The following is a 72089-nucleotide window of genomic DNA, read 5'->3' on the forward strand; positions in this document are numbered from 1 at the left end:
TATATATATATATATATATATATATATATATATATATATGTAATGCTCTAAGCTTTTTAACTCGTAAAATACATGAAAATTAAAACCTTTTTGTTTTATTGAAATAATCATCAGCAAAAACCTTTTTAAACTTGAGTTTAAAACCTCAGATGAGTTACATTCCATACAATAACAATAAAAATGAATTTAATATATCCAAATCCATGATCCCAAGAATAAAATGACCGGTTCTCAACATCGCTATAGCATCCTGCATCCACTCTGCAGCTATACATCATACTTCACTGAAAAACTCATAAAAAGGGTCAAACTCGTGAAAGCCTAATAGATCTACACTAGAATACATGGTAATTATACAAAGCCAATACATATATCACATATCTATGATACAAATCAATCAGATGAATATAATGCATTCATTTGCAAAATGATTAAGTAGGCGTGATGTGTCATTTATTTTATATTTCACTCATAATTTCATGTTACGATAATGTCATGATTTCAAGTTTAGCATGTAATTATTCTGCATCAAAATATGCAAAGCCAAATCCATACTTTTCTATAATGGCCATCTATACAAGCTCATAGGATCATCATAATCCATCATAACCATTATATTTAACATATTCATCCTCACAGAGATTTTTTGTATCTTGAAAATATGTTCCCCATCGGATTACCTGGTTTTGGACATGCATATCCTCTTAGAGATTTTACCACCCTAACCGGATTACCTAGTCTCGAACATGTTCGTCCTCACAGATATTTACCATACTAGTCGGATGACCTATTCTTAAAGATGTACATCCTCACAGAGAATGTTCTCTGAGGAATAATTTCTCAACATGTTACCTATTCTTAAAACTTTATCAAGTGCATTATATCATCATACATGCATAAATATAGTTAACCACTCACAGAGTCAATGATCACCAATTCAAACATATGCAAATATAAATTTAATTATCTAAATACAAGATTATCGACCACCACTTTGGAGTACCAATACATATCAATTTAGATAACCATACACAAGGTTAGGAGCTACTTGTCAAGGCTCGATCAATCAATTGATCTCATGTCAAAAGTAAATGTTACATATTTCATTTTTATCGCGATGTAATTCAATCATTTCATACATTCCTCACATTAGAACATCAAAGTATGTGTATTTAAATTCTATAGTTTTATACATGCGTATTTCATAATATGAAACATCTAAACCTCAAGCATATGTATTTCCTATGTATGTCATTCAAGTCACGTGGATAAATACTTTCTTCATTTGTTATTTTGTATATACATGTTCATAAGATGTTTGTTATCATTGTCAATTTCATATTTAATCATTAATTAAAATATGCTTCAAACACACACACACACACACACACACTCACACACACACACACACACACATGTGTGTGTGTGTGTGTGTGTTTGAAGCATGTTTTTAAGATAACTAATTTAAATATATATTAATTAAATTGTCATATATGTGTGCTTGTATGAAACATGTTTTTTGGATAACTAGTTTGATTGTTGCAGTTCAATATTCAAAATGCTGTATATATGTGTCTCTCAAGCATGTTCATAAGATAACTATATTGAGTCTTACAATTCATTGATTAAATTATCATATATATATGTTTTAAGTATATTTTTGGGATAACTAGTTTAAATATATGCATTCATTAAATTATTATATATATATATATATATATATATATATATATATATATATATATATATATATATGTGTGTGTGTGTGTGTGTGTGTGTGTGTGTGTGTGTGTGTGTGTGTGTGTGTGTGTGTGAATCATGTTTTTAGGACAACTAGTTTGATTGTTGTAGTTCAATATTTAAAATGCTACATATATGTATGTTTGAAGCATGTTTATAAGATAACTATGTTGAATATTGCAATTCATTGTTTAAATTATCATATATATATATATTTAAAATATGTCATTAAGACAACTAATTTGAATATATACATTCATTAAATTATCATATATATACATGTATGCAAAGCATATTTTTAGGATAACCAGTTTGATTTTTATAATTTAATATTTAAAATGCTACATATGTGCATGTCTAAATCATATTTGTAAGATAATTATGTTGAGAATTGTAATTCATTAATTAAATTGTCTCTCTCTCTATCTATCTATATAAAAAACATGTTTTGAAGATAATTAGTTTATTTTTTTTTAAGATTATATATTTATTAATTGTTATTACAGGATCTGCGCCCAAAAGATTATGAAGATGTAGCATCCCGCATGTACTAGTTCTATTGGTTCAAGCGCACGAGAAAGTGAAAGACTGGCTGGATCAAATGCATTTTTGAAAATTCTCGAAGGTCACACCATGGAATATCAGTTACACTCTTATAATCTATTGTGCAGTTATAGAATCTGACAACCAACACATTCTAATTCAGAGATATTGAGATGACCATCACATTGAAAGACACAACATGAATCACCGAATTAAAGTACCAAGGGGAGCTAGTGAGTGCACATTGATGAGGAGATTTCAAGCACAAGTGTGATGTTTATTTGGAAGCAAAGATGATGCGTTTAAAGGTGAAAGCGTGAAGTTATCATGGCTAAAAAAATACTACGACCCCAACAAAGCAAGAAGAATAAAGTGAAAGCTATCATGTATTGGAGGGAAGGGCGATGCTATGGTGGACATGGATGTAAAAACATTCTTGCTCTACTTCTTTAGTAGATATGTATTCATCGATACTGGTAGAAAGTGGATCCATGGATCGCACATGTAATTGTTGCTAGACCTGGATCATGTTGATGAATACACATGGGGAGTAGTACTACTTGCACACCTATATGCAAGTTTGTGTAATGTGAGGTGTGAAATAAAAATATATCATCAACATGTTGTGGTGTTGGAAGTATTTATCCGTTCATTGTACTTTAACTTTTAATTTATATTAAAAAATATTTTAACATTATTAATGCATATTGTGTATTAATCTGTATTAATCCTTGCAGGATTGGATATGAGAACACATATCCATTGAAAGTTTTCTAAGACGTGATTGTGTCTCAGAATTTTTATATATTGCAGTGTGAAGTCAGTTATATAACAAAAATGAAAAAAATGATCGAAGAGGGTTAAGTCCTCATATGGGAAGAGCGCTTTGCACTGCAAAGTTGTGTAGACTGACCAAGGAACATATAAGTATGCACGGGAAACAATTTCTTAAGTTGTTATCAATTATGCAATATAAGACAAACCATAAATAAAATTTCATTTTGTAGGTAACGACGTGCCCACTCTGCAAAAAAATATAACTTGCAACCCAATATTAGACCTACTTAGCTGCATGAGAAAAATAAAAATATTATTAAATAAGTAATGATATTGTACTAGATGTTTGATGTTCTTCTTTGTATGAGTAGTGAAGCCAATAGAGTTGTACAACCTGAACTTTCTCGCATTCATATCCATTTTTTAGTGTTGGTTGCTCCAGTTTGGAAGAATTAAGATGCGCAACATACATGATTTATATATGACACAAAATCATATGACCATAGCATATGATCCTTATCTATATGCCAAAAAAAAGGATTGTTGTCTTTCATGTAGGGGTGTCAATAGGTTGGGTTTGACCTGGACCTGACTCGTACCAAACCCTATAAGGTTAGGGTTTGATGATAAAATAAGAAGGTCTGATTAGAATTTGGGTCTCATAATTTTTATGTATTGCAGTCTGAAGTCAGTTATACAACAAAAATGAGAAAAATGATCGAAGAGGGTTAAGTCCTCATATGGGAAGAGCGCTTTGCACTGCAAAGTTGTGTAGACTGACCAAGGAACATATAAGTATGCATGGGAAACAATTTCTTAAGTTGTTATCAATTATGCAATATAATACAAACTATAAATAAAATTTCATTTTGTAGGTAACGACGTGCCCACTCTGCAAAAAAATATAACTTGCAACCCAATATTAGACCTACTTAGCTGCATGAGAAAAATAAAAATATTATTAAATAAGTAATGATATTATACTAGATGTTTGATGTTCTTCTTTGTATGAGTAGTGAAGCCAATAGAGTTGTACAACCTGAACTTTCTCGCATTCATATCATTTTTCAGTGTTGGTTGCCCCAGTTTGGAAGAATTAAGATGCGCAACATACATGATTTATATATGACACAAAATCATATGACCATAGCATATGATCCTTTTCTATATGCCAAAAAAAAAGGATTGTTGTCTTTCATGTAGGGGTGTCAATAGGCTGGGTTTGACCTGAACCTGACTCGTACCAAACCCTATAAGGTTAGGGTTTGATGATAAAATAAGAAGGTCTAATTAGAATTTGGGTCAAACCCAAAGTGTTCGATTAATATATTGAGTTGGGTATGGTTTGTGAAATTTTATACCAAACTCATGCTTGACACGAGTTCTGACTAAAATTAGTACTTTTTTAATGTAAAAAAAGATAAAAAAATATTATTTTATCAGGTATGGTCTAGATATGGTACATCTTTATGATTTTTTCCCCTTTGCTCTCCCTTCTCCCCTTGCTCCCTAATTCTCCTCTCTTCCTCCCCTTCTCCCATACAAAAATCCTAGTGCATCCTTCCTTGGCCGAACAATGAGTACACTTACGTATGTGTGAGGAGCAAAAGGAGATTGTTGGTGTGGTTGTTGCACGTGTTGGACGGTTGGTTCGTACTTGAAGTTCACTTTTGCAAACGTAGACACGATTTTCACCAAAGAGTTAGGGGATTCTATGTTCTACACATAAATCAGAATTTGTAGGCACAAATTCCTCTAAATTTTTGTAAGGACATACCCTAAACCATGCCTCCCACACGTGAGTTTGGCTTATGGCTGCTGAAATATAAGATAAAAAAGGGTTGTTTGAAAGAAAACTCCTCTAAAAAACCAATTTCTCAAAAATCAGGTATGAGGACTTGATCTAAATTTTTAATAAAAAGAATAAAAAAATAAATATAAAAAGCTATATTGGACTTGAGAATAGGGATTGATTTCAATTTCTTCTAGAAGAAATTGATTCATCACAGAGGTAGCTAAATTTTAAATTTTAAATTTTAAAAAAAAGAATAACATATATGCATGCTATCGATTTTGTTAGAAATAAAATTTGTAAATTTTATTAAATACATGTATTAATTTATTATATTTTTACAAATTTTAGTTAGAAGGAGTAGGTAACGTTCACATGAATGTACTGTAGAGATCAACATGATTTTTCTTATTTTTGTCTCAGAAAAATTATGTGCCTTATGTGAACAATTTTCTTAGAAATAAATTCTGTAATTTTTGAAAAAAAACCATGTAATATCTAATCGTTTTCATGTAAATTTTAGTTAGAGATTGTATTGAATGCTTATATGAATACTCTATGATTATAGCATGATTTTTTTATTATTTTATGGCATGAAAAAATTATATATTTTATAGGCTTTATTATAAAATTTATCAAGATTATTTCTGAGGAAATAAGCTTCAGGGAGACGAGTCTGTTTTTGGCCTAACAGCTGCGAAAACTAGACTTGTCCATGCTAGATTAGTTAAAAATAATGTAGATATGATTTTATGACTTTTTAAGATATTTTCATGTAAAAAATTTTTAGAAGTATGAATTCGGGTGGCCTGTTTTGGCCCACTCGAATGCATATTTCTCAGAACTACATATTTCTGGACTGACACCCGACCGATAAATTGCAATTCTCGTTTGAAAGATTTTTTATGAGCGATTTATTGCATTGAAAAGCTAACAAAATTTCACAGCTTCTGTAAAAGTTTAAGCTCTGTTCACAAATTGAATACTATTATGTGAAAGTCAAAACAAAAAATATATGTTTGCACAAAAACATTCGTAACTCTCTCATCCAGATGATTTTTTATGAATGGTTTATAGCATCAAAAAGTTGACAAAATTCTCTACAATATGTGAAAACTCAACTCTGATTGATAAATGTAAAATTTTTTGTAGGCTCTATAATTGTTAGACATAGTTAAGTTTATGCAAGTTTGGAATCGGTTAGGACCTGATTATCGAAATAATTATGAATTCTATGCATATGAAAGCATGCCTTTACGAATGAATGTTAGACTATTATGGACTGCTAAAACTATATGTTTACTACAGAGAATTTTAGTATCCACTTGTGAGTCACGATCTGATCAATGTGCTAAGGCACAAGCATGCCCTTGTGGCCTCTATCAAATAGATGGATCAAAGTGTCCATTGTGCGAATTGATGTGAATGTTAAGCGATATTGCATGTTGTATTTTTTTGATATGATATTGACATTTACATGTTAAATTAGTGTTGTTTGGATGCATTTAGCTGTAAAAAAAATCTCACTGTTTCCTTAGTGCATGTGAACTTCAATTTTGAGATGAGTTAAGCCTATGCAACATCATTGAGCCCAATGCTAAATGCGAAATTTTAATGAATTGAACATGCTGCAATTTTTTGCATATGACTGCATGTATATGATAATGATGATGTGAATCAATGGATGCATCAATTGTTTAAGAAAATTCATTGCCTTGTTTATGCATTCATGCATAATTTCGAAAGGAATGAAACATATGCAATGATATCGAACTAAAGGTTTCAAAAGGGCATTCATAGGCTTTGAAATGACCAAATTATTTGAATAAGATTGTTATATGAATATTGCATGTAAAACAAGTAATTAAAAGTTAAATATATAACATTAAATAATTGATACTTACTAAGAGAAGGTAAGTGGTATTAGTCTAACTTCGTGGGTATCAAATTGAGCACAGAAGGTTGCTTCTCCCCAACCACGAAGATAGTGAAACCCTCCATATTAGACTATAACATGGAGGTATAAAATCTCATGAGTAAAGTTTGATGCATCAGGATGGTAGTGTGAGAACTTCTCTCGCTTTTGGTGTCCCTCACTCAGTGTGAATGATGTTCGATCAGGTTAAAGCCACCCTTTGATTGAAAATACCGTCTGCAATGTGGCCTTGACTCAGGACTTCTGTCTGTATTTGTACCCACAGGGTTCTGAAACTGTAATTTAAATGACTGTGCATTAGATAAGAATGGCATGCATCATATGAAAAAGAAAATTTAATTAAAGACAACAATTGGTTCACGCATAGAAATCGTCATCTGCAATGGTAAGTGCATGCATTTTTAATTGTTCATGCATTTTAAATTATTCATGTTTAAGTGGATGTTTGATTGAATATACTTTCGTAGATGTATGCTTGAATGAGTTATTAAAAATTCATGTTTGTTTTGTATTGTAATTAATCTTGTTGCATGTATGAAAAATTAAAGTAATTCATGCTTATCTGTTCTAATTTATGTATTATGTATAGTTCTACCCTACTGAGACAATTTTGTCTGACCTTATGGATTTTAATATTTTTAGGTAGCGAGTGATCTCATTTGTGATGGCAGGAGGTTGCGACGGGGATCGAGCTAAGCCTTTCCCAACTTTTGAGTGTTTTGGACTACGAACAATTTTAATTGCTTAAGACTTTGATATTTGATTCAATTTGTTAAATGAACTTTTGTTATTAATTTGAACATGTATGAATATTTAATTTTTGAATTAAATGTACTTATGGATATGAATATAAACGGGAAGTAGCATGCCAAGTTTTGTCCTGTTTAATTTTTTCACTGTAATTTCATAAAAGTATTTTAAAGTCATTTAAAAAAAAATTAACAAATTTTGGGATACAAAATTTACAGTGATACACTATGAGTACCGTGCATGCAAAAAACATGTTGGTCAAGGGTCTTTAGGAAAGAGATGATCAAGTCAAGGGTCCCTTTGATGCCGTCCATTCTTGTGATTAGCAAAATTCCAAAACAACCATTTACTTTTATTTTCAAGTGTCTATTCTTCATGCACTAGATGTCATCCATTTAGAGCATCAACAATGCTTAAAAAAAGTTGTGACCCATCTAGGAGGTAACCCTCCATTGCCATTTATTATTGCCATGGGTACCCTACCTTAAACCATTTTTGGTTTAGTAGGACACCTAGCAAGAAAGAAAATCTCTTTTTATTAATAAGCAAGCTAGGGTTAGGCAGACCCCCACCAGTTATACAACCATACCATTAAGATTTGAGCTTAGGGATGGCAGCGGACTGGAGAAAAATGGAGCCCCTCCCCACCTCACCTCGTTTGGATTGGAGATGGAGGACATGAAATGGGGATGGAGGTCAGGATGAAGGTTAAAATCAAAGCCCGTGCGAGGTTGGAGGTTGGGATGGACTTACACTTTTTCTCACCCCACCCCGCTCCGCGCCCAATCCCCGTTAGTAAAATAGCTAAAATACCTTTAAGGATGGCAGTGGATCGGAGAGAACTGATGTCCTGCCCTGCATCACCCCATTTGGATCGGGGATGGAGAACATGAAATAGAGATAGAGGTTAAAATCAAAACCCATGCGAGGATGAAGGCGGGAATGAAGGGTAGAATTTTGAGATGGAGCTGGGGTGGAGACCTTGTTCTCCGCTCTGGTCCACTACCATCCCTATTTGAGCTTGCAACATCCCAACACAAGGTGACATGCACTCACTGCTCCTACCAGACCACGGGAGCCCACAAAACCCACGAAATAAAATCTTGGTCAAATAAATTCTGCTTCTCTTGATCTCAAAACCAATGTTGTCAGTATCGGCTCTGAATTGTTTAGCCACCGATTTAGCTGTATCGGCCGATACCAATACTCAACTGTATCGGCCCAAAAATAATAAAAAATTATTATGTGTCAGTCATAACATGACACATGCTAAAACTATTAAAATAATATTAAAGTATTCTTTTATAATTAACTTTTAGTATTTTTTACATTTATTAAAAAATAGCCTGTGATGCATATCTAATTTCTGTCGACACAATGCGTGTAAGCCGATAGAGGTTGATATAGACGGATACTGATAACATTGCTCAAGACTTTCCTTGCCCATTTTATAGGGAGGCAGGATCAGGTCAGAGGCACCTTTGGCCTAGGAGGTGCTTTGGATGTCATGAACGACAACTCAAACACAATAATTGGATGGTTTACCTTTCAGATGGGTCTCACAATTTTTTTTTAGAGCCGTTCATATTCTAGATGAGCATTCAAAGCACAAAAAATGAATGAGTGAAAAAAAGGAAAAATAATGGTGGTGATTAAATCGTTGTTCATCTCATGCCTGAACTGCATCCAAGGCACCTCTTGTTAGGTGTAAGAAGGGAGGGGAGAGAGAATTCAAAAGAAGAAACGTGGGCTGTTTTAGAGAAAGTTTGGTTTTGATGACATGGAATAGTCCCATATTGATGGTGTTTGAGTTTGTTGTGGGCTTTATAACCCACATGTAAACTCTTACACTTGTTCCTAAGAACAAGGGGTTGGGATGACTACCACACCCGCCCGTCTTGTCATGCCGTGTCGAGCTGGGCCGGGCTCGGGTTCAGGTTCGGGTAATTGGCCCTTTAGGTCCATATCCAATCAAGACCAAAGTATCTTTTTGCTCAAAGTTTTTGTGAATATTTGGATTCTTTAACGGTTTATGAGAAATGATAACGGGTCACGACTCATCGTAGTCCCCGTTATGGCTCTTCGGATTCCGTTAACGGATCTTGACTCTTTGATTTCCGTTTACGGGTCACGTCTCCTCGGATTCCGTAACGGGTTTCTTTCACGCTTTATAACAGTTCGTGGGTTATAAAAGCATGGTTAGGGCTGAGGTTACGCAGATCCTAAACACACTAATTTCTGAAGAAGAGCTTTGCGGTTTTATCTTTCTCTGTTGCTCTCTCTCTCCCAAGTTATCCCGAAAGGGGTTTGTCTGCAACATCGGTTCGTAGAAGTTGTTTTCGAAGGACGATCCGTCGGAGTGCATCGATTCTGATCGTCGAGGCTATTGTATCCTGAGGGAAGGACGCCGGACCCTGTTTGCATTGTATGTGGGGGCGAATCTTTTCTAAAGAGAGTACTTTCGTACGCCTTAGCCTTTTACACAGTATTAACATGATTTTCTTGTTTTTATTGTGTTCTGTGCATCAGTTTGTGCATATGTTGTTGTCTGGATTTTGGTTTTATGTGGAAACTGTCATGTTTGCTCCCTGTTCTTGTTTCGATCGACTGTCAATCATGATTTCAATACTGTTCTGTTTCCTACTTTATTTCATGACATTGATTGTGAAACTGCTTGATCCAAAAAGCGATCCAACAGTCTTAGAGAAGATTCTAAGCATGTTGACCTCTTTTGCTTTTGTACCAAAAGTGGACATGTCCGGTATGCAGGAAAAATTTGCCGATCAGAATTTCAAGCGTTGGCAGCAACGCATGAAAATCTGGTTCACTACGATAGGGTTGTTGTCTGTTTTGTAACTCAACTGCCCTTCAATCTCTGATACTGAACCTGACCCTGCTGCAGTCATTGCGGCTGTAGAGTGGAAAGAAAAGGACAGTATATGTCATGGTTGCATATTGTTGGCTCTATCCAACACGTTGTTCGATATATACTGTTCCTCAGCTACCACTGCTAAGGGCCTATGAGATCAACTTGACAAAAAGCACAATACCGAAGACTAAGGCCTTGAAAAGTACTCGGTTGCCAAGTTTTTGAAGTATAAGATGGTTGAGGGCAAGTCGGTCACTGAGCAGGCACACAAGTTTTTGCTATTGCTCCATAGTTTGGCTGAGGCTGAAATGAAACTTCCTAAGAAGTTTCAAGTTATGACCATCGTGGAGAAATTTCCTATGTCTTGGGTAGACTTTGGTATGTCTCTCAAGTACCGTAGAGGGAAGATCTCCTTGGATGATCTTATGGTAGCCATTGCCATTGAAGAAGAGCATAGGAGCCAGAAACATGTCGTGATGCCAACTGAACAGCCTAAAGTGAACATGATGACCAAATCTTTTAAGGGCAAGGGACAAAAACTAAAATCTGCAATGAAAAACCAATTTAAACCTAAGGTCAAAATCCAAAAAAATGCAAAGAACAAACTGTGCTGGAACTGTAGGCAGGTTGGGCACTGGGCTAATTAATGTCCTTCCAAGAAAGTCAAAGCTCATGGGACCACAGATAGAACGCCTCAAGTCAACATGGTGACTGAGGTCATTGGGATCAGTACTAGGTATGTTTCTGTTAACCCGCAAATCTATCACGTTTATGAGCCAACTGAGTGACTGGTTGACACTGGGGCTAATGTGCACGTTTGTGCTGATAAGTCTGTCTTTGTCTCATACCAGGCTGCTGCAGGTAGATCCGTGACTATGAGCAATTCAATGGCTGCAAAGGTGTTAGGGATTGGACGCGTGAATCTGAAGTTTCCTTCAGAACGAGTTCTGTCTTTACACAGAGTGCACCATGTGCCTGTAGTTAGAAGGAATATTCGAAGTGGTTCATGTCTTGTTAGAGAGGGTTATGAATTCAACTTTAAGTGTAATAAAATTGTTTTTTTATATTCTGGAACCTTTATTGGCAAGAAATATTTAGATGATGGTTTGTTTAAACTTCATGTTGAACATGTTTGCAGTGATAAATTAGAAAATGATGTTTCTTTTGATTCATTGTCTAATGTTGCATATAACATAGAATCATCTGATTTGTGGCATAGTAGATTAGGTCATGTGAATTTTAATTCTGTGAAACACATGATGAACTTGAAAATGATTCTTGAGCATTTCATTGACAAAACTAAAAAATGTGAAATTTATGTGCAAGCAAAACAATGTAGGAAACCATTCCATACGATTGTTAGAGATTTTGAAATATTAGATCTGGTGCACACAGATATCTGTGAGTTTAATGGAGTGTTAACCAGAAATCATAAAAAGTATTTTATCACTTTTATAGATAATGACACTAAATACTGTTATGTGTATCTGCTAAAATCAAAAGATGAAGCTTTTGATAAGTTTCTTATTTTTAAGAATGAAGCAGAAACACAAACTTATAGAAAACTAAAAAGACTGAGGTCTGATAAAGGGGGAGAATATATCTCTAATAAACTCGATAAATATTACAAATCTGTTGGCATAGTTCATGAGTTTACTGCTCCATATTCTCCTCAATCTAATGGGATTGCAGAAAGAAAGAATAGAACCCTAACTGACATGATTAATGCTCTACTTCAGAGTTCTGGATTACCTACCTATATGTGAGGGGATGCTCTGAATACGGTTTGCCATATTCTGAATAGAGTTCCTCAGAAGCTTAAGGACAATAGCCCTTTTGAACTCTAGAGAAATAGGAAATCGAGCTTGAAATACCTTAAAGTATGAGGGTGCTTGCAAAGGTATTTGTCCTAGAGCACAATAGGAAGAAGTTGAGTCCTAAAATAGTAGATGCTGTATTTTTGGGTTATGTAGAGAACATCTATGCCTATAAGTTCCTAGTAATTAAGTCTGAGATATTTGGCATAGATATAAACTTTATAGTTGAGCTTCGAGAAGCTACATTCTTTGAGGATGTATTTCCCATGAAAGTTGGTGTACCTCAGGATCTTTCTTCTTTAGATATACCTTCAACTTTTGGTTCTATTCTCGAACATGTGGAAAGGATGACAAATGTGGGGGTAGAACCATCTTGTTCTCATCCTAGACCCATTGAGTCTGAGGAAGTGCTTGAACCTAGAAGGAGTAAGAGACCACAGATTACCAAGGATTTGAGAAGCGATTTTATTACTTACCCTATCGAGGATGATCCTCCCACTTTTCAAGTTGCAATGACTTCACCTGAAGCAAGGCATTGGAAAGACGCCATAAAGAGTGAAATGAACTCCATTGTCTCTAATGACACTTGGGAATTGGTTGACCTCCCTCGTGGTAGTTCCACAATTGGGTGCAAATGAATCTTTAAGAAGAAGTTGAAACGAGATGGATCTATTAACAAGTACAAGGCAAGACTGGTTGCTAAGGGGTTCAAACAAAAGGAGGGAATAGATTACTTTGACACATATTCTTTGGTTACTCGAATGACCACAATAAGGGTGTTTATTGCACTGACTTCCATTTATGATCTCTTGGTTCATCAAATGGACGTGAAGACCGCTTTTTTGCATGGTGATCTTGAAGAAGAGATTTATATGGATCAACCTGTGGGTTATGTGGCTCCTGGTAATGAAAATAAAGTTTGTAGACTTGTTAAGTCATTATATGGACTAAAACAAGCCTCTAAATAATGGCATGTGAAGTTTGATAATGTTATTTTATCATTTGGCTTTGTTGTCAATGAATCTGATAAGTGTGTTTATTGTAAAGTTAAAAGTGAAGGTTGTATTATTTTATGACTGTATGTAGATGATATTCTATTGTTTGGTTTCAATATAAGAATTTTGAATGAGTCAAAGTCGTTTCTTAGTAGTAAGTTTGATATGAGGGATATGGGTGTTGCAAATGTGTTCTTAGGCTTAAAGCTAACTCGTTCAACTGAAGAAATAACCATTTTTCAATCTCACTTTGTTGAGAAAGTACTTGAGAAATTTGGCTATAACCAAAGGAGATCTCTAGCAACTCCATATGACCCTTCTATTCCTCTTCATAAAAATACGACTGGTGTTCCTGTGTTTCAGTTGAGGTATTCCCAGATTATTGGAAGTTTGATGTATCTTGCAAATTGCATGAGACCGGATATTTTGTTCTCCGTGACAAAATTAAGTAGATACACAAGTTGTCCAAATCACACTCATTGGAAGGCATTGAACAAAGTACTTAGGTACTTGAAAGGAACAATTTCCTTGAGTTTGCATTACAAGAGATTCCCTGCAATTCTTGAGGGATATAGTGATGCGAGCTGGATAGCCATGAACTCTGAGAGTTATGGCCTGACATGATATGTATTTACCTTGGGTGGCGGCGCAGTCGCCTGGAGATCAGTAAAGCAGACCATCTTGTCTCAATCTACTTTTGAGGCTGAACTCTGTGCTTTAGATATCACAGGATTGAAAGTTGAATGGTTAAAAGGACTTCTTGAGGAACTTCCTTTAATAAGCAAACAAATTCTTGCATTATCTGTGCATTGTGACAATATGACCACTATTGTAATGATTAAAAGCACAAAATATAACAAAAAACAGAGAAGACACATCCAAGTCAGAATAAAATCTTCAAGGGAATTGGTGTCTCAGTTAGTGATTGTTGTAGACTATGTTGGATCCAAAGAGAACACAACTGATCCATTAACGAAAGGACTAGATAAGTCATTAGTTCTGAAATCCAGAGAGGGGATGAGACTGAAACCCATCAGTAGTTCATCTACAGTAGCAACCCAACCTATCTGAGTGGAGATCCCACAAAGTAGGTTCAATGTGGTAATAACAAGTTGTATGGTGAACTGGATAACACCTTATTTATGTGATACTATGTATCTGTGTCTGTTCCTCAGACTACTCTAGAAAGGTGTTGTTGTAAGACCTACGATTTTTTCTGAAGAATTCACTGTTTACATAGAGTTGAAGTGTATACTTTCGTATGTTATGATTGTAGCACGTAATTAGCTATAATTTGACTATGCTTTGTATTTCAGCTCATTATGCGCGAGACCCGAAATCACATAAGTACAGTATATGAGTAAGAAGAACCCAAATCTGGACAAATTAACTTCTGAAAGTTTAAGGGTAAGTTCATAATATATGTATTTAGTTTGTTCCCGAATTTGGGACCTATACGACAAAAAACCCCCGTCAGTGCATGTGAATTACGAGAATTGCTTAACGATAGTACACGAGTCATAACGTGTGTATTTCTCGCAAACAAAGGGAAATTTCTCAAAGAAGCTTAGAGTATTTCATGTCAATCAAGAATTTGAAAATGAGTATATGATTTATTGAAGTCAAATTTTATTCTAAAAGCATTAAATGAGCAATTATTTTTAAACATTACATTATCATTTTTTTGGATCTAGAGATGATCCAGACCCATGGGACGACCCAAACCCATTGGGCGACCTCCCATGTAGACGTCTGTGGCCATGAGGACCAGCTGGTCCATGGTTGACCAGCTGGGCGGTGACAGGGGTGTAAAAACTCCAAGCTGGGTTTGAATCCCAGCCATGGGTTGGCTAAGTGGGCGGCAACCCATGGCAATTTTAAAAAGATTTTGGTGCAGCCAAAAGGCTGCACATGCACTGGTTGTAGGGGGCGGCAACCCTAGGACATTCATTGTAAATTTCAAAGGTCTTAATGGCATTTTAAAAACTTTAAGGAATGACATTTTTGAAAGAACTTTCAAAGATTTCAAAAAAAGGAATTCGTATAGAGGAGTGGGGCGGCTATGGGGGGGCGTGGAGCACCCCAACCCTCCACCTTCCCTCAATTAATCTTAGCCACCCATTTGTTTTAACCTAGATATTTAAACCTTTGAAGAAGAGAGAGAAATCCCAAAAAGGGGCGATTTTCCCTCTCTCCTCTCTTGCTCTTCTCTCTCTCCTTCACTCCCTCTCCTCTCACCCTCCCAAAAACCGTGGGTGTGTGAGTGTGGGTGTCAAGCACTATTCATGTAGAAGCTCCCCAACCTCTCAACCGGAGCTTCCTCTCCATCATTTTGAAAGCCTCGGATGTGAGATTTCAACCATTTTCCATTTCACATGTCTTCTTGTTTTCGTTAAAAAAAAATGAATATGTTGTTCTTTCCTTCGTAATGGCATGAAACCGACTTTTCTATTATGCATTATACGATATGCATAGAGATTTTCGGTGGATTAGGTTTTGCATGTTTGTCATTTTGATTCGAAAATGCTTTCTTATGCCTAGTCGAGCTTTGAATGGGTTTTGATGCATGAATTTTCTTCTTTTTCTCAAATGATGCGTTTAGGGGCTACTTGTGCTTCTTTTTCCCGTTTCGAGAGGGTGGCGTGGGTGTGGCCTGCTCGGTTGCAGCCACCACTCACGGTGGAGGAGGTAGCAGCAACGCTGCCATCTTTTGTTGTGTTGTTCGGGTGGTGGTTCGGGCTTGCACCCAACCGAACCTGCCATCTCTCTTTCTCTTTCAGTCTGTCTCAGTCTGAACCAAGTTGGTTCAGACTGTACCTTTGGCACCTCAGGTCTAAGCATGGGCTCAGACCAGCTGGGGTGGCCTTTGGTGTGCCCAAGTCCTGCCGAGTGTTGGGAGAGCACTCGAGTGGTCAGGTGGCGCTGGCGCCCATGCGCCATGCGCTAGCGCCCTTGTGGCGCTGGTTCTCTTGTGGCAGGCGCAGGCTGCAGCGCCCTTCATCTTCTGGTATTGGTGCGACCCGTACCCCTGCTGGTCTGGACCCTTCTGTCCAGACCAGTGCACAGGACCCCCGCATTGGACCCAAGCCTATAGCAGGCCCGAGTCAAACGATTGCAACACTTGAACCGAATTCAGTTCAGGTGGTGCACTTAGGTGTTGCATGCAGGCAAGTCTGGACTGTCGGCTTTCTGGTGACCATCTGGTCCATTGGCGCAGGTCTAGGTCTGTACCAGACCTGTACCCAACCTTGTAGCACCTGAACCGAGCCCGGTTCAGGTAGTGCATCGCGGACGCGGACTTGGGCAAGTCTGGACCGAATGTCCAGACTTGCTGCCAAGTGTTTCGGGACCCCATGGTCCAGCTGCATGGGTCTGGACCTTTGTCCAGACCAGTGGGCCACTAGGATGTTGCGTGTCTGCAACTCTTTTGCGGAGTTTTGGGAGGCCTCGCTCCCAAGTTGCGCCTAGAGGTGCGGCTGCGGCCCCGTGTCTGCAAATTGGGATGGTGTGTGTTGCGATTTTGGGGCCAAAGTGTGGCCTTAGTGCAACCAGTATATGACGTTGTTGCAACAGTTTGGGGCAGCAAGCGGTCGGGCCCCACCCTTGTTGTTTCGCGGTTCTTTGCTTAGTATGGTCGTTTGGTTTAGTTGCACATCTCAAAAAGAAATACCACAAGTTTTGCCATATCATCACTTAGCAAATGTTTTCCCTTGACGTCGTGGTAACGTATATATATATATATATATATATATATATATATATATATACACACGCGCAACACAGTCGGCAATTATGTGGTTGGCGAGGTACATGAAGCAAATTAAAGATCATATGCATTGTTACGAATCAAAGAAAAGCAAGAAATTCACGTGTTTAGTGTTTTTGCACTTAATTGGGTTTAATTAGAATCATGGGATTGATAAACCAGACATTATGTTTCCCAATAAGTGTTCATACTACTCGTCACTTGCACATTTCTCGACACACATTGATTTTGGTTGCACATTTTAACTCTCGATTGCAAATCACATGGGATAATGACATGTAGCATGATGGTTGATTACGTGTTAGATATGCCGACATTTTTTTTTTTTAGTACGCATGTCATAAGGACTCGTGGTTGGTAGAACTCCTTGGAGTGTTATTTTGGGCTATAGACCCACCTCTTGAGACGAGCTCATTAATGATAACAACGTAATGTTATTCACACTTTTCTTGCTAAAGTGCACCTCGTGCGATGCATGTTCTAGAGAGACCTTGCCTTAGTTAAATCAGTTGACGAAGTTTTTCTTATTGCAATTACGCTTGGCTCCTCTCTTTAAATAAACAAAATTGTATCACTGCAATGCACATACACGTATGCATACACTGTTTGAGTTATTTCACCATGGCTAAATGTTTCTAACTGTCTCATCTAATGCACATTTCTTTGGAATGTTACATTGTTTGTTTTCGTACTTGTCACCGAATGCACATACACACACCTATGCTTTACTTGCATAATTCGTGTAATTGCAATGAATTATAAAGCATGCTATCACTCGATTGTCATCAAATATTGTTTCGTACGCAATCCTTACTGCCTCATACTTGCTTATAGTTATGCCTGTTCAGTTATTGCAAATGTATAATAATGCAATGAATTGTGCAAATGGATTGTCGTGGTTGTTTTCTCACTAGCTCGCAAGAGTACTGACCCCGTTTCATGGGGATACAGGTGTTTGCTTCTAGGCGTGTGATGGAGCTCGATGTGCGGCGGAGGACATGAACCCACACTTCTAGAACGTCAAGGATTCTGGCAGAGTTTTTGTAAAGGGAATTGTTGTACTATTTGTAAAATGTGATTAATAAAAGATGTTTCATATCCTTGTTGTTTCACCCTGTGACCCGCCCAGAGTTTTCCACTTGTTTCCCCATTTCTGGTTTTTTCGTTTTGCGCAATGTTTTCAAAAAAAAAAGTTTAGCCAAAAATCTAAAGGATTTTCAAAGTCTATAATTCTGGGGCATCACAACTATAGTTGCTAGTTAAAAAAGAGTTAAAACTCTGAATGAGTTCAAAGCCTTTTAGGCGAGATGTTAACAATGCATCTCTGGAGAAGCCCACCTATGTGAGTGTGACTGTGTGGCCGTAATTTAAGGAATTGGGTTATTCCTGAAGTCACCCATGAAACGAGATTCAGGCACATGGCCTTTAACACGTTGTCCCTAAAGATTACAACCAGAACCTTTATCGTGTTTTTGTTAATGGACACTCTTACACCAAAGGTTCAAGTTCAAGACTTCAGTTCACTTCGTTCCTGTGGAGGTAAAGTTAGTCAACTAAGGTAGTGGTTTAAACCGGAAGGTACCATTGCTGAAAGCATGATATGTCTTGTTGCAGATTGTCTTATCTTGCATCTTGGTTTCCTCCCATTTCATTCTTTGAATTTGTGGGGGAATGTTAGGTGTAAGAAGGGAGGGGAGAGAGAATTCAATAGAAGAAACATGGGCTGTTTTAGAGAAAGTTTGGTTTTGATGACGTGGAATAGTCCCATATTGACGGTGTTTGAGTTTGTTGTGGGCTTTATAACTCACATGTAAACTCTTACACTTGTTCCTAAGAACAAAGGGTTGGGATGACTACCACACGCGCGCGCGCATGTGCCCGCCTGCCGTGCCATGCCGTGTCGAGCCGGGTCGGGCCAAGCTCGGGTTCGAGTAATTGGCCCTTTAGGGCCATATCCAATCAAGACCAAAGTATCTTTTTGCTCAAAGTTTCTATGGATATTTGGATTCTTTAACGGGTTATGAGAAATGATAATGGGTCACAACTCTTCGTAGTCCGTGCCCGTTATGGCTCTTCGGATTCCGTTAACGGATCTCGACTCTTTGATTTTCGTTAACGGGTCACGTCTCCTCGGATTTCGTAACGGGTTCCTTCCACACTTTGTAACAGTTCATGGGTTATAAAAGTGTGGTTAGGGCTGGGGTTACGCAGATCCTAGATGCATTGATTTCTGAAGAAAAGCTCTGCGGTTTTCTCTTTCTCTGTTGCTCTCTCTCTCTCTCTCCTGAGTTATCCCGAAAGGGGTTTGTCTGCAACATCGGTTCATAAAGGTTGTTTTCGAAGGATGATTCGTCAGAGTGCACCGGTTCTGATCGTCGAGGCTATTGTATCCTGGGGGAAAGACGCCGAACCCTGTTTGCACTGTATGTGGGGGCAAATCTTCTCTAAGGGGAGTACTTTCGTACGCCTTAGCCTTTTACACAGTATTAACATGATTTTCTTGTTTTTATTGTGTTCTGTGCATCTGTTTGTGCATATGTTGTTGTCTGGATTTTGGTTTATGCGGAAACCGTCATGTTTGCTCCCCGTTCTTGTTTCGATCGACTGTCAATCATGATTTCAATACGGTTGTATTTCCTGCTTTATTTCATGATATTGATTGTGAAATTGCGTGATCCGAAAAACGATCCAACACCTCTGACATGATAGGGTCTTGGCACTTGTTCTTTATTACCTTGCTGCTTAGGGTAGGCACATAGATTTCTTAGGGCATATCCGGATTCACCACCTGACTCACAAAAGTAGTATAAGTGGGGAAGTTACATGAATAGAGGTCAATGCAAGCCAACTTATCTTGCTTTTTATTACTCTGGATAAGAGTATTTGCTTTCAAAACAACCCCTGCTAAAGCCAATATGATAGTCACAAATATCGGCAATATTATAAAAATATTGCCAGCTTATTGCGATATTTTTAGTAACTGAAAAAAATCTAATAAAATCATGATATTCAGCATTTGTAATTTTAAGAATATCATGATATTATCATGTTATCTAGTTTTAAAATTTTAGAAAGAACATGCATTTTTATGAATTTTCTTAACTTTTTAAACAAAAAAAAATATCATAAGGTTTTCACCTACCGATAGAGATAATTAATCCAATAACAAGGTCTGGCTAAGATTTTTCCACCGTTGGTAGAGTGGTTCGAATCTAAAAACTAAGACATCATTGTTTTGCTGCCATGAGTATTGCATGTGGCAGCAGAAGCAAAGATTCACTTTTTTTTTTTTACGTTGAATGGTTGGTTTGGGAATCACTTACCTAACCTAAAAAGTTAGGTAAACTGCGTGACAAATATTGGAGATATTTTAAAAATATTCTGATTTTATCACATATTATTTTAAAAATATTCAAGTAATATTCTGATTTTATCACATAAAAAAAACACGATATTTTTTAAATCAAGTTGGGCTTTAATTGAACTTAATAACATTTGGGATAAGGTCCAAATGAGATAATTGGTCAAATTGTCATAACCAAGTGGTCTGGTGTTCAAATTCCATGGAATTATTTCTCAACTAGTCAGTATTTTTATGCTTATATTTGAAATTCCAATTCAGGTCAGGTTAGATATCTGATAGTTTGACACAGATCCGGCTCATTGATGAAATAAGATGGGTTTTTAACTTTTAAATGTGCATTTGATTCTCAAATTCCTCGAGGCATTAAATGTGTAATGGTGTATGAATGAGGCCTATCAATTGGGGTCCAATGAAATAGCTGTTTTCTTGCTAGCTAAGTCTCTGTTTGGAGACTGGTAATTGGGATGAAAGTTAATGCAATTGGTAGAAACTTGGTCAAACTATCTTAATAGTGTGTTTGAAAGCTAGTTGGGACTTGGGAGTTTATGCATTTTTTAGATGGAAAGTGAGGTCCTTTTCCCTTTCTACTTGAACAAATGAATGGATTTGGTAGCTACCACCTTTTCAAATGTATAAACTGCCTCACACTACCAGTTTTCAAATGAAGCCTAAATTACCACAAAGGCGGTTCCATAAATTGGGATTAATAGTTAATTTGCAGGTTTGCTTAATAACTTGGGCTTGGACAACCCAGACTGGTGTGGACAAAGTCGGCTTTTTAGTTCTGCTGCATAATTTCTGTTCAGTTGGTTCACATGAAAATTTCAATGAAAAACGTTTTAGAATCTCATCATATCCAAGTGACAGCTCTTGCACAATGGAAGTTGGAGAGTTTATTAATTTGGCTTGGATGCTTCAGCTATCATCTCTTAGATGAACGGCTTCTAACCATCATAGGTAGATAGCTTATGTACTATATGGGTTCCACAAAAAATTTTCAGAACCATCCAACCTCTGGATGAATGGCAACTAGAGACCTACAAATCAACAGCTGTGAGCAAAGCAGTCTAACCATGGCTGTTGAAAGCCATTCATCTCTTAGATGTGGTTGAAAGCCATTTTACATATATAGCGAGAGAGTAATGTGCACCTTCTGCCCACCATATTTTCTCTGAAAAATCATATTTTTTGGCATTTTTTCTCACATCTAACACCATAGATGTGATCTATAGGTTTTGTTTATTGGGGACCGGCTTTTAGATCATTGGAATCTAACATGTAGTTTTTCTGGTGATCCAAAATCAATAGCTATAAAAGTACCAGTTTTTTTTTTGCTCATAAAAACATGTTTTTTCATTGAAAAACATGATTCAAGAGTCGATTCCCACTAAATCTAGTATAATAAACATATCTTACGGTTTAAATCTATCATAAAACCCTTAAAACATATGGGGGTAGAACATGACAGAACAAGAAATGGGGCTTAATATATTCAGTCATATATATATATATATATTGGATCATATTTTTTTTTACCAAAAAACATATTCAGGCAATCCAAAAGCGGGTTCCCACTAAACAAAACCTATAGATCACATCTAGGGTGTTAGATGTGAAAAAAATTACTTAAAACTACTAATTTTGAAGAAGGCTAACGAGACCTAACGAAAAAGGGGCACAATATACATATCCGAACCTCCATCCCTGCATGAGGATGCATTTTAACCTCTACCCCCGCCTGTATCCCCATTTCATGAACTCCATCCTTGGTCGAAATGGTGGCAAGGCTCCGTTTTCCCTCGATCTATTATCATCCCTTAGAAGGATTGGGGATTGGGCAAGGCAAGGATCGGGCAGGGTGGGGGAAAGTGTAAGTCCATCCCCTCCTCCATCTTTGCACCAGGATAGATTTTAACCTTCATCCCTGCCTCCATCTCCGTTTCATGCCATCCCTGGTTCAAACGGGGCCCCATTTTCCCCCTATCCACTGCCATCCCTAGGCCTAACATAATAATGTACTATTAAGGCAAACCTTGCAATTTTGGAAGTTTTCATTTTAAAATTGTTTACCTGTCTTGATAAACATTATATTTTCTTAACTAACTTGGCTTCATTTGCCATTCTAACCAGGATAGGGAACACAAAGAAACCTCAAGAAAACCCTAACTATGCCCACTTAGGGTAATAGGCTTATCAGTTTCTCTTCACGGCAGTTGTACAAAATGAAGGAGCAGATCAGATCACGCTGAACATGAGCGTTTTTGCTCGTGCCGGCATCATGGCCATCCGATTTGCATTTTAAAAAGGTCAAAAGTCAACAAAACCACGTGGCATTCATCCAAAATACAAACAGACGCCCACGATGTGGGCATGAGCAAATACGCTCATGTTCAGCATGACCTTTATTTGCTTCCCTTTTAAGTAACACAAAAGGTCAAGCACATCGTGGAAACATAATCCTTCTTAACTTTGAAGGTGTCGACATTTGACAGAAATGCGCCAGATGGAGGCTGGCAAACGGATTGGATGTAGTGGATATCCGATCCAAATCTGACATTATTATCATGTTCGGATCCTTAAGACAACATTGGAGTGTGCACTCGGTTGGGATTCTAACTTGCTTACCCAGATTATTTTTTGAATTTGTATGTATTCTGGGTCAGACCTACTTCAGCTTTGGATCAAAATCTGACCCGATTGCATATTTTACATGTAAAAAGATTATTTTTCTCAGCTTTTACCAAATCCAGTACTACCACATGCATTTCACATCCGAAATAACCCACTTTATTGGTTAAATAGTTCATTCTTTGATAGAGAGATGTTTGGACCAGGTTTTGACACGTGCTACATGACCATGTAAACTGTTTCTTTTAGGCCCATTTACTACAAAGACCGAATGTAGCATGGGCCAAAAATAGGGATGCAAATCGATCGGATCCATTACAGCTAAATACATGGGGGAGTCAGATCCGGTGGAATCCAGAACAACCGAAAATTGCAAAACCTCCATCCTGGATCTGACCCATTTGCATCCCTACCCAAAAAGGGTCCATGTCTTAACTATGGGAGACAATTTCACAAAGTAGTCACCAAACGATTGGATATGGGTAGGGTTTAGGCATGTCAGATTCTACCTAGTGTATGGATCAGAGTATAGACCATATTGGATCCAAAGTAGATCTAATGGACCAAAACTAGGCCTTAACTAATTAGACGTCCTTTCTTCCTATTCGTAATGTCACATATTTCGTGCCAAGTTGTGGAAAATACAGGTTGGTGGCAGTTGATGAAACCTAACAGGAGTCTGGATCCAAATGAAATTCCGGCCCTCTCAACCAAACCCAATAAGCTTATCCAAACCCGTCGGTTAGGTCTCAATGGATCTGGTTCGGATCCATGCTCAGCCCATCCAGGGATAGTTTGGTAATAAAAACCCCTCAACTTATGAGCTTATTTAAAAAAGCGAGCTAACAATTTGGTCACTACACTAACCCGTTATTACATTTAACTGCACGCTGCTGTTGTATATGTAATATGTCAAAGCACGCCTGCTCCTATACTTTAGTCAACTTTTGACCTTCGTGTCGTAAAAACAAAAAGAAAATGCCTACAATACCCTCAATGTTGATTTGTTTAACGAAAGACCACGACATGCATAAGGCGAGCTATCTAATTAAGAAAGGACAAAGATGTCCTTTAGAGATGTGCCTCTTTCTGTAAATAGCGGGAAAGGTGGTCTGCTTTTCGTAAATTACTCGATAAAAATGGCATATTCTCCATAGGCAGAGAGAGAAGGGAGTTGCACACAGGAAAGTAAAAAGGAGAAAGAAATCACTGCACCCAATTGCTGCCTTACTTAAGAGGGCAGTGTTCCCATGTGAAGCCCACTACTCTCTCTCTCTCTCTCTCTCTCTCCTTCATTGTTTGTGAACTTAGATCCCTTTTTTCCCTCTTAATTCTGAATTTTTTGCATGAAAAGAGCTTGTGGATACCTCATAGCACAAAGGAAGGGGAGGTAAATATTGCCTTCTTTTATTTCTTAAATACCATATTTTCTAATTTTACAGGTGGAATTTGTTGTGTTTTTCTTTTTGCTTTTGTTTTGCTCTCTTGGATTCGTAATGGAACTGAGGTTAGATGAGTTTCTTATGATCCTCAAAAGCTTATATTTGATCATGGGGTGAAAGTTGTGGAAGTTTTAGTTGGTATTTTCACCATCATTTTTTTTTCCTGTGATTGGAGAGTTTTAACTTATTCCAAGAGGTTTTGTTTTGGTGGTTGAATTTTCACCTTGGGTGTTGTTTCTTTTGCTAATGAATTGATGGGTGTTGTGAAATTGATATCTTTTTTGGTTAGTTGCGGACTGTACGATGTTTTAGTATGTAATAGATGGGTTTTTTATATTTTAACTGTGGATTTGGGTGATAATCACGAATTGTTATGGATTGGATTTGTGAATTCTCTTTGCTTTGGATAAAGATCTTGATGAATTTATTGGATTTTGGGATCTTCTTTTTCCTTATATTTGATGGAATTTATCAGAAATAATGCTCATATGAAATCCATGAACTGTAGATTTTCTCTTTCTTTTTCTTTGGCCGTTTGCTTAGTCAGAAGATAGTTATTTCCTTTTTCTAATTATGAGGTTTACATGGATAGTTCCATCCTAATATTTTTTGTGTTTATTGCCCCTTCCATTCAAATTTTCTAATTGTGATTCTTCATTTTTATTGGGAGGAGGATCAGATATTTGCACCGTTTTGCTTCCATTTCTTGTCAAGGAGTGCAGTTCTTGTTTTTCAACGTTGAAATCATTCATTGTATTTGAATTGAATTGTCGGCCTCGGGTTTTATTTCCTTTTTCCTGATTTAGGTGCGGCTGTGTTGGTTTTAATGGTGGTGATGGTGGGGAAGGGTAGTGTTTGATCGGTCACGGATCTGATATGGCTGTTGATCTGTTTGTCTGATTCGGGTTGCTTGCCTTTTTTAGGTTGGTTAGGTTTAGGATGTATGTTTGTGTGGTATCGTGCAATTTCATGTTATAAGCACTTTGCAAATATGCAGTTCTTTTACGGGTACAAATGGAAGTGGAGTACTAATCTCCACCAACTTGAGTTGCTTGTTGAGATTTGCGGAGATGGCCATTGTGGTTTTGTTAGGAATTTCCCTTTCTTCTTTTGAAACTTGTGCTATGTTTTCTTTTCATCTTAATTTGTTATCATGTAGCGATTTTCAGGAAGCCAATATTGTTTTCTTTCTTTTATTTTTTTCCATGTTCCGTGCTGCTCAGCAAGTAACTTTTGCTTAGGTTGCATAGGACCTCAGAACACCAATCAACAGGCATAAAAATTTAACTGGAATAAATGCATGCCATTCTTTGGTACCTGGGGAAATATAAGTGTCTTTGTTCCTGATAAACATTTGTAGCTTCTCTGTGGGAAATTTTAGAGTCAAGCTTTGCTGGGTTTCAGTATGATTCAGCTTCAGATAGCATTGATGTAGTCCATCTGTTCAATTCTCATGGCTTTTTGGAAGTTACCTAACCTTTGCGAAGAATCTTATGATTCATGGCTAAAGAAGCCTTTCTTTCTGTTGGCCCAGTATCATTTCTATTTGATATGACCATTTACTAGTTTTTAGACATTCACTATGAGGAAGTGCATGTTAGTTTACTATGAGATAGTTTCTAGGTTTTATAGTGTACACTCAAGGGCTATAACTATTCTTCAAACTTTTAATTCCTAAACATCTAGCTATCTCATTATTATAACATGATGTATAAACCATATTAAAATTTCATTGCATAACACATACCCGCACGAATGCACCCATGCATGCATGTGTGCACACACACAATTTTCTGCTGTCATGTTGGGGAAAAAAACCCACAATTTCCCGCTGCTATGGGTGAAGGTATGGCAGTTTTCTTCAGGAAAGCTGCCTCATTTTTGTTAATTCCCTTAAAGGCCCTGATATTGTAGACATGACAACACCATGATGTTGGATTGATCTCTTAGATTCTATTCTCGGTCACAAACATCTTCAAATACATCCGGGCCTGTCTCCTTATTACCAACACGGTGATATGTTACACTTTTACTTTGCTAATTTGCTTCTATGCTATCAGATTGAGCTGGATGGTAGAGACATACTATCTTTAACCAAGGGACCTCAGGTCAAATCCTTAAGGGCTATTCTCCAGCTTAACGGCTTCACGCAAAAAAAAAAAAGGACAAAAGGGGAAAGTGTAATACACATTGTGTATGTGGTGGGTTTTCCATTTCGCATGCTGTCCTTTTATTCCTTTTTTTTCTAGGCGCTCTTAGTACTTTTTTGCTTTCTCGAGTACAAGAGCTGCTTATGTTTCTCTTATCAGCATCATGTTTTTAACATAAGATTCTGCTGAGAAAGAGGACAGATATGATGTGCTGATGTTCTTCTCCTTTCTATTGTTTTTTATGTTCTTTTGTTTTTGTAGGTTAAATGGAGGGTTTTGAGAATGAAAATGAGCTCGAGTGGATTGAAATGGTGAAATCGAAAGGAGATGTTCCAGTGCTTGAACCAGATAATTGCCCCAATGGTTGGGCCACTCCACCAGGAGATGCGTTTATGGTCAGGGGCCCTGAATATTTTTCTACCAAGGTTAAAATTCCTGCAGGAGACTACCTATTGAAACCATTGGGTTTTGATTGGATCAGAGGGCAGACTAAAATTAGTGAGGTTCTAAACAATCCAAACAGTCGTGTGGCAAAAGTGGTTGCTGATGCTGCAGCTTCTGGCCAAAATCCGTTTGTTTGGGCATTCAATCTTCAGGTTCCAAGTAAAGATAATTATAGTGCAATTGCATATTTTGTGAGCCTAGACCCTATTGAAGAAGGGTGTCTCATGGATCGATTTCTCAAGGGAGATGATGCATTTAGAAATGCAAGGTTTAAATTAATAGCCAACATTGTCAAAGGGCCATGGATAGTGAGAACAGCAGTTGGTGAGCAGGCCATATGCATACTTGGGCGAGCAGTTGCTTGCAAGTATTATATTGGAGAGAATTTTATTGAAATTGATGTAGATATTGGATCCTCAATGATTGCAAATGCCATAGTTCATCTAGCTTTTGGTTATATCACTACTTTGACTGTTGATTTAGCATTTCTAATAGAGAGTCAGACAGAAGAAGAGCTCCCAGAGAGGATCTTAGGAGCTGTGAGGTTCTCAGAATTGGATCCTGCTTCTGCAGGGGTGTATGAACCACCATGTGATGAAAGTGCTGTGATTTCACAAGCTTCTCTTGGTTCTAGATTGTGGAAATCAATTGGCCAAGGCTTCTCTAATATCCTTCATACAGGTGGTCAAGATGGTGATGCCTTGACCAAGATGAATGCTAATGGCCATTCCCATGAAAATGAAGATAAAGATGAAGATGAAGGTAGTCTTAAATGGTAAGCATTGAAATTCATGTCTCTTTCTGTGGTAGTTTGTCCTCCAATAATTTTCTAAAAAATATTTAGTATGTGTCTGCTTATGTTTGTGATTGCTTGTGGGTACTTTTTTATGTGGTTAGGTGTATTCTCTGAATGTATCTGCATAATTGCATGTGTGTGTGCACTCTTGTGCACGTCTGCATGAATGCAAAAACATCTGAGCCAGAACTTTTTTCAATTGTGGTATAAGATAGTTTTTAAATTCTCCACCCCAACTTTTGGTATCAAGTATCAACTTCCTTTAAGCAGGGATGATTTTGTTTGAAGCAACTTTACATTATCCTATGAAAAAAGGAGCTTTACATTAGTTTGTGAAGGAAAGGATGCTTTTGTTTGAGGCAACTTTGCATTAGTTTGTCCCCTTCGAAGAAAAAACCTTAACATTGTGAAGGTAAATATAGGGTGGTGGTTTTTGCTGTTTTGCTATGCGACATAGAACAACATTTTTGCTTGTGTTTGCCGGTTTCAACCTGAATGTAGTAATTCTTTAGAGAAACAAGGGTTACTGGAAACTCTACTTTCATGTGAGTAACTCGTTTATGGGGAAACTGTTTCCGAAATCGGAAAACTAGCATTTCCAAAGCTTGTGGAAAACCTTTAAAAATGCATGGGAACCCCATTTCCCATCAAATGAGGAACTTGTTTCACATCACATGGGAAACCTACTTACTTTATATGAGAAACTCATTTCCCGTATTTAGGAAACATGTTTCCAAATGTTTCTTGCTTGTTTCCCTTAAATAAGAATTTTCTTTTTCCAATAAAAAGTTGGAATACACGTGTTATTCAAAATTTTAATTATTTGTTTTCGAAACTATATTTTGTTTATATTTTTAATATTAAGAACATAATGTATTGGATGAAATTGAGAAATTTCAGAATTTAATGTAACTGCATTATTTTTTCTTATATCTTGATTCTATCAAACATATGTTGCATTTAAATACTTTATTAATGGTATTTATTTTTTTATTAAAAGTAAGCTGACTATGCACTCGTGTTATTAAAATATAACTAACTTTATAGTAGTTTTATATCTGTAGTCAATGTAATCATGTATTTTATTAAAAATAAATTATTAATTCTTATTGGTTATCATAATTAAAGAAGTAAAGTTTGTATATTCTCAATATTTGCATTTTTGCTCCAAACACACACACACACACACACACACATATACATATCATGTTTCCCCCTTTCACATTTACTTAGAAAGCCTGGTTTCCTGTTTCTGTTTTCCAATACATTTCCCATTTCCGTTTCCCATCCTGGCAACCTTGGCAATAACACATATAGCATGTTGATTGATTCAGTTTATGTTGGCTGTAAGGGGCACTTGTATAAATGGGCATTAATATGCTTGTTGTTGCTCATCATGAGAATACCAAAGAAATGTTCTCTAGGTTTCCCCCAGAAACCTTGGTTTGGGTTTTATATTAACTTCCTGCCTTATATGCAGAACAAATGAATACCTGGCTGGCGTGGTTTCAACTGCTCCCATGTGAGAGTTGTAACAGCATATATTCCCTACTGAGCATGGAATGAGCCTTCTGCAGCTAAAGAAAGAAAGGGGGCTCGCTATTGGAAGATACCTCACAAATTGGTTGGTGATCAACATTCTTAGATAGCTCTTATATTTTGCTTCATTGCATTTATTGAATTGATTAGACATCATGTACATTATTGGGCTCTTTTTGTGAGCTCTATGCAATTTGTAACTTGTGTTGCTCTTCTGTAGATTCTGAATCCAACCAGGTGAACTCTAATTATCTCTTTCATTATACCATTTTCTAGGATACTCATTAGTAAAATTGTGATTGTTGGTAGTGTATTTGCAGAATGATTTGTTCTCCCAAATACTGAAACATGGGAAAGAAATCTTGTTTCAACATCTGTAAATTGTGCTGATTGGCACGGTAGATTTTGTAGATGTTTACTAAATAACCCTCCTCTATGTGCATTCTATCATGGTATAACTAGCTAGACGGTAAATAACATGTTTGCCTTTGCATATGAATGTTTCTATATCTGTAGCATTTGTAGCCTAAACCCTTTCTTCTCAGTTAAAAACTTAAAATTGATATTATTTCTTACACCTATGATGTAATGGATACTTGAGCTGGAACAGCAAAAATAAATGTCTCCTGGCTGTCTTATCGTTCTGCTTACCTTGCAGTCTGGAATCCGAAGGATTCATAACTATGAGTACCAGTTTGGTTTTCAAGGAAAAAAATAAAAATAAGAACATCTACTAGTTTGAGCCGCGAAAAACAGAAAATTAGACCACACCTTAGATGTGATTACAAGTTGTTGATAAATGGCTAAACTTGCTGGTGGAGGCACCTTGAGTCTCAATCCAGCACTCCTGATGAGGGTTATATATATATATATATATATAATTAAAATGAAAGCGAATGCGTAAAGCAGATGTTGAAATTTTTTGGCAGGTTTACTTTCGTATGCAATGTTGGTGTTTAACATCATGATTAATACATTAACTAAAACGAAAGCTTATGCGAAAACTGGATGTTAAAATTTTTTTGGCAGGTTTAATTCTGTATGCGATATTGGTGTTTAATATCATGATTAATGTATAAATTTTGCCCCTATCATAACATTGTTATCTTGGTTTGGTATTGGATGTATCTTTAGGGCGAGTTTGATGGCACTGTAAAAAAAAAGGTGGCTCAAATACTATACCTCCAAAACGGCATAGGCTCCACAAACCTATCAAACATGCCCTTGTTGCCTATAGTTCCCTGTTCCACCCCCTTCTAACCTGTGGCTGTGGGAGCATCTGACAACAATTTCAGGATGCTTGTGCCTTGTTGAATGTTTGATAGCATCTTGCTCCGACCTGGATATGCAAGTCTTTCTTGATCCGTGTTGCATGTATTTGACGCAACATATGCTCACTTTTTGACTTCTTACCCCTGAGACAATTCTAAGGGTCTCCACAAGTTTGAACTGCATCCTGTAGACTTCCATATTCTGCTCATCAGCTGTTGGACATTCGCCAAGGTTTATGAGGCTGTCGGTGTGTCTATGAGGCTGTAATGGGCCTGTCCCTGTCCGTGCTCATCCGGACTAGATGTCCATGCTTAGAATGAAATTCCATGTCACATTGACATGCCATTTAGGGCGTGTTTGACGCCGCTGCCAAAAATTTCTTCACCAAGGAAATTTTTTATAAATTCCTCTGCTTTTTGTAGGGTTGCAAATGGGTCGGATCATGGGAGAGAAATTTGCAAAATTTGGCTGTCCCGGACCAGAAGGGACTCTACTCTCCAGCGTATTTTAGGATCCTAAATCTGACTAGTTTGCATCCCTAGCTTTTTGTGCTGTTTTAGGAAGTGTTTATCCTAAAAAACCGGAGATAAAAGTCGCTGGGTAACACTTTATCACAGATAAATTTCTCCTCGACGAGAAATTTTACTGCAGCGTCAAACACACCCTTATAATGTGTGTCATCGGTGACACGAGTTGGACACACTATGACATGCTGACACAATCACAATTATAACACGAACATTTTTTTAGAAGGAACACAATTTTTTTTTTAAGGAAGACACACATGAACATTATTTAATAACTTTTAGTACTTTTTAATAAGATTTCAATGGCAATATACCTGTATATATATATATATTAAAATATTAAAAAGGTTTTATTAATTAAAAAATAAAAAGATTCTGCCCTTGTGTCCTATTTTTCAATAGAATTTTGAACTCACATTGAGTCGTGTGTCCAGTTGTACCCGTATCTTTGTGACAGATATGAAACCAGTTCCAGCTTAGATTGGCTGAGTGTATTTATGATGATATTTTGATGTAAAGTGAGCTGACTGTCCTGAAAACGTCCTCCTATCACTTAGGACTGAGTTCCCTACTGTATTTTTGTGATAATGTTCTGCATCGTCAGAATATTATTTCCATCAATTCTTCAACTTTGTTCTTTATGTTTTATAGTTGTATGAACGTCCTCATATGGTACCAAGTGTCCCGGTTCTCATATTATTGCTTTTTTCCCCTCTTTTCTTTAAGAAGATTTCTTGCCCTTCACTATCTAAGCTCTTTTCTGTCTAATTCTTCTAATTGGGATGTACTCGACGAAGCAAAAATAGAGGTGCAAATCAGTCTGATATGAATCTAGGACGGATCATCAACGGATATGGCTGGGCATGCTCTGATGCAGGTTGGAATCCGATTAACAAATGCATTTGGATCCAGATCTGAACTGAGTCTAACCCGATGCTTTTGACTTTTTGACCTGAAAATCAATACATTATGCCCATGGTCAGCAGCCAGTACTACAATGATTTAAAGTTGTAAACCATTACCTGATCCGGGAATCTACCGTGAAAAAGCTAACTAACCTTTTTTTTTTTTGGACAATCACTGAAAACCGTATCACTCACTCATGAGCTCGTTCGATCGCCACTGCTGGCAGCAAGGGATGCACACTAACGTGTGTTGAACTCATGACGTCCCTTTAACTTGATGACTTTCACTTATAGTAGCCAAACTCGTCCTAGGGAATTGCCTTCATCGGTAAGTCCTGATTAATCGGCAAAAAAAAAAAATCAATCAACCTCGGGATTTGGATTCCTTACTAAATTATGATTAATCGGCAAGACGAAAATTCACGATTAATCGCAAAAAATCGGTCAACTTTAATGCGTCAATCCTTTGAGCAATCTGGATTAATCGACTATTCAGTAAAAGCATGATAAACCGACTATATAACTGTGATATTTTATATGCAAAATTATATAAAAATACAAAATTTTTGGCTGCTGATAAAGTTAAAGTCAAGATACATTATAGTATTTTTAATAAACCCATCATGCAAAATCCACGTGAAGGAAATATAATGGATCAAAAGGAAAACATGTGAGATAATTTTTGGTCTATTTATAAATTTTAATATGATATTAAATCTCACATATATATAGGAAAAATATAGGGTGGTTCTATATCATGAGAGGTTCACACTTTTGTTTGTATACTTTTTTCTACCAAATGGTAAATCAAACAGTTAATATGCTTTTAGCATAGTTTATTTATTATATCAGAATGTTTTCTCATGTATAATATATCATAAGATTCTATTTTTTAGATAGTGAAAATCAATGGCTCACAATTCATAAAAATAATGGTGGTTTAAAAAATAATATAAAACATAGTAGGAGTCAACTTTAATACATGAAAATAAGTAGTACATGCTAAACATGATCCAATGGTTAGATTTTGCTTTTGAAGGCTAGACCTATGTAAATCAAGAGTGGACCACCATACTATGGTGATACAATACCATCATAGAATATATATATATATATATATATATATATATATATATATATATATATATATATATATATGAAAAATGGTAGTTGCCTAATACTTTTTGAGCCGCTTGCCTACCGTCAGTGAATAAAGATTTTTCTGGCCCTAAAGATGTGTTAGCCATGGTCGATTTGCTAGGAAATGACACTTGTATAATGTTTTTAATAAAAAGATGATTTTTTAAGCATTGAATATTTTTTTCAAAATTATAGACCATTGATTTTTAAATCTTATAAAAACCTAACTGCGTGTCCAAATCAGACAATCTAAAAGCTGTTTCCTATAAAATCAAGCATGTAGATCACATTTGTATGATCAGATTTTAGGAAAAAACAGAAAAATCCTTTCAAAGCCTGATAGGCTTGTGGCCCAATTAACGGCAGTCATATGTATATATAGTGATAGTTGCCTGACCATCTACTAGCCTGACAGAAATGGACGCACGCTGAGCGTCCGTGTGTTGGATGCTCAGTGCTCGTCCATGTCAAAAGGACCTTAAAAGCATCACTAAAGGGTCTTTTTAACATGAACGCATGTTGAGCGTGTCCATGTTTGTCAGGGAGCTATTACTTTTTCTCTCTCTCTTATATATATATATATATATATATATATATATATATATATATATATATATATATATATATATATATATATATATATATTCGTGTGTATCATCAATCACCCAAAATGCTTGACGCAAAACAGACAAAATTATGCCACTCATTGTGTGAGCAATGAACAGCTCATTTTTTTTTTACTGAAACAACATTTTAGCATCAGTCTTGACTTTGATGTGCGATGCATGGCCACAAGTAGTTTGATGCGTTCGATACTCATATAAAAAACAGGTTTTTGACTGCCATTAAAGGAAAGGTCCCAGCAAAAAGTATGACCCTTGGTGGTAAAAAAAACCAATGCTAAAAATGTTAAAATGCACAAATAGTGCGTTTTAGCTTTTTTTGTGCCGTCTGTCCATCAAGTCCCGCGATGGACGGCTAGCGCAATTGTGCAGGTTGAGCAACTGTCACTCACTCTCTCTCTCTCTCTCTCTCTCTATATATATATATATATCTTTTATATTTCTTCATTAAAACCTAATTTTTTTATTGAATTTTCTTATTTATTCAATTCATGACTGCCCCTTTTTTACTCTTTCTCTCTCTATCTCTCTTGGACAACGAAACCACTGAATCCTGCCGTTTCATCATGATTTTAGCGATGCACTGAGTTTTCATAAAAATCGTCATCGAGGGGCTCCGAGAGGGTGGTGTATGTTCGCCCCCGATGATTCACTGAATCCCACGTCTGTGTTCAGGGGGTCGAATGAGCGCCACGTATTTACGCACATGGGGCTCGTATTCCCGTGTATGTTGACATAACTTTGCATCGTAGTCTGGTGCTGTTGCAAAGACTTAAGTACCCTTTCTTGCTATTCTTACCCTGAAATGACGGTTCGATGAAATGACAAAAATATCCTTCATTCAAAAGTTGGGAAACTACGGTTCGAGAAAAGGACAAAAAAGTCCTCCATCCAGAAAGTTTGATGTTAACTATTTAAAGTGGAGACGTTCCCTATTCATTAAACTCCTGCGCCATCTGCTGTAACAGTAGCTCCCATTATCAACCCAAACTTTGCCTTCGTCTCCAGTCGAGGTTTCCGCCTTATTTTTTATCCTGTTTTACAACACATTGTCGCCTTCTCGTGCCTGCCATGTGTTACAAAACATTCCTGTGTCTTCTCTTCATTTTTGCTGTCGTTAGGCATTATGGAAGAAAGCAATGATGCACAAACATTCCAACCAGTGCCATTGAGGCGGCGTGAGTAGCTTTCCATCTCATCATGCTATCGATGAAGAAGGGATGTCGTCTTGTCTGACATTAAGGCATTGTTTGATTATTGCAGGTAGATCTTGTTCTTACAATGGTTGGAAACTTATCGATATTTGTAAGACGCTGGGACCTGTTGACAAGAATGCTTGTTTACAAATGCTAGAAAGGGCCTCTACCCCATCAGGTATCCTACATTCACTCATTATATGCATTGTATCTCAAACCGTTGTATTAGTAACATACTCCCATTTTTGCGAGATATATTTTTGTTAGTTAATATCGATTTTTTTGCTATTATGCTCAATTTCTTCAGTATCGATTTGTAATATATTGTGCGATATATTTATCAACCTTTTAGATATTATGGTTTTGTATTATCGAGTTGTAAGTTATTTTGCTAAACTGCAATATCGATTTTCAATATATTATTCGATATGTATATCGATTTATAAGATATTATATGTTTTGTATTATGTATTTCTAAGATATTTGTACACAGACTTTGAAAGCATGTGCGTGCAGAAACACATCGTTACACGCATGCGGGGGCGATTTTCACATTCATATCGCTGCTCTGTCAACGATTTCTATTGAACTCGCTTTACAGCCTCGTGGATATAATGAGAGCGTTATCGTCAACAGACATGTACGACATGTGTCTTTTATTGGCATGGTAAGTAACAACTCGATGCTCAGTATAAGCAAATATCAAACCGCACTTGCTTTGATACTGTCATTCATTAAATCATTGCTTTGACTTGCTTAACCTTATCGGTATCCGTTGTTATATGCATCCTGATTAAATCGTAGTAAACGTATGCGCTTGCTAACGCAAATTGATATATTGTTTACAAAACATTACACTGCCTTCTCTTCATTTTCGTTGTTGTTAGGCATTATAGAAGAAAGCAGTGATGCACAAACATTCCAACCAGTGCCATTAAGGCGGCGTTAGTAGCTTTCCATCTCATCATGCTATCGATGAAGAAGGCATGTCGTCTTGTCTGACATTAAGGCATTGTTTGGTTATTGCAGGTAGATCTTGTTCTTACGATGGTTGGAAACTTATCGATATTTGTAAGACGTTGGGACCTGTTGACAAGAATGCTTGTTTACAAATGTTGGGAAGGGCCTCTACCCCATCAGGTATCCTACATTCACTCATTATATGCATTGTATCTCAAACCGCTGTATTAGTAACAGACTCCCGTTTTTGTGAGATATATTTTTGTTAGTTAATATCGATTTGTTTGCTATTTTGCTGCCAACACAAATTGATATATTGCTTAAAACATTGTTGAGCTTATCATCAGGTTGTAATAAAGATGATGTAGCTCAATCAATTGAAAGATCTGAAGAATTGAACATCTATACTAATGACGCAACTGAAGAATTAAACATCTGCACTAATGATGCACATGAAAAGAAGGGTGCATGCATTAGACCCACTCTTGACTTGAATGTTCTAGTAGAAGAAATGCAATTCAATAATGAGGTAGATTACCATGACAATACACATAATAAAAATGTAGGCACCGAGAATGTACATGGAAGTACACTTGACTTGAATGTTCCAGTAGAAGAAATGCAATTCAATAATAAGGCAGATTTTGATGTCAGTACACATAATAAAAGTGTAGGAACTGGGAATATACATGGAATTACACTTGACTCTGTTCCTGTAGAAGGAATGCAGTTTAATAATGAGGAAGCTGCATATAAATTTTACAATGATTATGCCTTAAAAGTTGGCTTCAGTGTGAGAAGGTTTTCTTGGTCAAAAAATGCATAGGGTGTCTTGGTTAGAAAGACATATGTTTGTTCCAAGCAAGGTTGAAAGAAATCAATGAAAAATCCAACAAGGATCATGCCAGAATCAAGATGTGGATGTCAAGCGAGAATGGTTTTGAGAAGACATCCGAATGAGAAATTTGTAGTTCGTACTTTAATCAGTGATCATAATCATGATTTATCTGCATCATTTATGACTCCTATGCTAAGGTCACATCGTAAAGTAACTATAGTGCATGCTGCAATGGCTGAAATAGCTGATAGCGTCGACATTGCACCAAGGAAGACATACAATTTGTTTACCCACATAGATGATGGTCGCGATAATGTGCCATTCACACCTTTGGATCTAAGAAACCACTTGAGAAGGAAGATGACAGATAACATGAAGAATGGAGAAATATGTTCTTTGGTTGATTACTTACAGAATAAATCAAGCAATGAACATGGTTTCTTTAGTGCAATGCAAGTGGATGAAGGTGGATATGCTGTGAATATGTTTTGGGCAGATTCAAAGTCAAGAGTAGATTATGAATGCTTCAATGATGTGTTTGTATTTGATACTACAGTAAAGATTAATACTGAATAATGGCCATTTGCGCAGTTTGTCCGAGTGAACCATCACGCACAGAGTTGTATATTAGGCGGGGCGTTTTTGTATGACTAGACCAAGGAAAGCTTTGAGTGGTTGTTCAGAATATTTACACAGGTAATAAACGGGAAGCAACCTGAAGCTGTACTTACAGATGGTGATCACGCAATTGCGGCTGCAGTGCTTCATGTGTGGCCAAATGCACATCATCGCCTATGTTTGTGGCATATCTTTCAAAATGCAGCAAAGAACATAGGACACATATTTAATCAGAAGACAGAGTTTGACAAAAAGTTTACAAGGTGTGTACTTCATAGCGTAGACGAGGTCACCTTTATGTCAGATTGGGAGGAAATGATTAAGACATACGACCTTAAAGACTGTCCTTGGTTACAAAATTTATATGCAGAAAAAGAGAAGTGAGCATTGGCATATGGAAGACAATACTTTTGTGCATGTATGATAAGCACACAAAGAGCTGAATCTATGCATGCCACACTGAAGAAAACTCTGTATTCATGTTTAACAATGTTTCATTTCATGAAACAATATGAATTATTTGTAGACGGTCTAAGACAGAATGAGCTTGAACAAGATGTGAAATGCTTCAATACACGACCTCTAACTTTTGGCATGAAAATATTGATGCGACATGTAGCTCTGTATACACTAACTGTATTTGAATGGATCAAGAAAGAGGTGTTATATGTCATGAATTGCAAAATAGAAGGACTCGTGCAAACCGAGAATATGCACAAATACCATATTTTATGGCAGGGCGAAAAGCATCACAAAAGGCAAGAAGCACATGTCACGTACAATGTTGACAATGAAAGAGTTGAATGTTCGTGCAAAATGTATGAATTCAAAGGTATTTTATGCTGTCATGCATTAAAGGCACTCAATCAAGAGAAGATACAAGAAATACCTGAGTCTTACGTAATGCGAAGATGGAAGAGACGTGCAAAGATTAAAATGCTTGTTATGGATAATGTGAGTAAATCTGGTGTTGACGAGAAGTGCCACATAGCCTCCCGTTATCAACAACTGTGTAGGTCATTTATGCATGTTGTTGATTTGGCAGCGAGAAGTGAAGAAGGCTATGTATGCGTGAGAAAAGCTTCAATGGAGTTACTTGAAAACGTGGAGTTAATTCACCTTAAGTTCGTTGCAGCGAATGAATACCAGTCGAAGATAATGGGATCGAACAACGTAGGTGAAAATCATGTTTCGCTTGACACTCCTGAGAAGTTGCGCTGAAGCGTAAACATTATCTTCAACAAGTCAGTAGTGAACGTTCTTGATTATGATGGACATATTCATGAAGCGAAGGGTATCAAAAGAAAACCTGCCTCTGATCGCAGTCGTCGGAGGGCAAAGGGTGCACTAGAATTGGTTGGCAAGAAAAGGACTAAGAAACAACCAACCTGTAATAAAAAACAACAAAGCCCTTCGAATGAACAGGTATGTAAGACATTATATTGCTTCCCATTACGTGAAGCTTGTCAATATCTAACTCGTGTAATGTCCAACATGCAGCAATACCCTACAGAAGTAACACCAAACGTTGAAACCTTCATTCCTCCAGACCAGATTTCTGGCAACAATAGCTTCAGTTTTACAAGTCTTTTGGTATGTAATCAATGTTGGGAAGAGGTTTGCATTTCTTTTGAAACTTAATGCAGTGTCTTATATTTTCTATTTCATGACAGACTCTAATGCATTCGACAGATAGGTATGGGACACAGAAATCTCGTGTGGGATATTAATTTAGTTGTCATGCCTCTTTGCATGACCAGATTTTCACATTGTCAGATTTGTTAAGAGTTTATAGTGATTTGTCAGTGACGATTTGCGGTCTGTGGTTGGATTTGCTTAAATCGATAGATAGCGATTTGTGTCTTCTGCAGGAAGTCGATTCATGACATCACTGAATGGTGATTTGTGGTTATCGTTGAATAGTGATTTGTGGCATCACAGCATAGTGATTTGCGGGTATTGTTGGAATGTCAATCCAAGCGGGGTTGAGAAGGGTTGTTCTAGTAAGCTTTTTTGGGCCATTGATCAAGGTTGCGATTCATTTTATGATCTGAGTAAGCTTTCACATGCGTTTTTCAGGTAGGTGGTTGCACAATGTTGGACTTGTGTAATGATAATAAAAAGAAAGCATTTTATGATCTGAGTTTTTTGGTTGATTTAAACAATTTCTTTATTTATTGAATTGCGATTTACATCCAATAAATAGAATGTGTCCCAACATAGCTGCCAATCTACTTCCAAGATAGTGTCATGTTCACAAGCTATGAGTGCCCTTCTTTTTCTTTGTACTTGTTCTTCTTGACAAATTTTTTATGGTGCATGTTCGCCCCTTGTAACTAATAATCGTTTAGGCCCTTATCGACAAGAAAAATTGCTGGGTCTACATGATAAATTGTCTTAAAGTATAAATATCTTGTAAAATAGATTATTATTTTATTTATCGTCATTTGCGCTTTACAAGTGTTTTGGTATGTAATCAATGTTGGGAGGAGGTTTGCATTTCTTGTGAAACTTAATGCAGTGTCTTATATTTTCTATTTCAATGTTGGGAGAAGGTTTGCGCTTTACAAGTATTCCGATTTACACAATGATTAAAACGCAAATGACGATAAATAAAGAAGGGCACTCATAACTTGTGAACATGACACTAGATTGGCAGCTATGTTGGGACACGTTCTATTTATTGGATGTAAATCACAATTCAATAAATAAAGAACTTGTTTAAATCAACCAAAAAAACTCAGATCATAAAATGATTTCTTTTTATTATCATTACACAAGTCCAACATAGTGCAACCACCTACCTGAACAACGCAGGTGAAAGCTTACTCAGATCATAAAATGAATCGCAACCTTGATCAATGGCCCAATAAAGCTTACTTGAACAATCATTCTCAACTCGCTTGGATTGACATTCCAACAATACCCGCAAATCACTATGCTGCGATGCCACAAATCGCTATTCAACGATAACCACAAATCGTCATTCAGCGATGTCATGAATCGACTTCCTGCAGAAGCCACAAATCGCTATCCAGCGATGCTCATAAATCGCTGTCCGGCTCACAGCACAAACTATCCAGCGATGGCAACAAATCACTGTCCAAGTATGAATAATCTTTGACGAGTATTGTATTGATTATCATATATAGATACATCGATATATTCATGCCACATACTTTCCTTATCGATTTTTTAACAACAAACGTTCATTTAACACTGCAAATCGATGTTGACTTAAACCATTTACAAAGGCCGATTATTACAGCACACATCGCTTTCCCGCGATAACCACAACTCGCTATACAGCGAAAACGAAGTCGACTTACGCAGTTCCAAGCGATAACCACAAATTTTTGATTTATTGTACATTATTCATTGATCACGGTGGTTGAGCATTAGATCTTTTGGCTCATAAATAGTCGCACAAGTACTGAACGGTGTGATTATCTTCTACTTCGTGAACCAGCAACAGTCAAACCGACGGTTCCTTTATAAACCTGGAGTTCCTCCCTCAAACATGTAACCAGCTACATAGAAAATTGTGGTCGGTGAGGCAGACAAAGATAGCTACACGACCAACAATGCAAATCATGCATATATTGTCTACACATCGTCTCCATTTTCATCAAAATCCATCTTTTTCGTGCCATTTTTGAGATTTGTGTTGTGTAGTCTATAATGTAATTTCAATATCGTTCATTGCAATGTCCTTATTCATTTCAGTAGAACATCCACCGACGAAGTTGGGCGAAAACTTAGTCAATCACTCCTAGAGGATATCAAACGAATGCACAATGAATTCACACAATGCAACATGATCAATAATTTTGTTCGTATGAAACTAGTAGGAGTTGTATATATACGTAAGTCATGTGTATGTACGTTAATAACACCATATTTGATGCAAACAGACTATATCCGATTTTGTCAGTTATATTAAAAGCAACGCACCAAGCAAGACTATAAGCATCGTCAGCCCGTATTTCATGGTATATCGGTTGTATTTTATGTTTCTTTTGGTTATTGATTTAGTCCAGTTGATTCGTATGTTAACATTGTTGTTAACAATGTTTCGGTTTGCAAACTATCTTACGTCGCTTTCCATACTCCAGTGGATTTAAAGACGGTCTACCTTATTGGGTTAACGATAATCATTGCAGAAACCTTTTGTCAAGTGAAAAAGTAAGTAAACAAACCTAGAGTGCAAGGTTACAGCATAACAGTGCTAGCATCATTTTTACGATCCATTTGCAGATATTGATTCCAACACTCTGGCAATCTGAAAAGCATTGGGTCTTATACGTGATGGATTTACACGAAAAACAACTATGGTGTTACAATTCGTTAGAAGTTGACAGTGGTTTACGGCTTGACATTTCCCATCTCGTAAGATTCCATCTATATGAGTATCGTGTCGTGTACTGGGGTCATGAATTTACTTTCGGCCACATTATTCTCAGATCGGTTTCGTCAAAGCCATTTTAAGAGTCGACGTTAGCGAGTGGATCTATTGCACGACATACCATGCTCCTTTATAAAATAATGGCGTTGATTGCAGTGTATTTGTAATGAACTACATTGAAGCGATATACAATGGTGCAAAACCCTGTTTCGATGTTGTATGCCATTTCTTGGCCTCTGTTATTGGGGATTAAATGCATGTCTATTGGTTCCACATTACAATTTGTTTTTGCAGGTTGATATACCTGGATTCCGCGAAGAACTCTGTAAAAAATTGATGTCCTTTCTAATTGCGGAGGAGAAACTAACGGAGCCGCCACGACCAACAGTGCCCACCACGCAAGAGTAATTTCATGTTTGTCTATTTCAAGTAGATTTTAGAGACGGTACAACCAACTTGTGTGTAATCTATAATATGTCGACCGAATATTAGAAGCCATTGTTGACTGCATGAATCACAATCCTTTTTCGCGGTTTGCATTTAAAGTGTCTTAGCAAAAGAGCAATTCCTGATCAACAAACAAATCTTACCGCTATTGACCTTTATCATGGGCGCATATCTTACAACAAAATGTATGTGTTCGCCCAAAAAATAATAATACTCAACAGCGATAAAGAACGGTTGCTGTTCTGAAATCACAATATTCTTCGTCGTCATTTAATGCTAACCGCAAGGAAAACATATGATTTATACGGTAAGCATGCACAAATAATGAAAACTTGTAATTGATAAAAGATGTGCGCTCAACCCGCATGATTGACAGTCGCAGAATTAGATTGCGATGTATGCAATGAACAAAGGCTTCTAATGTTCGAAATGATAATAGTCAACATCGATATGAAATGTTTGATGTTTAAACATCGCTTTATTGCTGACACACACAGAATAAAAATCGCAGAAGAGATTCGAGATGAATACAGTGAACAAGAGCCATTAATGCTACTTTCGTAATTAAAACTAGTACACAACGATAAGACAAGTTTGATGTTCAGAAATGGTGGTCTAACGTCATCTTCACCGCTACTACCATGAAATCCTGTGTAAGAATTTGAATTTTTTTTAAAATTTAAACGACGTTTCCTTTAATTATGATATTGCAGACATATGAAAAAAGTCTAGACAAATACCTCAACTGCGTCGAAGCCGCCTATACACTCGATTCAAGAACAATTCGTTTATGCAGAAATTATCGGTTTGTTGGTTCCTTACTCGCGAAGCAAAGTGGAACACATCCTTAACCTGTGTGATGTGTCATTCAAATATTAATTAAATGTCCTATCACCCTCTGTCAGTTTGTGGTTTGACTTGGTTCAGCTCGCTATGAATTTGTTCGTGTTAGGTTCATGTAACTAGCAAACTAAACTACGAGCAACTCGTTAACAAAAAAGAGAGTCAAGCACGAACAAAGGGTGCTCAACTCAGCGGACTCGAATTCGGCTGGGCTCATTTACCTATGAGCATGAGAAAAGCTCCAACTGAGTTGCATGGTAAAAAAGCTGAACCTGAACAAGGTTGGGCTCGGCTCGTTTGGCTGGTTTACCAGCCCTAACTACATCCTGCTCTGTTTTTCTTTTCTACTAGGGAGTACATTTGGGGTAAGTTTGGTTTGCTAGGTTACATGTTACTCCAAACAGAATCAAAACCACAAGAGGCCCTTTGTGATTCTAATTCCCCACTCATTTTCTTATGTTTGGTTAAGCAATGCCAATCATATCGATTCTCTCATTCTCATGAGATTCCGAATAATTTCTTAAGACACTAACAAACATTAGCTCTCAATACTACTAGCATTGGTTAAGCGCATACAACACAAAACTATTTCTCGATACGATTTAATTTTCGTAGATGAAGCAGTACAACGATTTACAAGCGTGTTTTGTAATGTTCAAATTATATTTTAACGGAGACAGATTTACAAAATTTATAGTCTTATAAAATTTGCCTACCGGAGGTCCTTCTCCTACATATCTTTAGTCTGTCTCTCTCTCACTCTGTCTTGGTCTCTCAGATTGTGTTGATACTAGAAACCAGACGATTCAGATTCCGGCGAGATGAACCCCCGTCACTGGAACGACCGCTCCTCTGAAACCTCCTCCTCGCGAGGGAGAGGAAGAGGACGCGGTGGAGCTTCTGCTGGCCACCCTCACCGCGCCGACCGTGTCCCTCGCCATGTAGACCTGCCTCCTCCCTCCTAGTGCCACCCCATCCCTCCGCAAACCCACGCTCCCTAGCCACCGCTGACGACCGCTCCTCACCAGCCCGCGACTGCACCACCGGCAGCTCCACATCAGCCAACTCCACCTCCGCCAACCGCTCCTCACCATGCTGCGACTGCACCGTCGAAGTTGGTGTCGAGGAGGAGGGCGAGAACGGTGATGGCGGAGCTTGTTAGGTTGTACAGACAGAGCAATCAATAGGTTTCGCGTTACATATTTTGTCTGTCGTTCTTTTTAAACTCAATCAAATTTCGGCATATTTCCTCGCCTACTTCCGATATATCTTCCTGCAACAAAATATGTAATGTGAAACCAATATATAACAGGAATCCCCAATAACAGCAGATACAAAACTCATACAGCGTCGAAACAAGGTTCTTTTCCTTTGTATATTGCATCAATATGCTTTATTATGAATATGCCACAATCGACCCCAGTACTTTGTAAAGGAGCATCGTCAGCACAAAGCAACATCCACTCGGCAATGTCGACACCCACAAGGTCGTTTAGGAATCCCGCCTGTGATAAAGGGATAATATAGTACAGTCCGGTCCACCTCAAATAGCTACGATTCACCTATGTGCAGAAACTTACCAAATGCATAGCGCCACGTTCTACACCACTATGGCAGTCCAATGAGTTGTAGCACCATAGTTGTTTTTCCCGTAAATTCATCTCGTATAAGACCCAATGTTCGAGATTTTGCCAGAGTGTAGGAAGTAACATCTGCGAATCGATACAATAATTTATAATTCCATAGACATATCATGATAAGAATGTTACGACTAAACCTTGAAGAAGAGGTTTGTTCACTCACCTTTTCAAAATTCGAAAAGTCTACGCACTCAACATCGCTGTTTCAACAAGGTAGTGCATCTACGAATCCACTGGTGTATAACTTTCGCCGGACGTACATCTGTTGCACGAAATAGTAAGGTTTAACCACCAAGAAACGTAAGTCATAAAAACAAATAAAACAATAGCAGACCAGACATACCATGAAATAAGGGGTGATGATGCATACTGTATTGCTCATTGCGTTGCTTTGAATATAATTGACAAAATCACACATTGTCTGGTTGCAAAAATTTACGAACTTCAAAACATACAAACCGATGACCTAGAAAATGATAGTGGTTACATACGTACAAAATTACTGATAGTGTTCCCGTCTGCAAATTCATCTTGCATCTGCTCGATGTCATCTACGAACTCGTTAGGCCGTTGCCGCCCACCCTTGTCTGTGGATGTTGCACTGAGTGCACCATGAGCATAGTATTCAGAATTCGACATTGAAATTATTTTCTACAGTAAACAACACAAGTCGAAATACGACATGAAAAATCAAATGTTGACTAAACTGGTCAGGAGGTTCAAAAAATATACGCCTTAAGCGCTAGTGATGGTATTGTGGATGTGGTTGTCTTCTTCTTCGGCACCGTGCCTGGTCGTATTGCTCCCATCGTCCTCTCCTTTGGCGCCATGCCTGGTCGTATTTCTCTCATCGTCCTCTTCTTCGGCGCCATACCTGGTCGTATTGCTCCCATCGTCCTCTTTTTCGACGCTATGCCTGGACGAAGATATCAATGTCACCTTTGCAACACAACTACGAAATCAACGTCGTCAGTCAAATATAAAGGAAACGTACTTTAACATGCCACCCTTTTTCAAAAATTGCCCACAAATTAAATGATTGCGTTTTAAATAAATAAAAATACGTCTTTTCACATGCCACCTTTTTTTATAACCGCCCGCAAATTAAATGATTGCATTTTAAATAATTAAAAATCCGTCATTTCACATGCCGCCCTTTTTCGAAAACCTCCCACAAATTAAATGATTGCGTTTTAAATAATTAAAAAACTGTCGTTTCGACTTCATATTATAACAATAGTTGAGTGGGAGATTGACCCAACCCGAACAAACCCGTTTTCCAGATATGAATAATCTTTGATGATTATTGTATTGATTATCATATATGGATACATCGATATATTCATGCCACATACTTTTCTTATCGGTTTTTTAACAACGAACGTTCATTATCGCTTTATACTAGTATCATTTAACACCGAAAAATCGATGTTGACTTACACCGTTTACAAAGGCCGATTATTACAAGCCATTGCTGTTTGCGTTGTTGACCTCATGAATTGCAATCCTATTTCGCGGTTTGCATTGAAGGTGTCCCTGCAAATGAGTGATTTCTGACCGGAAACCATATCGTACCGATGTTGGCTGGCCGACATCCTATTGCGCGATTTCAATTTACTGATGATCATCAGTAGCGATTTCTGAGTATCAAACTTTTCTTATCGCTATTGACTGTTATCATTTACGACGTCAGAATTCGTTCAATTATTGTTCATGGCATACATCGCAAATCCTAATTATGATTTTCTATCGAGGCGGAGACAAATACAGTGATTGTTGTGCATAAATGCTCTATCATAACGATGGCGACCTTAATCCTTTCCTAACGTCGATTACGAGACCATGTTAACCGCATAAATCACATATTTTCTGCGATTTTCATTAAAAAACGACAAGTTATATTGCGATTTATGAATAATATTACTCGTGCCAATCATACATCTATTGCGACTGTTATTCAAAAACGACGAGTTAAACTGCGACTTATATTGTGATTTTCAATCAATCAAAGAGGTTAGACAGTGCCACGATTTCTGAATAACAGACATCTATTTTCGATTAAAGTTTATTTATTTATGAGTTCCACAAACGAAACGTGTCTGTTAGATGTAATAATAAAGAATTAAACAATAAAAGAATGTCACGTTACGACAATTAATTTTATAATTACAATAAATACCTATCGTGATAAAAAAGAATACCTAGGGTTTATTCCGTGGCACTTGACGAATCAGATGAAATATCATAGACTTGTCTCTCTCTTTTTATTGGTGGATTGTCTATCCTGGGTGGCCTCTTGGTTGCGTTCATCTTACTAAAAAAATTGGTCATCATCTCTACCACTGAGTTCAACTGTATCCCCATATTGCTTACTTCTGTCCTTAATTTCTTATTCTCCCTCTCCATAAGTTCGAACCTTGCAGCAGAAACAATGTTCTCTTTTGTAGCAAGTGTTCGCTCTTCATCGCGCTTTGTTACTGAGGGAATCGTTGTTGTAACTAGAGAGAGACAACGTTTTGGTTGTAGAGGCTGGGCTGCAACATGAGAGGGGGCAGTTGGAAGGCATGGGTTCACAATTTTTTCAATCTTCAGATTTCGCCGCATTGGTTCCCAATACCTTTTGAAATAGAAGGGATCAAATTGTCCTCCTTTATAATCATACGATACGACACGGACACCACCTGAGTTCCAAATTAATAATTTGTCCCTGTAGCAATCGCGCCAATTCACGTTCCTGCCCCCACCACTATTCATCTTCCTTCTCACTTTCAAAGGCTTATTTGGGATAGACTGCCACAAGCCAGATTGTAGGAGAACTCGACTACCATGCTGCAACTCGGCTTCATAATTGCAAAACAACCACAAATCGTGGTCAGACAATCTAGCAGCCTATGCAACAACGTCTTGGTCATCGTTCTCCCCATCTCCATAAGGTCTCCACAAAACCTATACATTGGTAATTCTTTTTAATAATGAGTGACAAATATATTACAATTTACTTAAGCATGATATGACGACAATGATATGTACTACGAAAGACAATCCTTCAGCGATGATTACTTAAGAATGCTAAATATTACAACGATTTATAATACTCAATAATAAATGTTGACATGATTGTAAACAATTTTAGAACATTTACCTCATTTAGTTGCAGTCCATCTAAAATGGACTTAGCATTATGAACTATGATATTTATTCTAGCCCAACGGCCGATCTTTGAAAAACCACAAATCGCAAGGCCACAACGTGGACGCAATGGGATAATATGTTCCCACGCCCAAGCCTAACAAAAACAATATTATTAGTAACACTACAACCTTCAATGAGATTAGTCTACAATTACTAAGTATGTAATCAATAAATACCTGAACAAATGGCCAAAATCTCCCAACTGTTTTCGTATCATTACTCGCACAACAGAGTTGACTATACAAGTGTGCGAGCATAGCGGCACCCCAGGCATAGTTTTCGACTTCGTCTAAGTCTGATAGGTACTGCAGCCACATGGAACTTATTCTCGAACCAGAACAATCGGAAAATAATGCAAGACCAAAAAAATAAAGAAGGAAGCCGCACAACTCTTGGTCAGCTGTTTCAGATGCACAAGTAGTGGAGCGGCCTTCCCATTTATTACGAAAAAATGAGACTTTCATTGATGTGTACTTGATTCCACGAGAAATACATTGACTCCATTCGTCCATCGACATTCCTAAAAGGGTCGTGCATTTTTCCCTTGCGTTGTAGTTTGAATGCCGTAATAGGACAGCACTGCCATCACACTTAAGGTCAGTGATCCTCGCCACATCTTCTAGAGTCATGGTGATCTCAAAAGAATCAAACTGAGATGTGTTCGTCTTATCATTCCACTTATTTACCAGGTGGGTCATGGTATTCCAGCAAGTTTCAAAATATTGCTGGTCCAAAAGGCCACCGTCGTAATCGGTCCTTTTGATATGCACTCAGCTGACCATACCACGACAGAACTACAGGCCATTGACACCGACCTCCGAGCTTTTCACCTGGTGCTCTACTTCTCCTGTGACCTTCCTGTAACATAAAATAACATATTATTCCTACCAATTGTAAATTAGTTCTATTTGTACTTATAAATAATATTCTACTAATCGCTATAAATAATATTGGTTGCACACAAACTATCACAGTAATTGCTATACATATTAATACCTAACACAGTAATCGCTATACCAAAATTGTTAAACATATTATTAAATCTTCACAGACAGGACAAACTTATTTACCTTGCTCGCTCTTTTCTCCTGTTCTCCCTCCAACCTAGGCCTTTCAGGTTGGTCCACTGCCTCCCACTGCTTTTCCCTTTCCTTCTCTTTCGGCTTCAACCTCTCCTTAATTTCTCTCTCCTTCTTTTTCACGCCCTCCTTCTCCTTTCTTTCTCTCTACTTCTTTTTCTCATCCTCCTTCTCCTTCCTTTCTCTCTCCTTCTTTTTCTCGTCCTTCTTCTCCTTTCTTTCTCTTTCCTTCTTTTTCTCCTCCTTCTTCTTCCTTTCTCTCTCCTTTTTCTCGTCCTCCTCCTTCCGCCGCCTTTCTTTCTCTTCCAAATATTGTTTCCTTCTTTCCTGCACTTCCTCCTTCTTCTCCTTCCTTTCTCTCTCATTTTTCTCGTCCTCCTCCTTCCGCCGCCTTTCTTTCTCTTCCAAATATTGTTTCCTTCTTTCCTGCACTTCCTCCTCGTGCTTCTTCCTTTCTCTTTTCTTTTGTTCCTCCTCCTCATTCTCCTTCTTTTCTCTCTCTTTTTTCTTATCCTCCTCCTTCTGCCGCCTTTCTTTCTCTTCCAAATATTGTTTCTTTCTTTCCTGCACTTCCTCCTCTTACTTTTTCCTTTCTCTTTCCTTTTCTTCCTCCTCTTCCTTCTCCTTTCGCCGCCTTTCTTTCTCTTCCAAGTCTTGTTTCCTTCTTTTCTGCACTTCCTCCTCCTGCTTCTTCCTTTCTCTTTCCTTTTGTTCCTCCCTCTCCTTCTCCTTCCATTGCCTTTCTTTCTTTTCCTCATCCTCCTTCTCTTGCCTTTGCATTTCCTTATCTTCCTCAAACTCCTCTCTCCTTCGCCTTTCCTTTTCTTCCTCATCCTGAGACTTATTCTGTTCCTTCTCTTCCTCCTCCTTATTCATTTGCCTTCGCCTCTCCTCCGCCTCCTTCAGTAGCTTTACCCTGTTTCGCCTTGCTTTAAGCTCCAAGATCATCATATCCACTTCCGCCTTAGCATCCTTCATTCGATTGTTAAATTCCCTTTCCCTCTCCTCCTCATTCTTTTTTTGCCTTTCCCTCTGCTCTGCCTTCTTCCTCCACCTTCTCTTTTCATTCTCCTCCTTATTTCTTTTCTTTTCCTTCTCTTCGTCATCCTTCTTCTGCATCTTTCATTTTTCAGAATTCTTTCTTTGCTCCGCAGCCTCGATATCTGAGGGATAATCCTTCGCATAATACAATTCCAAGGCTTTCTCCCTGTCTTCATAATTCTCAATCTTAAGTATATTTTGGTACCTTTCAAAAACCTTAGATAGATGAGACTGGCGGATCACTTCTCTAATACACAAACCATAGAATGACAGGGTATCTCTAATCTGATGAGCCACATACATTGCTAACCTGCACAACACATTAAATGATCATCATGATTAGAAATGGTCAGAATATTTGGGTTCATAAGTACACATCGTTATAAGATTTATCAAACTTACAAATCGTTGTATAAGAAGCAACCTTCAGATTGAATAACGAAACCTTACACGAAACTCACCGAAAGGATAGGATTTTGGATATTCCAACTGTAGAGTAAGCAACAGTAATAACTACTACACAACAGAAGGTGGCAACGATGTTGCGACTGCGCGTAAGATGGAAACAGATGCTCTGGCGGTAGCGAAACAAAGGAAAGGATGCTTCAGTGACAACAGATGAAAGCAAAGTATGCTCCGGTAGAGTTTTCTCCTTAGGGCGAGAATGAATTGTTTTGAACTATTTAAATCCTACAACATACAGCTTGCTACATACACAAATTTTGCGAAACATTTTGGCGCAATAACGATGAAAGGCAGTTTTGTCATTTTCACGAACCGCCAATTCAGTTTTCTAGATGGAGGGCATTTATGTCCATTCGAGGAAGAGGAAGAGAATGGTGGTAAAGGGTACTTAAATCTTTGCGATGACACCAAATTACGATGCAATATGATGCAGACACACATGGGGATACATGCCGGTCTGCATCTTATACGTGGCGCTCTTTGGGAACACCCGAACATGAGATAGAGTACCGGCCCTGTTCGGGGGGGGGGGGGGGCATATAACCTGCTTCGAGGGGCTCCGCTTGTCTGGCACTAACAATTAGTTCACGTCACAACTATTACTGTGTTGGGACGTTGCAAGTTCAGATCAGTATAACTGGTAGGGGTATGCCTAACCCCAACTTTCTCTACCAAAAAAATTGTCATCGACTAATGGTGTACAGTGCGCATCACGGCCTCAGCGATTTGTGTGATTCATTGCCTAGGAGAGTCACTACTATTCGTGGACAGTTGAATCAATTACGTTTGCTGACCATGCACAAAACTTACCTGATTCATCGCCCCTCGGCGAGTTGTTGATGTATGCTTTTATTCTCGATGGTTGTTTATTTTTTAAATATGTCTTTGGAGAAGAGACATTTTATTATTATCTTTATTAAGTTTTATTGAATAATTTATTTAATTTTGCATTCCATTGAAGTGTAGAGCATGATGTGTATGTTATTTTACCAAATTTTATCAAATAATGCATTCATGAAGGTAACACTTACTTTTGCATCAATGATAACATTTCAGTAACAGTAACAAACATGTAGATTACTATTATTGATTGAGCTTATGTTATATGTTTTTGATCATCATACAAATGAATGATATAATATAACTAGGTTTATATTTTTATGACCTATTCTTAAAATAAAATGTTTATATTCATTTAATTATTAATGCAAATTATTTTGTGTTTATATTATGCACAAGTAACATACAATGAGATGACCCATTTGGTAGAAACTCTAGTTGGATTAATACCATTACAAAATTTATATAAAGTAGACTCGATAATTGTTCAAGTAGATTTTTCATAACCCTAATCTGTATATCCAAAATTTATATAAAGTAAACTTGATAATTGTTCAAGTAGATTTTTCATAACCCTAATCTGTATATCCAGCGCATATCCTCATCTCTTTTAGCGCATATCCTCATCTCTTCATAACCGTATCCAGCTATCTGCAATGCATATCCTCATTTCTTCATAACCGTATCCAGCTATCTGCAATGCATACCCTCATCCCTACAATCATGGGATTGCTATTGTAATATGTTGTAACGTCTCCCTACGATCATGGGATTGACGTCTATAAATTTGTATCGTGTACAACAATAACAGTTTTATGTTCATCCTCTAGTGTCTTCACACTTCTCATGGTATCAGAGCAGGGGGTCGATCTAGGTCTTGGTGACCTCATGTAATCGTTAGATCCCTCGGCCCATGAAAATATTGCCATTATCATGTCTTCGATAGCCGCTATCATCGAATGTCATGTTGTAGCTATTGTATTGTTGTATCTTTAGTTGTCGTTGTCGTATTTGCCTAAGTATTACTTGTTTTGCAGAATCTTCAGATTGATCTTCACATCTGGGACTGACGTCTTCCCATGAAATTGTGTGTTAGCCAACACTTTCATGGCTTCTTCTGTTGAATCTGTTTGCCATCTACCACTATATCTCGTTGTGACACATTATTCGATCGTCATACGTTATGGCAATAATCGTCAATCAAAACATTGAATCTTTCATAGACGGTGATTCCACTTAATCACCTTATTTTTTACACCACTCGAACAATCCGGGTGCAGTTCTTGTCTCGTCATGTTTAAATGATGATAATTATTCAACTTGAAAGAAAGCCATGAAAATGACCGTCATTGCAAAAAATAAATTTGGTTTTGTCGATAGGTCTATATCAAAACCCACTGTGCCATATTCAGATTCTCAAGCATGAGATCATTGCAATCACATGGTATTATCTTGGTTGTTAAATGTATTATCTAAGGATATTGCCAATAGTCTTATATATGATGACAATGCTAGAGAAGTGTAGGTCGATCTAGAAGAACGTTTCTCACAAGAGAACTCTACAAAAATATACCAATTAAAAAAGCTAATTTCTGATCATAAGCAAAACCAGTCATCCCTTGCTTCATATTACACTACTATAAAATCTTTCTGGGATGAGTTGAATTCATACTCCCATATTTCAGCATGTACATGTGGAGTTTTTAAAAAATTGATCGAGTGTCAACAACAAGAAAATGTGTACCAATTCCTTATGGGTTTAAATGACTCATTCGCTACCGTTAGGAGCCAAATTATGACTATAAAACCTTTGACTAATATCAACAAAATATATATAATGGTCATGTAGGAAGAAAATCAAACGATGTTGCAGAACAATCCTGTAACCATAATGGAATCAACCTCTGCCTTGGTTGCCAATGTCAACTCACACAACAAAAATAACATGGGATTTTGAAGCCCTAGACAGGGTCGAAGGCGATTGCGATGTAAACATTGCGGCATGCTTGGCCAGGTCAAAACACGCTGCTATGCGTTACATGGCTATCTAGCCGGGCACCCAAAGCGAAAAACCCGTTTCAAGCCAGATCTTTTAATCGCTCCACAGGGTGCCAATGCTTCCAACAAATAGCAAAAGCTTCTTTCCATACCCAATACAGCCCCCACAACTTCCCTTTTGTCCTTAATGCAGCAAATTAGGGATCAAAAGAAACAACTCATGTCACGACTCAATGTTAATGCTCAAGCTTCCTCGGCCAACCTTGCAGGTGATACCATTCCTAACTCCTTGTGGATTATTGATACTGGTGCTTCAGATCACAACACCACACTTGTCGTTATTGACTGATTATTTACTTGTCAATAATATGAGACCCGTCAAACTACCTAATGGTCAAACCATAGAAGTGACCTATATAGAAAATGTTAAAATTTCTCCAAACATTTGTTTAACCCATGTTCTTTGTGTTCCATCCTTTCATTTTAATCTTTTGTCAGTTCAGAAGTTAACAAAATCTTTTAATATCGCTGCTACCTTCTTTTCAACTTTTTGCATATTTCAGGACCATTTGACGAAGAGGCCGATTGGAGCGGGTGAAATTCAGAATGGACTCTACTACTACCTTTCAACCAGTCCAAATCATCATGCCATGACCACCACAAGTAATCCCACTCCACAAATATGACATTCATGATTAGGTCATCCTTCTAAGGGTCGACTTTCGTAGATATCTAAGAAACAATCTGACATTATTTTTCATTATAAACCATTATGTGATGTTTGCCATCGTTCCAAACAAACCAGATTTTTATTTCCTCATATCACCAATAAAAGTCCCACTTTGTTTGGACTTATTTATTATGAAATTTGGGGACCTTATAAAAAATCATCACACACACATGGGCTCACTATTTTCTCTCCATCGTTAATGATTTTTCTTTATGCGCATGGGTTTACGTGAAACCTTCCAATTCCTAACGAAATTATGTATTTTAGTAAAAACTCAATACCATCGCCAAGTAAAATGTATTTGTACTGACAATGGTACTGTAATGCCCCACATATTTAACTCAAAAATTTTGGAATAATTTTTTTTTCTAAAACCACAACGAAAATGTTTTATTAATCTCTCAGTCAAATAATTTGGGCGGGTTACAAGTGATAGCACAAACTCAATAACATTAGACAAATTAAAATCTTGCCTTTAAATCTTAGAAGTCATAAATAACAAATTTAATGACTTTCTTAAAGTTGGATTTCCTCAGGACATCCACAGAAGATATGGTCTCATGGCACTGTCTGCAGCGACGACTGCAATTGCCCATCATTATCTGTTTTCTGAAAATATTAATTCAGAAGGGGTCAGACTACCCCGTCTGAGTAAGAAGCATTATATCAATATGAATGTGCTCAGTGTCATGTGTACAAGTATATGTGCAACACATTGATATAAGCAATGCCAACCATTCAAACAAATTCTGAATTTACAGTTCACTCAATACAAGTATTTCATGATTTATTACATAAAGGAAAATATCAATGAATGACACAACATATGAATGAATCACATTTAGGTTATCACATTTTGAACGTAAAAGAAAATATTGCTAAGCTATACATCACACAAGTGAATCACATTCATACTATAACAAATGCAACATCAAGTATTGTGTGTATACTTGAAGACTTTCAAAAGTGTATTGACTTTATGTTTCTCTTGTTAATTACCCTGTGGGTACGCACAAACATTCGACATCGTAGCAGACCGAGACTACATGGGGGTCTATTATGCTTTTCAAATTAATATCCCGTATGACTAGCCCTACTGATATCCAAAAGGGGACAGTTCATGACCGAGAGAGTACTCTCCAGTGGCTAGAAGTAGAATTAGGATGCACCCTGTAACTTCTGCAGAAGACTTGGATCTACCACATAAGACTCATTGGTAGTCCTGACCCCCTAACTCTGAGGACTGGGGATCGGGTGAGATACCTCACTCACAAAATAAAACTGTCCCACGAAGCTTGTACCATCTACCCTCTCCAAGGTAGACCATGGGTCCAGTAACATACACTGTCTTTCAGGTGTACTCAGAACCCTGAGAAACTGATAACATATACTGTTGTCAGGTATACTCAGAATCCCGAGAAACTAGTAACATATACTATCTTCCAGGTATACCCAGAATCCTGTATTTAAGTTATATGCACATATATTATATTTTGTTTATTTCTTAGTGCGAGTCATTTCACCATAAGAGATTTTCAAAATCCTAACCCACACTCGGGGTGATCAAGTGTATGCACATCACCAAATAGTGCACATTAGGTACCAACAAAAATTCTCAGAATCATAAGCTGAGCACCTGTGCATAAAATATTCAATTTTATAAGTCTGGGTATACGCATCATACCCGTTTGGTCTTTTTCGACTGCATGACCAGTCATGTGTAAAACACATAGGTATATGTATCACATCATTACATCATAACACATACATAGTATACCACACGTAGAAATCTCATAAGTGCTCATGTGACACTACAAAGGTTCTGTGGAACCACATGCTTAGTTTCAAGCTTTAGTATACTCATTGTAAGACCCGTGAATTTTCTGAGAAAAATTCAATTCATGATAGAATTTCAAATATTTTTTTAGGTCATACATATATATATATATAAATGTATATATGTATATGCATGTATATATATATATATATATATATATATATATATATATATATATATACATCATAATGTTATTATAATGAATCCTTAAGTTTTTATTTAAAATGCATAGAAACATTTGAATTGATTCACCGAAAAACTAAAATGCCTAAGTTCGATGTATTTTAAGAAATTCTGACAATAATCGAGATTTAAGAAAATTTTTTGGTTGTTACTGAAATTTGAAATAATGCTTTCAAAACTCAAGTGTAATTTTACAAAAAAATGAGGAAACAAATGAAATAATGAAACCTAGAGGAGGCACTCATGAATAGTGCTCTAGAGGGGCACTATTGAAAGGTATTTCAAAAGAATTTAAAAGAAAGAAGCCTATAGGGGCGTTTTTAGGCTGGAGGGTTTATTTAAAAAAGTGTCACCGCCTAGAAGGATGTGACACTTAAGTGAATGAACCACAACCCTTCATTTTCAAGATTAAAACACAACCGTCGAATCTAAACCCTAAGAATGAGAGAGAGAGTTCATTTTTTCTATCCTCTCTTTTTCTCTCGCTTCTCTCTCTCACACTCTCTCTCCCCAAACTCTGGGGCTCTCTCACCTTAGCCGACTGTGCCTTCTCCTCTCTTTCTTGCTAGTGTGTAGGGTTGGGTGCCACGTGGGACTTTTCCCTACACGCCCAAGAAAGAAGATATCCTCTCCATCGTTCTGGTAGAATTGCAAGGTGAGGTTCATTTCTAGCTTCCATTTCTTGTTGAAAAATATTTCAAGTACTAGCATGAAGCCGTGCATCTCCATTGCATTCCTTGCATGCATGGGGGCTGGGCGAATTAGAACATCTACCGGTTGTAATTCCCATGTTTTGTGTTTGTAATGCACATCGAATGAGCACACACACACACAAGATTCTTGGTGCTTCTTGTTTTCCTTTTTTTTCTAACCCACACCGTGGGTGAGTGCCTCACGACCTCTCTTTGACCGTGAGAGTCTCCCACTTGGAAACAATGGCCGTGGGAAGTGGTTGGAACACTCCCTTGATGTGTTGAGAGCAAGGGAGGCAAATCTGACACACCCAGCCCGTTGAAATGCAAGTCACATTTCCCTTTTGTTTTCATCTCTTTTAGACCTTTTTTTCTTCTCTTTTCTTCAGCTGGTGAAGCTCAACCGTGCTGCAGAGAAACCACCTATTTTTGGGTTGGTCTGCAGCAAGGTGGCTATCGAGCTTCCCATCTCTGGTGCCCTGCAGTCTAGATGTAACCAAACCAGTGTCACCCTGTATACGAGCACCCTTCTCGGCAAGGCTGCATCCTATTGCAGCTGGGTTATTCCTAGACCAGACCGGGCTGCTCCATGCCTCAACCACGCCTTTCGACAACAAGGCATGACCGGTCTGGCTCAGTCCAGATTTGTCCCTGCCTGGCTCATTCGGGTCCTCTTGTCACTTTTTTTTTCTTTGGACTTGTCAGCTCTGTCGCATCTTACAACACGGGTGTGTTGTTCTTTACACAAGGAAGGCAACAACCTTGCCGCAGGCCATACTAGACTAGATGATTTTTTTCCCTGGTGCGTTGTGTGTTGGAGGTACCATATCTGGCCGTGCAGCCATGGGTGTTGTTGTCACAACACAACTAGTGCTATGACTAGCACTTGGCCACCCTGCCCTGTATGTGCTGCAGAATGGTCACACCCAGTTAGCTGTTTCATAACCCACTCTAGTCTGTAAGCTATCCTTTCTAACCCGTAAAGCCGACCCGTGAATGTATGAAGTTCATTTGTGTTGGAGAATGACTGGCCGGTGCATCGACATTTCTCCACAAGTTGTCGCATTTCTGCATGTCTTGGTTGTAGGTTCATTTCCATCTGTATCGAGTAGGAGGGACCTCCAACTGAACCCTGTAGTTGGGTTCTTCGTGCACACTACACGATCGAATGCAGCCCGTTGTAGGCCGGTTTGAGCACCATCTTCTTGGCCTTTCAGCCTTGGTCATAGAGTTGGGCCAATGTCGCAAACACAGGCCACAATTGTGGGGTAGCTTGAATGGTTGTGACAACACCTCCCATGCTGAAATTATGCAGCACGGGCCACCATCATAGAAATTTTTGTTAGGAATTTAGTATTTTTGCATAGTTTCACACATTAGGCAACACCACCTTGCTGTGGTTTTCCCTGGTAGTATGCGCTGGCGCAACACCTCATTGCTGCATTTTTTCTGCAGTAGCAGGGATTGTGAACAACACCCTGTTCACTGTATGGCAACCGCCTTTAGGCAGCGTTCAATGATTGATAATTTTGTGGAACCACGCTCTTTGGCAGCGTGCTTTAAGTTGCAACGAACCAACAATTTTTGGGTTTATGGCAGCACCTTGCATGCTGCATTTTTTTCTGCGGATTTGGCGCTCCCTGGTAGCACATTCTTGGCTGCAATTCTCTGCTTGGCTGGGCACACATTGCAGCACCTCGTTGTCGCAATGTTGCACATGTGTATCACCCTTGGTAGCACTTTTCATACTATAAATTCTTGCAATTCTGAAATACTTGACGCATGGTTGGCAACACCATGTGCGCCACAATTCCCTGCAGTTTGGTGCTTCATGTCAGCACTTTAATTGCTGCAAATACCCTATCATTCGAGCATGTCTGGCAGCTTTCCTCCCACTGCGTTTGACGACATATTCTAAAAGTGTTGGGTATCATGTATCTTGTTGCAATTCATCCCGCGTATTCAATGCGTGTGGCAGCAGCCTGTGCGCTGTGTGTTCCTACACATTGAGCACTTTTGGTAGCATTCTTCTTGCTGTGTTCTCACGTACAATTGACGTAATGGTGGCAACACTTCGTGCTGCAATTTTTTGTGCACGCAAAGCACTTATGGCACCTCTTTAGTTGCTTTTTCTTTGCGCACCTGGTTATTGCATGAGCAACATTTTGGCTGCTGTTATAGATGTAGAAAATGCGCTTTCTGGGCAGCACATAGCCGCTGCAAGTTTGCTGCATGCTTGGCACTTTGGGAAGCACTTGGGCTGCTGCTAGTGCGGTAGTAAAACATAGTTGGATAGCATATAGCAGCTGTTAAATTCCCTGTACACGCAACACCTTTTGGCCACACTTGTGTTTTGTCAAAGTGGCCTAATGCGAATTCAATAAAGTTTTGTTACAACATGTTTGACTATAACGTGCACTCATGACACAACTGTGAATGTCCTATTATATGCATGATATTCAAGTGTTGCAAATTTCTATAGCATGCCTTATGAGTTACACTGTGTCACATGCATGTCTCGCACAAGCATGACACAGATGCATATTGGCTATAGAAGCATGCGTAATATGGTTATGACGCTAAAAAATGATATAGTGTGAGCCTTTGAAGTACGAAAATATATGACAACATGCTTAATGATGTTGACAAATTCACACACACTTGGGCATATCATGCCACTGAACTAAAATATGAAACATGCTTTATAAAACAAGTGTCTTAAATTTGTTGATATTTTATAACATGCGAAGAAAGTTCAAATACATTCACGTGCATTTTCCTTGTCTCTTAAAGCATATTATATCTTGACACTTGATTCATCCCAAATATGCAAAAGAGACTTTGAGCACCAATGTTGGGGTATGTCTGGATTGTTGTTCTGAGACTTGTGGCATGTTAAAACTCTGTGGCGAGTTATGTGTGGGCGATGTACCCACCTCGTGAGTCAAGCTCACTTGTTGAGAATGTCATACACCCCTAAAATGGTGAATGATGATGTCGCCTTCACCGACAAAGTGTTCCTCTTGGTTTGTTGTGTTAGAACACATGAATGTACGAGTGTGATCTCGTCATGTTTTTCGTGTTGCCCTGTGGGGAACACATGGCCAGATGAGCTTAAGTACCTTGGAAGAGGGAATGTTGCTAGACAAGCATAATTAAGATAAACTGCCCGGCTATCCATTCACAAAACGGTTTATGTTGGAGAACATGCATTGAAAATCTATGACTCATGCGAGGTTCCTTCGCATACCCGAAGGGGTAATCAAGACAATGCAATTAAACTAACGCGTTAACTGCTGACTTATGGGTTTGCTTAACTATCTAACTGTTTAATTGCTTGATTGCTTAAGTACACTGAGTTATGAATCTATATGCATGCTTGTTACACGATGATGTCACTCACTGCCTTGTGATAACTATGTGATTAAAGTGTATTTCTCTGCTCATAGTTATAATTGCTGAAATGTCCATTATCACAATGAAATGTTAATTATCAATTACATAAGCATGCTAGTCACTTGATAATGTTTCTTACTGCTTATCTTTGCTCATACTGTTGAAGTTATATTATTCCTGTATGTTATTTCTTGCTTATAATTGCACTTGTTTAGCTATCTATTTAATGTTATGTACATTCTGTTGCTATTCAGTTATTATAGTATCTTGCCTTAGCACCTTTTTGAGTTTGATTAGGATACTTATGCTCCATCGTGAATAAAATTACATAGTTCTGTAACTGGTTGTTTCTAACTGTCTCATCATAATAGTGGTACTTATGCTTCTATAGATGGTTAGCTATATTGATAAATACCATCATGCTAGTTGCTCTTATTTTTCATAAAATGGTATGTTGTTGATTGTTTCTCACCAACTCGCAAGAGTACCGACCCCGTTTTATGAAGATGTAGGTGATGGCTGCTAGTGGTGCGATGATGATCCATGTGCGACAGAGAATTGAACCCACACTTCAGATCTTTGCGATCTTGGCAGTTGGTTTTGGGAAAATCCCTTGTCTTGGAGACTTTTGTAATGGAAAATGATGTATAACTTCTTCCATCTTATTTTGTAAACCAATCGTAATGAAATATTTCTTTTTGTTGTTCATCCTGTAACCCGCTAAAAAATTCCAACTGTTTTTCCCTTATGAGTTTTTTTTTTGCGCAATATTTCAAAAAAAAATTACTCTAAAAATATAAAGATTTTCCAAGTTGGGATTTTGGGGCGTTACACTCATGACCCCAAAATTTTTATACTATGCAAATATCAAATACATGCATTTAATAATAGGTAGTTTATGCCCTAAACATGGTCATGACATTCAAATGTGAATCACATATCAAATTTACAAGTGAACCAAATAGCATTATTGATATCTCATTCTTTCACAAAGCTTAGTAATAGCATAACATTTTGTTCATGTGCATACTATAAAAATTGCAATTTTATGAAAACACTCACTCATTCCAATAACGTGATAACAAGAATAATGAAATAAACATTACTTTACCATTTAACTGGGTTTCAAATATAACAACTAGCATGTTGAGTGCGTGACAACGAAATTTGTGTTTTTGTGAAACTATGAGCATGTATGTTCATTCGATAAACGTTTTCCGATTTAAATGCACTCTTGCTACATTTTGACAATATTTAATTTACATAAATTCTACATGTGCTTCAATATGCATACATGCCTAATATTAATTTCTTTTGAAAGGTAAGCTACGTTTAGGTAGACACATACCTGTTATACAATTTCATTTTTTTTTTGCGATTGGAGCTTTCAACGTCCCCACCACAAGGTGACGTGCACCTGCTGCTCTTACCTGACAAGCATGTTTGGCACGACCAACCACCATGGTTATACAACAGTAGGACAATGTCTATTTTGCCATTCCTTTGCAGTCGGCTAGGTTGGTAGACCCAGGCGACCTGCTATGGGAAGTAGTGCTGGCAACGACTGAGCTCGATATGTATCCAGTCGGCATCACACCGCAGTTGTTAGCTACCCGCAACGGTAACCAACAACTCAAACATAGGCATGCCTTTTTCAGTTCTACAATGGTATCATTGTGTTTCAGCGAAGCAGGTTATATGTTCCCCCCTGAAGACGCACTATTTGCTACAGTGCATGTTTGGGGGTCCCAATGAGCACCACGTATGTAAGCATGTGCATCTCGTATCCCCATGTTTGTCAGCATCAGTTAGCGTCGGAGTCCGGTGCGATTGCAAAGACTTAAGTACCCTTTCCGCCATTGGTGCCATAAAATGATGATTCTAGAAAAGGAGCGGTTACAAAGACTTAAGTACCCCGGAGATGGTTATTTAAGACCCAGTCTCTGCACTGCAGGATTATTCGAGAAAGGAATCCCCCTGAAGAAGGCCATGAACATCAACCCTCTCTCTCTCTCCCTTCTCTTTCTGCCTCTGTGCACATCCAGCAGACGATCCTACACTGCTCCATCAAGCACCAACTGACCTGCATACTGACTGTAGCATGGTTCAACTTGATGAGTTGTGGAGCCTGATTTAGAGTTTTTTCCCTTACAAAAGGGTGGGGGGGGGTCTGGAGGCTCTCTCTCCCTTCTCTTTGCTTCGATTGTTTCTTGCTCACGGTTTTCGTAACACCTTTCCCACCATTGGTGTCATGAAACGACGATTTTAGAAAAGAACAAAATTTCTTTTTTTTTGCTATGCGATTTACGAAAATCACATTGTGATTTGCCTTTTTTTTTGCAACACGATTTAGCGATTTATGAGCATCGCGTAGCGATTTGTGATTTTTTTTTCGCTACGCAATTTTCGTAAATCGCTACTCGATTTAGCAATTTTTTTTTGCTACGTGATTTTCGTAAATCGCTACTTGATGTAACGATTTCTCATTTTTTTTGCTATGTGATTTTCATAAATCGCTACTCGATTTAGAGATTTTTTATTTTTTTTGCTACGCGATTTTTCGTAAATCGCTACTCGATTTAATAATTTGCCATTTTTTTCGCTACATGATTTTCATAAATCGCTACTCGATATAGCGATTTATGAAAATTGCATAGCGATTTGCCATTTTTTTCGCTACGCGATTTTCATAAATCGCTACTCAATTTAGCGATTTGCCATTTTTTTTGCTACACGATTTTCGTAAATTGCTACTCGATGACTATTTGTTATTTTTCTTCGCTACGCGATTTTTTGTAAATCGCTGCTGTGTGTAAACCATAAATCGCGATGCTAAACTCTGCCCCCTTGAGCACGATCTTCGTCGTGATCAGGCTGTAGTTGTCAACCGTCTCTATGGCAGTCTTGAGGTCCGTAATGGGAAAGCCGGAGAGGAATATGTCATTCTCGATGTTGGTAGAGAGGTAGGTCCTGTCGAAGAGCATGACACCAGAGGTCGAGATGAGGACCTCCCAGTGCCAGAACCCGACGAATGCCTGCCAGGGCTTGAGGGTGCGAACACCCATGTTGAGCAGCGTCATGGTGGCCTGGAAGGCATAGCCCTGAGCAGAAGTATTGCCGACGTAGGGGTAGACAAATTGCACTTTCAACGACTTCGTTATAGGTGTACTGGAGGAAAATTTTGTTGCAGGTGTCCCTCGAAGGCGACGGAGGGGCCACCACAGTCGGTTGCCTGCTGGACGAGGGCAGCATTCCGGCCACTGCTAGCAGAAAGAGGATGACGATCACCATCAGATCACTGACTCTTTGCCTCCCTTAATTTCTTCTCTAGAGAGAGAGAGAGAGAGAGAGGGTTTTACAGTGTTTCACAGAGAAGGAAGAAGAAGAGGATGACGACAAAAAGTTCAAACAAAAAAGAAAGCACTTCAGGTTCGTTTTGATGTTTGGACTTTGAAGAGTTAACAACATCCTCAACTTTCTGGATGGAGGACATTTTTGTCCTTTTCTCGAACCATCATTTACATTTTTTTGAATGGAGGGCATTTTTGTCATTTTCTCGAACCATTGTTTCATGGCGAGAATAGCAAGAAAGGGTATTTAAGTCTTTGCAACTGCACCAGACTTCGATGCTAAGTGATGCCAACACACATGGGAATACGAGCCTCACATGCTTATATACGTGGTGCTCATTCGGACCCTCGAACATGCACTGTAGCAAACAATACATCTTCGGGGGAGAACACACAACACCCTCCCATGTTTCAGACCTACAAGGACCCAACATAATGAAAAACAAAAAAAACCACAACTGGGGTCAATGTGGCCCCCCACCGACTATGCTCAGCATAGCACAAGGTGCCCTGCTGCGCACAGTGGCCATCAACCACCTGCAACCTGTGATAGCAGGCTGGGGTTTGACGGACCCTAGTCTACTATTGTGCCTCCATGCTGACAATAGCATTGGCATCGGCAGGGTGCAACATCTCCTAACACACCCATTGTTGCTTGGTTCAGGTCAGCCAATGTCAGGCCGAGCCAGGCCGACCCTTATGGTCAGGTCTGATCGCCAATCATCACAACGATCAGTAAGGTGGGCTTAGGTTAAACCAGCCAGGGCCTGATCCTAGATCAAACAAAATTTTCCCTTCATTAAGACATGAACAAATCCAAATAAGTATGAATGTGCATGGGAACAAAAATATAACCATACAACAAAGTCATGGATGCATATCAAAGATATTTTTTTTGACCAATAAGAGATTGAACTTGTTTGATCTTGATGAAACCAAGTTTAATTGAGCCAGGTACCTTGTGTATAAGCTTAAACAGTCTAGGCTCAGGCATGATCAACTGTGCAGCTATACAAAGAATTCAGCAGCATAAAAATTTCATTTCACTAAGTGTGAACAATGATAAATCATAGGCAACTTTTATTGAAGATAACAGAAGTAGGTGTGACCACAACGAAGAGAAATGCAAAACACTGGTGGCATCTCATGTTTGCAGAAAAATGAAGCATTCCTATGGCTTCTAGATTATAACGATGCAACCACCCTCGTTCTTCAAATTTTCTCAGAAAGGGAACTCCTCTTAGTATATCTATGTATTGGGTTTTTTCCAGAAAAACTTAGCAAAAAGACTAATAGAAATAACAAGAAAATTATGTACAAAGAAAAAGAAATTGTTCTAACCGATTCTTTAAAATCTCAAAGTTACATTGCTAAAAATGAAAGTACTATCAAATATCAGGATATTAACATGAGATATATAAATCTGTTGAATAAACAATTACACCATTATTGAAAACTTCATAAAAATTGGTTGTATCTATGTGATATATCGTGAATGAAAAGAAAAAAAAGCATAGGTGTAGTCTTGAATGTTGCAACTTCTAGCCACAACACATCTTATGCTTCTGGCCATATCCCGTCTTATCATGCATGTCACGCTATTCTTGCGCATACTCAAACTGGGCATTTGGGTTGACCTCTTGCATAAATCATTCAAGATTTCATGAATATGCAGATCCACAACCTCCCTAGATCTGCACATTCATCTCGACATATGGATCTTCCTATACTTATTTAAAAGTACATATGAGGCGGTAGATCCGAGTATACTTGGCCATGGCTAAGATCTACGATTGAATATGTATGTTTTCATACATGTATTCAGAGGGATGCAACATACCTATACTATAGGGCATCAAACACACATAAGATATAATGCCCCTTACCTTAACTTGAAGATGCAAATCCGAATATGAGAGTGCTTGACTTCTCACGCAGTTCACACGCCCTCTTGCGTCGTTCTTCTCGGAGGTAACAAGAGCACTTGGTTCACGCACTCTAATGGAGTAGAAGTGGTTGGAGAGAGGAAGCAGATGAAAAGAGAAAGGGTCAGATGGAGAGGGAAGGACTTGCTCCCTACTTATTTTTTTTTAAAGCCCGTATTAATTTCCCTTTTAATTTTCTTGACCCTCCCCCCCCACCCCCTTGTCATTATTCCCTGTAACTCTCCTTTTCAAAATCGTGGTTATGACTTGGTCTCCTTCCAAAGAAGAAAAACAAGTGAATACTTTTTTCTCTTTTTGGTTTGAACCTTTTCCAAAACTCTTTCTTTTGTTGTTTAATATCTTTATTGGGTTTCCCATTTGGGAATTCAGCCAGCCTCCTTCCTTGAAAACATGCTTTCCTATTAAAGCCACTTTAATGAGGAGTTACTAATAAAAAAAATGAATTGATTTTTTTTTTTAAAAAAGAATCCAATGCACAAGGGGATTTGAACCCGAGTCCTTCTCCTTAAGGGACAACAAACACCACCAGTGCACTACTTTCTATTTCATTGCAGTTTATATCTTACTTAATTTACTTAACTCTTTATAGATGTTAGGCATTTTTTATAAAAAGCAACATCTTCTTGCTAAAATCCATGCATGTGGTTAATAAGAATTGAACTCAGGTTGCCTTATAATTAAGCAATACCTCTTGCCATAACACCACTTCACTCTTGTTGCATTATTGATCTTTGTTAATTAATTTATATACGAATTGGTTTTTGATGAATCTCAAATATGAGTTGGATAAAAATTATATTTTAGATCTTCTGAACCTTCTAACTAGATTTTTGGATCTTGATTGAGATTCGATCATAATTGGATCCATTAAGATCCAATTGAATTCTAATTGAGTTTTGGATCCATCTAGGATCTGAATCCATTCATCATATCCGAATCCAAATACTGGATCCATTTGATCCTGTTTGGATTCGAGATCCATTTGGATCAAATCCATATCACGTTACCGTATTTATTTTGAAGATTTTTTAATATTTATTTATTTTGATAATTATCAAAATTTTGTAGGTTTTACAGGTACCGAGTTTTTATCCCACATAATACAAGAATTTTTCACTCAAAATGTCATCAAGCATAAGCGCTCATGTGTCCATACCCCTCAACAAAATGGATGGGTGAGCGAAAACATTAACATTTGCTTGAAGTCACTTGAGCTCTTCGTTTCCAAGCGAATATGCCGATAAAATTTTGGGAAGAATGCATTTTGACACTAGCCTATCTTATCAACCGCATACACACTCCCATCCTTTATGGCAAAACCCCGTATGAGCTATTATTTAATGCCAAACCCACCTATCATCATCTAAGGGTGTTTAGATGTTTGTACTATTCTCGAAACTTAGATGCCAGAGATAAAATCTCATTCTGTTCCATTAGATGTATTTTCATGGGCTATCATTTCGGGCAAAAAAGGTTACCATCTATATGATATGGAAACCCACTCATTTTTCACTAGTCATGATGTCATATTCTATGAAGACTACTTTCCTTTTCATTACCAAGACACCACCCACCTTGCAAATCATGTCCTACCTAAACCCATTCCTGACTTAGTATCTTCCCCTTCATTATACCACAAGACACACACCCTGTCACCATCTCTAGTGAATCTGTTGTCGCCGCACCACTTGAGCCATTACATCGCTCAAGTAGACTTCGCCATCGACTCACCTACCTAACCGATTATTAGTGTTCATCTGTCCAAGTAGAGCCCACGTCATCTTCATCCAATCTAAAGGCTTTTCCAAGTAAGCAATATCCAATCTAAAGGCTCTTCTAGGTAAGCAATATCCAGGTAAACAATGCTTACAACTTTGTTGATTATAGTAATAGTTTTCTAATCATTGCTTACTTTTATAAAATAAACTTGAAAAATATGATAAAACAGAAAAGGCACAATTTCTAGTCTGCAGAGTATGTTTCTATTCTGATTTTAGAACTCAAAAATGAGAACCCTAGAACTATTTTTGATTCTGACTCAAAACATAAAAGTTAAGAGAGATACGCAAGTTTTTAACATTGGATCATAGAGATACATATTTGAGAACAAAGATTGTTATGCAAAAAACAGTCACATATTTGAGAAAAAATTCATATATATTTAAGAATTCCACATGTGTGAAGGGTAAAAAAGACTTCTTAAAACTAGATATTTGCGCTTTTTAACATGGAGAGAATAGCAAAAATTGTGGAGCATTTCAGAAAACATGTCAAATTAATGGTACAGTACAATAAGTTTTTATTAGATAATTGTGTGCAAATATCACAATCATGAGTAGGGCTGATGAGACATGTCTAGAACGGAATAAAATTAGAAGTGAGGACCACCTGTAACAAAGAGTTTTTTTTATAACGAAGGAAACCGCTTGTGCTAGACGGTTGAGGGATGAGAGTTTAAACTATGGGGGCTCATCTTGCTTGAGGTTTACTCTCCCCGGCTGCCTTAACCCTTCTCTTTGCTTTTGCCGAGAAGCTGCCATTACATGACAGATTGTATAGCTCAAGTGCGACTCTGGCAAACCGATGGGTAGGGGTGTCGACAGGTCAGACCTGGTTCAGACCCAGGCAGATCTGAACCCGGATCTGACTTTGAACTGCAGGTACTGGGTCTGAACCCAGGCTGATTGGGTATACTGTAAAAAAAAACTATGCCTGGGTCCTATCAGGATTACATATACCAGACTCGGTCCATACCTGGTAAAATAATATTTTTATCATTTTTATATTGAAAATTCACGGATCATAATTGGAACTTGGATCAGACCTAGGTTTGCTATAAAATTTCACAAATCATACCCTGCTCAATATACTAATTGGAGCCTTTGGGTCAGACCGGGATTCTAATCAGATGTCCTCTATCACCAAATCCTGACCCTATATGTTTTGGTACGGGTCAGGTTTGACCCGTTGATACTCCTACCAATGAGGGCGAGGGTTTAATAGAAGGAAAGCAGAGTCGATTCACCATGTTTTTGTTAAGATGCAAAGTTTCTAGCATCCTTTGCTCATGGTGGGTTATTACTTATAAAGGATATGGGACTTAAAAAAGGTAATTTAGGTGATGAACTGGAAAAGAGAGGCCAGGGTTAAATTAAATGACAAGAGGTTAAGCCATGTTTGGATGATTTGTTTCCAAATAGTTGTTCAATATGATTGGGAATGCAGGAATAAATATGGTTTTTGGAGTGATCTAAAAGCCCTTACTCTTATGGTGTCAGAGGGCCTTAACGAGATTAGGGTGAAGATAATCCCTTGTTATTTGTAGTACGGAACATCAAATTGTGCTCCATTGTTTTTTTGTGAGTTGATGGTTGCCTCTACCTGCAAATAGGTTGAAGATGTTCTTTATCGTTTTGATAAAAATGGAGATGTCCATTTTTTAGTTGGCGTCATTCATATCTGTCCATGGGTTTCTCTATTGGAGACCACAAAGGACGGTTCGTCGATCAGGATGGCTCGCATGTCACATTTTGAAGGGTGCAGTGAGATGGGGGGAGAGATTACTCACCAAATTGCTGTATCGAGCCAAGTAATTATACAATCTTCCAAGGAGGTGATTGATCTCATGAAGATTGCACTCGAGGACAGAGGTCCTCATGTAATTCATGCAGTAAGCATGGTTTAGAATTGTGTTCATTGCCGTTGGAGCCGCCAGAGTAACAACCACATTGCTCACATACTGGCCATGCTTAGAGCATACGAGCCGAGCGTGCGTGGAAACAAACAGGAAGATTGATTCTCATGTCTTCTTGCACTTTGATGTTTTATGTTGTATTTATTTCACTATCTATACTGGTGGGAATCTTGCCTATGTTGGATTTAGAAATCTATCAAAAACTAAAAGAGAATCGAAATATATGTTCTTACTAAATTATTAAAATGAAAACAAAAATAAAACTTAATGCAAAAACATACCTGAATTCATAAGCGCTTCGACAGATCATTGACGGGTACGATCTTCTAGAACCTATATACGTGACTTTTTTTTTCTCTAAATCTAATGAGAGAGATATTGAATTTTCTTTTTAATTATAAGGAGTCCTAAGAGAAAGCCATTATATAAAGTTTGAGATAACCTAATGAGTTTAAGAATCTGTCTTCAATTCAATCCGTTATAGAATTGTAGACATAGTAGATCTACATGAGATATACAACTAGATTAGATCAGATAAATCCAGCCTGATCCTAGGACAAGTCTTAGGACATGTAGTTCAACGTATATAAGCCCATATGATTTTCTAACAACCTAACCCAGCTTCATTATCCAAAAATTTTATTTTTTTTAATCCTGCTGGTCATAGTTGCTGTTAGTGTGATAAATATAACTTACAATATATTGCGTATTTAATGTGTCAAACTATAACCATATTATCATACTTTACATAGTTCACCGCAATGAGTTGCTCTCTCTCTCTTTCTGTCACGACCATAGTAGTTCATCTCAAACTATATTGCATATTAAGTGAGAAAAGGTATAGTGTTGTACTACCATCAGCAGCAGCAACTAGTCAATTGCGTGTTCACAAATTTGGACTTGACATGAGACACAGTTGGGCTTGCATGACACGTAGCCTGGGCTTGAGACCACACAAGCACTGCTCACTCTGACCAACACCTGGACTTTGATCATACAGGAGCAAGTTGATTGGGTCGTATACAATCACTTGATCCTTGGGCATCATCATGACTTTTTTTTTCTTCTTTTATAGAAAGTAGTATCTATCAATCACATTTATTATAGAGCAATATTCTACGAAAATTCAACATAAAAAGTGATGCACCTGCGGTTGAATGGGGGCAGCTGGATGGTCAGGTTTGAATCCCAGGGTGTCATCCCCAGCTTGACTATCAAAGACTAAGTACATAATGAAGAATCGACCATAACACATTCTCTCCACTCGTTGGCTCCTCGATTAAGGAGATCAGCAACCATAGCAAAATTATTCACATACTGCAACCACAAGATTGAGTTGACATACAGTTGATAATAGTTAGGAGATTTGCAGTAAGCGTTACAACCAATGTCACATGAGTGCGAGTGTGGGTGCTGGTGCAGCGTAATTTCAAAAATTTTGAACACGGGAACTCGGCTATATATATAATTTTTTTAATATATATATATATATATATATATATATATATATATATATATAAATTAATAATAAGATTATAAATAAAAAAGCAAAAATTAACATTTTAACGTGGTGTCGTTTGGGCCCGAAGGGGATGCATTTTAATGCCAGACGATTCATGGTAACTCCGACTCGAGGATCTCATCTCTCACGTGGTGTCGTTCGGGCCTGAAGGGGATGCATTCATCTGGTCGGTTGTTTTCATCTAGCATTGATGGTTCGATTTCCGAATGGGATCTCTTTGCATTAAAACAGAAGGTAGTGCTCATTTGGATATCCACCTTATTTTTTTGTTGAGCCTTTTCCATGCTTCGTCTCTAGATTGGTGTGCAAATTAACTGAGAATCTGGTGATTTTTTGTAATACCCTGCATTTTTCAATGAAATCAATACTTTATTTGACTTGTAAGAATTGACTGGGATTTGAAGAGCTTTTACATATAGACAGTGAGAGCGATACAATTTTTTTGTTCTATAAAACAAAAAAAAATTAACAATTTTTTTTAAAAATGGACTAATATAAACTCGATCAAAGTTGACAGAGTCCAAAACATAGACAGCCTCAGCCTCAATGCATGGACCGAGTTCGCCCCGTATCCAAAGCCGCACCCGTGTCGAGGCGTGTCGACGCGGGTACCACGACCATAAAGCCCAGTCCTGTATGACATAGGTTACAACCTATCAGCCTTGCAGTAGATAGGACAAGGGAAAAATACCAAGAGAATAAGCCGGCAATGATAGAAAGAAGTCCGAAGACCACAATTTTACAAAAAATGATCAGGAAAGGGGAGGGAGCATGTTGTTAGGATGGTCCTAGAAAATCCCAATGGGTTAAAGAGATATCAGGGCAAGGTCAGGACACAACCCTCTCAAAGCCATAATCACATGCATTTTCAAGAAAGGCTCCCCGATGGGCAGAGATCATAATATGAGGAGATGAGAAATGCCTTGAAAGACTAATCTTAATGTGTTGGCCGACCAAGAAACAAGTGGAGAAAGAAAAATAATTTATAGTAAAAAGTAACGCAGAAGCAGAAAAAAGCTTCAAATGATCAAAGAATCAAGAAAAAAAAAGATGGGATACTCATTCTGAGGAAAAAAAAATGGGATAGCTTTAACCTGAATAAATTATCTCTTTCTCAAGATATCGATCATGAGAATATCTAAGTTGTCCAAGGTTTTCAAAGAGGTGCCAGGAAATTCATAAAATCATTCAATATTGTAATGATACACATTTTCCTACTATTATATAATGACACGTTCAATACCTTCATGAGCATTCATTTGCCATTGCTTTTGGTGCAAACATAGAGTTATCGCCATGTAAAATCTGAAAAATGTGTGCACGACTCTTTTTCTTTTAAAGAGAAAACATATATTTGGCAAT

General features: G+C 37.8%; 1 protein-coding gene across 2 annotated transcripts; it reads left to right on the top strand.

Annotated features, from left to right (window-relative positions):
• The first annotated feature begins 24146 nt into the window (after positions 1-24146).
• Positions 24147-29641, top strand: LOC149811829 (protein ENHANCED DISEASE RESISTANCE 2-like). Of its 2 annotated transcripts, XM_089993358.1 has the most exons (4): positions 24156-24367; positions 26480-26620; positions 26831-27788; positions 29290-29641. In XM_089993358.1, coding segments are annotated over exons 3-4 (954 nt in total). In that variant the 5' UTR covers positions 24156-24367; positions 26480-26620; positions 26831-26835; the 3' UTR covers positions 29291-29641. The 2 variants fall into 2 exon arrangements, with proteins under 2 accessions (XP_089849485.1, XP_089849484.1); XM_089993359.1 differs by lacking the exon at positions 26480-26620 and having other exon boundaries at positions 24147-24367.
• Positions 29642-72089: the final 42448 nt, after the last annotated feature.

Source organism: Nuphar pumila, chromosome 17 (genome assembly GCF_984573655.1).
Source record: "Nuphar pumila chromosome 17, dmNupPumi1.hap1.1, whole genome shotgun sequence".
NCBI classification, from domain to species: Eukaryota; Viridiplantae; Streptophyta; class Magnoliopsida; order Nymphaeales; family Nymphaeaceae; genus Nuphar; species Nuphar pumila.

Bases quoted from the DNA above. Each gene is read 5' to 3' on its own strand.
- LOC149811829 (XM_089993359.1), top strand. From the start codon at position 26,836: ATGGAGGGTTTTGAGAATGAAAATGAGCTCGAGTGGATTGAAATGGTG.